This window comes from Hyposmocoma kahamanoa, unplaced genomic scaffold (assembly GCF_003589595.1).
Source record: "Hyposmocoma kahamanoa isolate Upper Pololo Valley unplaced genomic scaffold, ASM358959v1 100021, whole genome shotgun sequence".
NCBI classification, from domain to species: domain Eukaryota; kingdom Metazoa; phylum Arthropoda; class Insecta; order Lepidoptera; family Cosmopterigidae; genus Hyposmocoma; species Hyposmocoma kahamanoa.
Genome location: NW_020653200.1, coordinates 9,189,599 through 9,261,687, shown reverse-complemented (window position 1 = coordinate 9,261,687; position 72,089 = coordinate 9,189,599). Strand labels below are relative to the sequence as shown.

At 38.0% G+C, this 72,089-nt stretch overlaps 3 protein-coding genes across 5 annotated transcripts in view; 2 read left to right on the top strand and 1 right to left on the bottom strand.

The window, feature by feature from the left end:
* LOC113227999 (protein furry) overlaps window positions 1-19,638 on the top strand; it is a 118,268-nt gene extending 98,630 nt beyond the window's left edge. For 2 of the 3 annotated variants that reach the window (XM_026461135.1, XM_026461117.1), the window contains 11 exons: window positions 1,738-1,898; window positions 2,451-2,525; window positions 3,439-3,612; window positions 3,736-3,870; window positions 4,992-5,142; window positions 6,190-6,332; window positions 8,270-8,500; window positions 9,110-9,244; window positions 9,534-9,664; window positions 17,556-17,686; window positions 18,121-19,638. In XM_026461135.1, coding sequence (XP_026316920.1) covers window positions 1,738-1,898; window positions 2,451-2,525; window positions 3,439-3,612; window positions 3,736-3,870; window positions 4,992-5,142; window positions 6,190-6,332; window positions 8,270-8,500; window positions 9,110-9,244; window positions 9,534-9,664; window positions 17,556-17,686; window positions 18,121-18,230 — 1,577 coding nt within the window. In that variant the 3' untranslated portion in view covers window positions 18,231-19,638. The remainder of the gene's footprint in view (window positions 1-1,737; window positions 1,899-2,450; window positions 2,526-3,438; window positions 3,613-3,735; window positions 3,871-4,991; window positions 5,143-6,189; window positions 6,333-8,269; window positions 8,501-9,109; window positions 9,245-9,533; window positions 9,665-17,555; window positions 17,687-18,120) is intronic. The other variant, XM_026461126.1, reaches the window with a different exon arrangement.
* A 6,639-nt stretch (window positions 19,639-26,277) lies between these two features.
* On the bottom strand, window positions 26,278-60,875 carry LOC113225757 (protein disulfide-isomerase A5; the record flags this gene model as incomplete). Its single annotated transcript, XM_026458170.1, has 13 exons — window positions 26,278-26,362; window positions 29,418-29,479; window positions 31,079-31,326; window positions 31,938-32,109; window positions 33,434-33,636; window positions 47,059-47,200; window positions 47,288-47,449; window positions 55,025-55,155; window positions 56,497-56,645; window positions 56,954-57,054; window positions 57,282-57,410; window positions 59,109-59,316; window positions 60,670-60,875. Coding segments are annotated over 12 exons (1,878 nt in total), but the record flags the coding sequence as incomplete, so codon positions are not given.
* Window positions 60,876-66,566: 5,691 nt separating this feature from the next.
* On the top strand, window positions 66,567-70,705 carry LOC113228641 (triosephosphate isomerase). Its single transcript, XM_026462000.1, has 6 exons — window positions 66,567-66,699; window positions 67,000-67,123; window positions 67,350-67,461; window positions 67,648-67,757; window positions 69,590-69,796; window positions 70,408-70,705. The coding sequence occupies exons 2-6, from the start codon at window positions 67,013-67,015 to the stop codon at window positions 70,612-70,614; spliced, it is 747 nt and encodes a 248-aa protein (XP_026317785.1). The 5' UTR covers window positions 66,567-66,699; window positions 67,000-67,012; the 3' UTR covers window positions 70,615-70,705.
* The last annotated feature ends 1,384 nt before the right edge of the window (window positions 70,706-72,089 follow it).

Below are 72,089 nucleotides of genomic sequence, written 5' to 3'. Positions count from 1 at the left end.
CGTCACTGTAGACAGGTTTACCACGAAACTGTGGGCCGACGTCCTCCTCGCTGCACTCATCCGCTCCTTGCGTGAGGCGCTGACATAGGGCCACCTGAACCATGTCGGCATCGGGGCTCCGTATGTAGCCAGTTTTGGCTGAAGTAATTACAGCCATGAGTTCGGGCCTGGTGGCCTCGGCGTAGGTGCGTTGCTGAGCGGGCCTCTCAACCTTTTGCCGCTTGTGCTCGCCTCTAGGAGATATGGTCTCGTCAAGGCGGGCACGTTTGGCAATGGTCGAGGACCTCTGCCTGCTCTCTCCCGGTTTGCTGTTAGAAGGGGGGGGGGGGCCCTTCCAGTGGGGTGCGCGACCGACCCATTTGACCGTGCTGATGCAGTCCCTGGGCCACTCGCGCCACCCACTGGGGGCCTCGCCTCTCCCTCCTTCGGCAGGGGGTTGTGTGAAGTGCGTCGCTCGCGTTCTCTACGACGGGCCTTCTTGTTTTTTCGGGCAGGGCGTCCCTTGCTCCCACTGGGGGCCGGAGGTGGGCGCTCGCCGTGGCCACTAGTCCCTTCCTTGCGGATGGGTGCCGTGGCCTTGGATTTGGGCTGGCGACTCACCAAGGTCCACCCTGCTTCAAGGGCCGCGTTTGATGGGTTGTGAGCGGGGGCCGCAGAACCTGGGGTTTGGGCCACAACCGCTGGTGTGGTGCTAGCACCAGCATCGGTGCTCGGCTGACCTTGGGGTTTCCCCTTTGGCCTACCGCTCACCGTAGGGCGCTGTGTGTTTGTAGTTGCTTGTGGGGCACTTTTGGGTTTCCCCTCCAGTACCGCCGGTTTTGGGTTTTGGGTGTTGGTATTTAAAAGATGATCGTTCAAATCCATGTTATGTGTTCCTAGAATTCATTCTCCTGACTTCCCACCCACCACGGAGCCCGCACCTTTGGGGATGTCCCATTCGGGACACCAGGATTGTCAGGAGAGTATAGGTGCAAGAGTTGGGAGCTCACTGCGCGACATCGGGGGCTCGAAATGTGCGGCTGGCTGACCTGATCAAAGTCAGCCAGGTGTTCCGCACATACTCACCCCGTCAGCATGGCCGAGTCCGTCCCCCCCACACCTCGCCTGTGGCCCTCTGACGGAACACAATGCCATTTCCCTGTGTTGGCTAATCACAGGGCTACCGTTTAGCAGGAAATCAGGGCCAAAGGGGGCGTATTGCTTGCCGGAGTCCCCACCCCGCTCGGGCTCAACCCCCCAGGATTCCTTCATCCCTGCGTACGGCGCTCAACTGCGTAGGCATTAACGCAGGAGGGTGTAAGTTTAGACTGCCCACCACGTGCCATGGTCCACCCCCAGAAACGCATGGCCGGGCCGTGTTGATCGCTTCGCGCCCTCACTGACAATTCTCAGACTGAAGCTGAGGATTGTCAGTATTGGCCCCAGGGTGCACCGGCTACGTCCTTGGGCGTTCTGTGATAACATGTTACCACAGACTGCTCAAAGACTTCGCACACGTGGAGGTGGAACAACTAACACACCCCCACGAAGGCAGTTACTATATTTTCTCTACTCAGTTGTTCATTATATACATTTCATAATTGCGATATAGTAATAGTATAGGTAACAAAACTTTGCAGTGACTGGTGCCTGAAATGGAAGGATCCTGTATTTCAGGTGACTGTATATTGTGTAAATCACACACAATCTATAGTCACCTGACGACATGCTTATTTTATTTAACTGCCATCTTTTCAGGTTCATCAGTCTCGGGATCAGCGTCAACGGTGGTGGGCCCTGAAAGCACGAACAACAACAGCGCAACGCAGCCACAGAGCGCTACCTCGCCGCGTCGCTCACTTTCGCTGTCGCCAGCAGACGCTCTTGCAGCCGGCTGGAAACGCCCTTGGATGTCACAGGTAATTTATTTCGCTGCTCATTTCATAAAATTCCAATGCGTATATAATACATTATAATCTGTCTTTTTTGAAGACAGAGTAAATTGACATTTGTAGGGTTGCGAGTTTTCATAAAATTTTAAATAGTTATGTAGTTGTTGTAGATAGTTTTATGGATAGATTGTGAAAGATTATAAAATTTTGCCAAACAATTACTGAGTCGTGAATGCTACGACGTTCTAATGATTAACAATTGTGTTATTGCCTTCTTAATTCTTATTTTGACAGATGGCTTTCTAATATCGAACTAACAAAAATTGACACTTCAAATTAAATTGTGCTCAGTAATTGGAAGAATAATGGGTCGAGGATGATTCAAATGAAAGAAGTTCGGCTATTTATTTCATAAGCGTGACCAATATTCAGTCGATAGTCGATAGAATATTTATCGACTGCAATCACTAGCTGCTCGCACGCAGGCAATACTTTTGCGCAATGAACTGTACTCTGTCTACGAAAAAGACGGACTATACATATACAATTAAATACCTAATACTAGTGTCTTGTCAACAGAGCCGAGTACGCGAATGCCTTGTTAACCTCCTTACAACTTGCGGCCAAAGGGTCGGCCTGCCTAAAAGCCCTTCTGTAAGTATTAATTGTATCTATATGTACTCGTAAAATATTTTTACTTATATGTAATCTAAACTTATGTAAGTATCTGCGTTATTTTAATGATCTATTACATTTTGTTCATTGTATTACCATAAGTGTACACTAAATAAATATAGCAGGAAATAATAATATTAACTTTTATCCATCGCTGCATTATAGGATGATTTAATAACCACTTTATGTTCTAAGGTAACTCGCTTAAACGTACTGTATAAGTCGCAACTGCTTCCACGCATACACTAGACACTAAGCTATGAATACGGCGCTCAAAAATACATTCACACCACTCACGATTGTTTACGACAAAATAAAAAACTGAATATCAAGTATATTCGACATGAAAGATTATATTATTGCAGTCTCATTTTATTTGATTGTTACGCTTTCAGCTGTTTGTGTTTTTCATTGATCAGTGTTTCTTTTATCATCATTGTTTGTTTGCTAAATTCGATCATACCTTTTTTGAACATTACTTTTTACCGCCACAATGACTAGAATATAAATTAATTGTCTGAGTTGATTTCGTTTTATTTTAATAAATAACGAGTGCCTTACGAGTAGCCGACTGCACATATTGTGATATACACACGAGAATATTTCTTTTTACTAAATAGTTAATAAAAAACACGGCGCACCAACTAAACAAGCACATTAAGCAATGAAAAGTGGACAACCTAATAGTAGTTATAAAGTATACAATTTAAAAAAGGCGAATGAAGCTGACCAGGACAAGGTACATTTACCAAATAGCTTGTAGGTAATAGCTTTGTAAAATGAAATTAATGTGACGTTCAGACTGTTCATCTTACTTGTTCTTCGAGCTTTATACTATTGGGGGTCGCGCGATCAAATTAAGCATTTATTTTTAATAAACATCGTTTCGCAGGTCATCTTTAGCCAAAGTTCAGAGCTACTGGAGAGGGAATCTTCGATGGCCTCTTCCCTGGAGGAAGTGTCGGGCACTCCGGGGAATGAACCTTCGGGAGGAGCACCGCCTACAGATCACTTTGGCGTTTTCAAGGACTTTGACTTTCTTGAATATGAAAGCGAGAGCATTGAGGTAATTTTTGCTTTATTGTGAACGCAGCGTATCATAACACATCTAGGGTACCAAACCCTTGGTCCACAAAGGATTTTTTGTTCTGAAGAATATTTCTCACTTACTCATTTTCCGTTTGAACAGGGCGAAAGTTCGGATAACTTCAACTGGGGCGTGCGCCGAAGATTGCTCAGCGAGGAGCGCGATGAAAGCCACGGACTAGAAAAAAGCCCGCCGCAGCAGGCGCGCAAATCAGATAACCAGCAAACCAACAAGCCGGTGATTACAACACTATAATCAATTATTTTCAGGGGACACTACGTGACAATGCACCAGTTTGACTGTTCGAGCAGTGCCTACTTCCGGTGTCCACGTATAAAGCAGAAGCCATGTCATTCACCGTAAAAGTCAAAGTAAAAAATTGTTTATTCCATAGGTAATATAAATTTACACTTGAAAACGTTATATTTAAGCTACTGCTCGTTCACTACGCTGACCTCCCTGAGAAGAACGAGCAAGAAACTCTAGGGATTACTCTTTTCAAATAAACTTAAATGCTATGGAATACACTTTGAATCAAATTTGTGTGTATTCTGGAGCCGTGTCGTCTTTCCATACATCTTTATCTAACACGTAGTCTTCAATTTTGTAATATGATTTTTCGATCAAAATATTTTTAATGTAGTTTTTAAACTTAGAAAATGATAAACTTAATATATGCTCCGGAATCTTATTGTAAAAACGTATACAGTTCCTCATAAAAGAGATTGTTTACCTTGGTTAAACGAAATCGTGGTGCCATAAGTTTGGACTTAGCTCTAAGGTTAATATTATGGATATCTTCTTTCTTATTGAAATTATGTATATTTTTACGGGCATATAAAATATTTGAGTAAATGTACTGTGATGCCACAGTCATGATACCAGTATCCTTAAACTTTTCTGAGAGCCCGAGAGCCTAAACGGTACACAGAACGAATCGCTCGTTTTTGCAATACAAATATGATTTGGATATGCCGCTTTACCCCACATGAGAATCCCGTAGGACATTATACTATGGAAGTAACTAAAGTAAACTAGTCTAGCAGTACTAACATCGCCTGCTAGCTTGGGACCGTCAGTCACCCCAGAATTTCGGGAGTCGTAGAGAGAGATATGCACGAAGGGTGTGCGTGACCGGCAACGCAGTAAAGGCAGAAATTTTATCACTACTATGGAGAAGAAAGTAAAGAAGGAGATCACGATGGACACAGTAGACATCCTGAACTCGAGCATGAGGGTAGTCGGCCTCATGCTCGGCCAGCTAAAAAAAATCCATCCGTCGGTACACAGACTGGAATTATATAGTCTAGAAGTAAAAAGAAGCCTAAAATTCAGAAACTATTTTTTTTAATTTTCAGAACGTTCATGAAGATTCATCAGATGAGGAACCGGGCTGGGAAGAAGGGACCGCTGTGAGTCGTGGTGACGGTGATGTCGGTGTTTCCAACGATTTGTCGCTTCGACCTCGCACGCACTCCTTCTCTAGTGCATCCAGTGGTGAAGCTGATGGTAAGTATAGCACAGGTGTATTATGAAAATATCGAAGAATGTACAATATGGGGTTTTTCACACAGACGCGTAGTAACAGATAAATGCAATATTTATGTTATTTAATGTACTTGATCTAAAATGTTTTAATGTGTCAATGAAGTTACGTGAACATGCTGAAAATTAGTGCCAAAGTCAAACCAAAGTCAAATAATCGTTTATTCCATTGGTAAAATTTTTACAAATGAAAACTTCATTTTTAATCTACTGCTCGTTCACTACGCTGTCCTCCCTGAGAAGAACGAACAAGAAATTCTAGGGATTGCTCTTTTCAAATTGAAACTTAAATGCTACAGAATACATTTTGAATCACATCTGTGTGGAATCTAGACTCACGTTTGTCTTTCCATACATCTTTATTTAATACGTAGTCTACAATATTGTAATATGACTTTTCAATTAAAATACTTTTAATGTAAGTTTTAAACTTAGGAAATAGTAGACTTAATATATACTCCGGAATCTTATTGTAAAAACATGTACAGTTCCCCATAAAAGAATCGTTTATCTTAGTTAAACGAAATCGTGGTACCATAACTTTGAACTTAGTTCTAAGGTTAAGGTGTAAATTCGTTTATAAATTTCTCAGATAATACCAGAAACATTAATGGTTAAAGCATAGTATAATACACAATAGTATCGCGGTTTCGCACAGGAACGCAAACTCAAATTTTAACTTAAATGAACTCTTTCATGGACAATAGTTAAATAACACCGCACACAAGAATGTCAGTACTTTTCTTGTCATACTTATATTAATTCAATGTTTAATCTAAATGTTTAATGTATGTAAATCATTGAATTTTGTCAGTACGTTATTGATACATCTCTATGGAAAAGCAGTAGGCGACAACTACACAGAAAGCACTTGGAAATCGCGCTACTAGCTACGCTTTACGCCTGTTGTTAGTTTTTTGAGAATATTTTAATATTTAGTTTTACAATAAATTTTGCGTTTTTATCTTCTTCAATAGAGCAAAGACAATACAAAAATATGAATGTGCACAGGTGACCGGGGAGACGTGACGCCAGTACCAGGCGCGGGGCCTGTGTTGCGCGACGCGTGGCGCACCTCAGTGGCGGCTTTACTGCGTCACGCCACACACATGCAGCCCATCGGACTAATCCATCGACTCCACACTGTACTCAAAGTAAGGCAAAAACGTTTAACTGACAATGTAAGAATAAGCAGCCTAATGACACGAACGTTTCTCTGTTAACTAAATAATTGTAACCATAGGACCTGTAAAACGTGGCCCGAAATGTTTGTTTTGTTTGAAAAACAAATATACGCGATTTAGGTTCGTAAAAATAGGTCCAGTTTCTGTATGTAATAATCGCGAAAACCTAAGACCTTACTTAGTTATGCTTTTTAATTGTTCCTACAACATCAAGTTTTGAGTTTGGACATTCGTGTTTGAGAACTATGTACTGCGGCAGTCTTTCAATTTTGTTATAATCAATGGTTGGAATAAGTTTTACAAATGAGTAGGTAAATGTCTACATAAGGACGCAAAGAGTGACACAGAGTGATTAAAACCAACATAAATACATTTTTTTGAATATGAATATCATCAAATATTTGTAATGAATCGTTACTTAAAATAACTCACTTAGGAAGTTGAACTTGGATTTTAAAGTAATTCTATTGGCACCATGTAAAAATAAATGCAGTAGATAACTATCACTTCACGAAAGTGAAAAAAAAATGAGCTACTAGCAAAAGTTTGTTTTAATTAATACGGATATTGTAGATACTTTTATATTCACCCAGAATATTAAAAAAAACTGTAAGGAGTAGATAAATGTCAACATATAGATAATAGGACTGCCTTCCGACCATTAGTTATGTTATAATGCATTATAAACAAAAATTGACAGCACTAAATTATGTTTCAAATATTTGTTGATTTCTGCATTGCAATTATAATAAAATTACATATGTAACTGTCACGATTTAGATAAATAACTCAGAATTAATATGTATAATCATTTTTTATTTAACTTGTAATTAAAATATAAAAATCACACATCTCTTTTTGATTTATGCAGTTTGACATACACATGATCAAGATCTTACAATTTACATAGTTTAATCACACTTTAATAACCTTAATTTAGGTACTTAACTGCACAATTAAATATAACTTAATACTAAATAAAGGGTATTCCGTATAAATTATCCTTTTGATGTTTACAGTGCAATACCTTTTTGGCACTGGGTAGTGGTGTGGTAGTGTAGGTTATTGACTTCCTCAGGAATACTTATAACATTTAATATCAAAACTTATAAACTTTAAAGAAAATAAAGAAAGCTTAAAGCCTGACTCGACAAAAGAAGAACAATACTGCTTTTTTTGCCAACAAAACTTTAGGACTTGCTATTAGAAGAACACTATGAGAAGAACATCTTATAAATTTGTAACAAAATGTGAAATATCGCATTGAAAACTATGTTAAGAATTGCAAAACTCTTTGAAGGTGTGTGAAATCTCCAATGACGATGATAAATAGCATCGAGTCTATAACCAGAAACAGAGACGAAATATCATTCAATTTGTTTGAAAACTATTCTGCCATATAATTACGGAGACAACTGCGCTCCGATTTACCAGCCCGAATTCGCCCAAATTGACCAGTTTAAATTGAGCTTTGCTGTAAAGGACGAAAATTTAAAAATTACATATTTAATTACCTATGAAATGTGATTCCGTTTGTTTTGTATTTAGATGTTTTGCTGTTTTTCCCACACCACTGAATGGAACAGCCCTCCAAAGTTAGAGATTAAATTATTACAATAAATACAGAATATTTTTGGAATATACGGAGACGTACACACAGGATAGTTGTTGGCGCTGTAGTATTTCAGTTTTCTAATTTGTGATTTCCGCGTTAGCGAGAGTTGATATTTAAAAGTGATATAAGGCCCAATTACCTGAATGAGTTGCCAGGGGTGGATGGCTCTTATTTTGTCTCTAGTTCTGGTTATATACTCGATGTAAGCTAGCAATACTACGATGACAGATAGATGCTGGACAGTGGGACGTATACGTAATGATGATAATGCTTATGATGACTGATCACACAGGAGGTTACTTCGAAAACGGTGTCATTGTGCGCGGAGGGAGCGTTCACAAGTGGCGGCGCAGCGGAGTTATCTGCGGTGCTCGAGCGCCTCGGCTCCGAAGAGCCACCACTGCTGTGGGTGGGACCCGCGGCCGCCGACTCAGCGCGAATCCGCGACGCCGTTAGATACGCGGTCCTCGAAATCAATGAGCACCTCGAAACATATTTCGATAGACGAGAACATGCATTGGAGGTATGTTTGTGAAAAATTAAATAATATTCTATTTTTTGGAGTCTGTTCTATACGGAATGTCGTACGTAGCTCCGTACCCATGCAACTGGTGATCATACCAATAAGTTTTTAAAGTTTTTTTTTTGCTCAAATTGCTTATTATAACCAGTTCGATCACCACCCGCAGTCGATACTTAACGAAAAATGAAAGGTATGACTATTAGTACCTCTCTCTTACGTCCTTTATAGGATTGTCGCGAATTAAAGGGAGATTTAGTATTAGTTTGGTTATGGTGCCCAAGCGAAAGAAGTTAGCCCTGCAGTTCAGGCGCCAAAAACCTGAAGGAGTACACTTGTCGGTTCTTTAGGAGGTCCATTAATAGGACAATAATATTACGAAATTAGAAAATGCAAAAACAAAACATACTCCATTAAAGTCTGTTGTAATAGAAAACAATGTCGCTGAACTTAATTACATTGTGATAGAAACCTAGGCTTAGTGCAATGTGTTTTAAGTCCCTTAGTTCATTTTAAATGAACCAATCACCTAATGCTGAAGAGCCCATGTTCAAAAGTGACTGTTTTAAGATTATTACAGTATATCTAACTATGTAACATATTTTTGTGCAGGCATTAGAGCTGACACGTGGTTCGAACGAAGAAGTAGGCCGGTGCCTGTACAAGCTGATCTTTCAGCTACTGTTGCTTCTAGAGACGAATAACAAGATGGTGGTCGCTGTGTACCACGCTGCTTTAGATAATAGGGTAAGTTTATAGTTACTCCTCCTTATTGTGGTCGCTGTCTTCAGCTTACATTAGTGTGATAGCTTGAATACAGTGAAAACTAGACAAGGAGTTCTGCAAAAAAAAGATACTACAAAATTTTACTGTACCAATTCTATATGTCAACCACTTAATATGTGTAGTTTGCAAGAGTATTGTGTGTTTGAAGGAATTATATATATATATATATATATTATATTTTATTCTCATTTACCCAGTTTCTTAGACGTATAGATGTAAAATTTGCTTATTATTTGTTAACCACGTGTAGGGCGTAGAGATGAGCGTGGCGGTGTGCGCGGTTCGCAATGCATTGGCAGCCTGCACCGGCGAGTCCTGGGGCGAACATTCGCCGGCACCACATGACGATTCGCGGCTGCTTAACCTCATCCAACGACAACGGTATGCCATTCACCATTTAAAGTTGGTGTCTTCTCAATAAGTTTCCTTGACATTACGGAATCAGGAGGTGATTACATTTTTTAATAAGTTTAACCAAACAAATTATATTTCCTTCAAATGTATTACCTTCTAGGGAATGATATCAAAATCTCCCACAGCTGGAGGTTCTTATAATGAGCTACCGTTTTAAGAAATTTGTAACAAGGCAGACTATATGTATCGAGGACAGCGAAGGAAACGGCGGTTTAGGAAGGAAAAAGGTGTATTATTAAAGAGGAAACAGACAGTAAAGAGAAACAGAAGAAAAAGCAAGCACAGAGTATAAAAAAGGACAGAGACAAAGAGCTAAACATAGACTAATAACTAGAAACTCTAAAGAGGGTCTGTCCTCGACATCGCCCTCCTCGTAAACTAACAGTTTACCATAAGTAGCAGGCCGGGACAGACCCTAATACTATGCTACAACTATATAATGGAAAAGAAACAAAATAACTTAGTCACTCAAATTAACGTCCAGCTTTGCGAGCGTCCTGACTGGACGCCTTAAAATTCCACCAGCCGTACTCACGTCCGCTACCCTGACAATGTGGTCTCTACCGGGGCGGACTTTGACAATCCTGCCTTTAGGCCACACTCCTCGCGGTAGGTTACCATCGCATATCACGACGACATCGCCGACCTCTAAATTTTTGACGGGTGTATTGTGTCCTCTTCTTGGGTTCAACAGCGGTAAATACTCCCGCACCCATCGATTCCAGAAATTATCTGTGAGTCTCACGGCTTTTTTCCAATTGCATCGTCGTACCAGGTCGTTGTCCGTGAGATCTAGTGGTCCGGGGAGTGGAGACGATTGGCCCAAGAGGAAGTGATTAGGCGTTAGTGCTGGAGCATCCCGTGGCTCAACAGACACATGCGTCAGCGGACGTGAATTTATTACGCCTTCCGCCTCGAGTAGCAGTGTGTACAGGACCTCCTCCCGAGGTGCTCCTTTAGCGTTGCTGCAAGGGTTCGTTTGACGCATCCGACCAAACGCTCCCAAACTCCACCCATAGAGGGCGCTGACGGAGGTAGGAAGTGCCACTCGATCTGTCTGCCAGCTGCAAAGTCTGCGATAGTCGGCTGATGCGACTTCCACTCCCTCTGAATCTCGCGACTGGCGCCAACAAAGGCGGTCCCATTGTCGGAATAAATCTGCTTCGGACATCCTCGTCTGGACATAAAACGACGTAGAGCCATTATCGCGGAATCCGCTGACAAACTTCCCACAACTTCCAAATGGACAGCTTTCGTGGAGAAGCAGGTGAATAGGGCGATCCAACTCTTCTCTTTACGACGTCCTACAGCGACTTCCACAGGGCCGAAATAGTCTAAACCGGAAATAGAAAAGGGACGCTGGTGATGGATGAGGCGTTCAGCCGGCAAGTCTCCACTCCGTGGAACGGATGGCTTGGCTTTCCTGTTCTTGCAGATCTGGCAATCTGCAGCTACTGCTCTGACCGTGGGACGTAGATGAATGACCCAGTAGCGCTGCCGAAGTTCATTGACAACTATCTCGCGACCACCATGTCCAGCCCACACATGATAGTAGCTCACAATGAGCCGAGCTATGTAATTGCGTCCGTTCAAAACTACGGGTTGCTTCACATCATCCGCGACGTCGCTGACTGTAGAGGTTCGACCATCCAGGCGGTACAGGCCATCGTCGTCAAGCTTCGTCATAAGCGCTCCAAATGGCTCTCGCTTAGACTCTCCAATTGCCTTTGGCGCAGCAGGTGCAATTCAGCGTTATTAACGTCTCGGGCGAGTAGCGGACGCGGCCCTCGTCGTACGCGAGGACGTTTACTAAAAGCTTTTTCTCTAGTGAGGCGTAAAAACTGATGGGCTCGAGCTGTGGCACGGAGAAGCCGATACCAAGAAACAAAATCCTGACATTTTGGATGTACAATGTTGAAGGGCCTGGAAGGAGCTAACGTTAAAAAAGCTTTGACATTGTGATCACTGACTAGAGTACACGGTTCAGCGGGGAACTCTATTTGTCCCGACAATATGATGTCAGGGCCCCGTAGCCATCTGCCTAGCGAATCTATACCACCTGTCACGGTTCGAGTGGCATCATCAACCACATTAAGCTCGGATGGAATCCAAAACCACTCCTGAGGTTGAGTAAGCTCGGAGATTTCGCCAATACGATTTCTCACGAAGGTGTTGGGATCACCAGCAGGTCTCCGGATCCAAGCGAGGACGGTCTGTGAATCGCACCAGAAATATCGCTTAGTGGGCTTAATTCGGTGCTGCTCACAGATCGTCGTTGCTAACCTAGCCCCTAACAGCGCGGCTTGCAATTCAAGTCGAGGCACTGAAGATGATTTCAATGGCGCGACTCTGGATTTGCTCATGATAAAGGCAACTCTGGCGGAGCCGTCGGCGTAAACGAAACGCCAGTAAGAAACACAAGCATAAGCTTCATTACTTGCGTCTGTGAAGGAGTGCAACTCTCGATCAACATGACCAACAATGTCGGAATAGCAACGTTGGTATCGTTACAAACTTTACAGACTCCACGTTGCGGTACCATTCCCCCCAAAACTCGCGTTCAGCAGAGGGTAATACATCGTCCCACTCCTTCACTGACTACCAAGTCTTTTGAAAAAGAATTTTTCCCGATGTAATGACGGGACATAAAAACCCTAAAGGATCGAAAACCTTCATCAGATCTCGTAGCGCTTGACGTTTGGTCAACGCTTCGAGGTCTGGTGTACTAAAATTAGATTTGAATGTGAAGTTGTCATCGTGTGGTATCCAATATAACCCTAACACGCGAAAACCTGCACCCTCCAAATTTAGATCGACCTCTTTAATTTCGTCTTTGACTAAAATCGGCGGCAGGAGTTTAAGAGCTTCTGGTTTGTTGGAGATCCACGATCGCATTTCGAACCCGCACTGACTATGTACATGGACTATGTCAGCAGCGACCTGAGCCGCTTGTTCAAGATCATCATAGGAACCTAAATAATCGTCCATATAATGGTTCTTAACAATATCTTTGGCCGCGTCAGGAAACTCAAACTCAAAGTCTTTCGCGTTTCTGTTTTTTATGAAATTTGCAATGAAAGGTGAACACGACGCGCCAAAGATAAGCGATGACATTCTAAACTCCGTCACATGTCCAACGCCATTGGGCCGCCATAGATATCGTTGGAAATTACGGTCTTCACTACGAATTTTGATTTGTGGAAACATTTCCTTAATGTCACCTATTAAGGCGACTTGACCTTCGCGAAATCTCATCAAAACTCCTAACAAAGACAGTAAGAGGTCGGGTCCTGGAAGTAGTAGTGAATTTAAACTGACACCGTGAGTCTGGGCAGCGGCATCGTGGACTATCCTCAACTTACCTGGTTTATTGACGTTGGTTACTCCAAAGTGTGGGAGGTACCACCGCCTAGAGCTGTCGTAGGTAGGGTTATGGGAGTCTACACATTCCTCAGCATAGCCCTTCTCTGTATAAGAGTCAATATTTTTTGTATAGCCATCTAGGTATGAACTGTCGCGCTTAAAGCGCCTCGAAAGAGAAAGCAATCGACTGAGAGCGAGATAGTAGCTGTCTGGCACTCGAGGGTCGTCCTCGCGCCACGGCAGACCTACTTCAAACCTGCCATTCGGCAAGCAGCGCGTTGTCTCTTCTACAATTGTAACCGCTCGCTGCTCTAGTGACGTATACGTTTCGTGCTGCTTAATACCAATCGACTCTAATTTATAATAATCTCTGATAAGAGAGTTCAACTCCTCGTCCTTGTCGGACACCGAACAATGATTAACACAAGGTATATTCTTACTAAACTTCCGGCGGCAACCGTATAAAACCCAGCCAAGAACGGTGCGTATTGCAGCCGGTTGACATAACGACGACCCGAAACGACTGTCTTTACTTACTAAAAGGTGCCAGTCACAAATGCCAATAAGTACTTTAGGGGTCGCTCGCTCGTACGTCAACTCACTAGCAATATCGCTGAGATAACTAAACGACAGCACATCTTCTTGACGTACCGACTGGCTAGCCAATAATAACTTCTGTACTGTTCGCGCCTCACAAATATTAAAAACTTCAGAGCTATTTTTACCCCTGATACCAAAATTAACCAGTTTCGTAGTAACTTTTCGTGAACCTGACACACCGCCCATGAAAATATCTTCTTCGGGACCAACGAGCCCTAAAGCATCCGCCAACTCAGCGTCAATTAACGTAGTCGTAGACCCATCGTCTAACAAAGCATAGGTAAGTACTTCCCCACCTGGCCCGGATAATATCACGGGCACTATTTTTAATAAAATTTTACGGCAAGACAAAGCTTTTTCATTAATCGAAAAAGAGATTACATTACTCTCCGCTGAGACGATAGGTTCGCAACCTGCTTGGTCTGTTACGCCACGATTAAAAATGTTGTCGTTGATGTTGACATTTTGTGACACTGAAGTACTGTTGACAGCTGACGTAGAAAAATTTCCGTGAAATTATTATTGGGATGAGACGAATCTAAATGCAATAAATGGTGATGATTCGAACGACAAATGTTGCATGAATTGGCTTTGCATGTTCGCCAATTGTGCTTGCCTTTGCGAATGCACTTCGGACAAACTTTCGTCTGGCGAACCCACGACAAACACTCGTCAATGGAGAGTGAAATGAATTTGGGGCATGATTTTATTGTGTGGTCGGATGAACAAAACAAGCAAGTTAATTTGTTTGTTGTGGTGTGAGCGTGCACCCGGTGAAACGCGGCTGCGTCTTCGGCTTGTCGAAGTGAGGAATAGAGGTGCACAACAAAGGACTGGGGCTAAAACGAGCCCGCTTGCTAGCTTCCTGCTCCAGAAATGTTGCCAACAACTCCAGCATCGGCGTCTCAAGGTCGAAGTGATGATCCAAAAAATCCAACCACTTGTCCTGTAAATTTAATGTTAATTTAGCCAGAAGTGTACCAGTTCAGGTGAATAAATATATTCGTGCCTGTTTAATTGTTTCACTATGCACAAACATGTTTGTACTCGAGCTGAAAATGTGAAAATGTCGTAGTTCCGAGTCATCTTAGGCAGGGCGCGTATTGCAGCTATTTCGTAGAGAACGATCTGCTCTGGGCGCGCAAAGTTGAGCTCTAAAGCCCTTATTACCAATTCAGGGTCATCTGTTGTTAGGAGCAAGGATTTGACGGTCTCGCGCGCTGCACCACATAAAGCCTTACGCAGACGCGCCATATTTTCCCTATCCGAAAACGCAGCCTTAGTATCATCAAAACTCTTTTTGAATAAAGACCAATCCGAAATATTCCCTGAAAAACTGATTAGATCTATAATTACTGATTTAGGTCTATCGCAATTTTGTGCGAGTAAAGTAATAGCGTTAGCCAGACGACAAACTTCGCCTATTGGTACATCTTGAGGTTCGTGGCGCGCCTTCGCAGGTGACGCGGCACCTTCCCCGAAAGGTAAGTGGACGGCCGTCTCCCGCATGGTGCGTTGCACATCCTCACATAATAAATTAGATTGTGGTACCTTAATAACGCATGGTGACCGTGGAGGTTTGCACTCCGGCAACAGTGGCACAGACCTGACTTGCTGACCTTCCATAAGGCGTGATGGCGATCTCGCGGCGCTGCGGGTGTCATTTATCCATTGCGCCGTCCGCTTCATGGAAGTTGTCGTTGAGCAATTAGCAGTCTTATCTGCCTCAATCGCAGCGCTCTCAGCCTCGAGCTCTGCACGTGCGCATCCTCTTCAGCCTTCGCAACTTGATGCGCGAGCTCGGCAACCTTGCGCTTTAATTTGGCTTCGGCGGCCTTCTGCCGCGCCATCAAGGTCGCGCGCTGCGACGACGAGTTGGATGCTGGAAGAGATCTCTTATCCTTTCCTCCTCCCTCAGAGGGTGAGGGCTCCGCCATCTCTTTCGCTGCTTGCGCTCTCGTAAGCATAATTTTAAAATTTTTGAAAAACAGAAATTGAGATTAGTGGCTCCAACAGGACCGGGATTAATGGCTCGAAAGGACCAGGATATCGATGACAGCGAAGGAAACGGCGGTTTAGGAAGGAAAAAGGTGTATTATTAAAGAGGAAACAGACAGTAAAGAGAAACAGAAGAAAAAGCAAGCACAGAGTATAAAAAAGGACAGAGACAAAGAGCTAAACATAGACTAATAACTAGAAACTATAAAGAGGGTCTGTCCTCGACAATATGTAAAGGATTTGTAAAGGATTATCCTTTTTTTAGAAATAGCAACTTGATCTAATTTTTATTTCCAAACTGGAACCTCTCCTTTACACTTTTTTTTTCATGATCATACATTAATTAATTTAATTATAATTACTATTTAAAGTTAATATGTATTTTACTGAATGTCATGAAGTTCATCTATTTTTTGTGAAAATACTCCACTAATGTTAGTGATGCAAAGATCGAACAAACACGAAGAATAATTCCTTCGGTCCGGCTGGACTCGAATCAGCGACCTCGCCATACCGGGCTTGTCGCTCTTGTCGCCACTTTGTAGTTTACTGGATTTAGACTAGACTGTAATACCTATTTACCTGGTTCAAATATTCTCAATGTAGATAGTGAGTATACATATAAGCGGGTAGAAAGACACTGAATCATGATTAAAAACGTTCATAACACTACAATGTGCTAGGACGAGGAACCGTAGAGGTGTGCCTCGTATGTCGCGTACAAACCCCCAGCACATCTCACCTATGTACTGGGGCGGGACACCTTGAGAGGCGCCCCGAGTGGACCTCCAGCCCCCCCCTTTAGTCCAACTTCTACCCAACAGGTTTCAAGCTTCAATAGCTATTAATCGCGGTGCAAGCGTACATGCCAGTTACTACCGACCCGATTGACGCCAACGATAGGCACCCACAGTCATAAGCGTCAATGAGGCTAGTCTACTGCAGGTCGAGTCAGTACGTGGCAAATTGATAGTCATAGAACATGTTTCGTAACAATATTAAACTCGACAATCAACTTAGCCGAGTGTCTTTCCACCGTGTCATGCATACCGAAATGTTAAACACTACATAGAGGAACTTACCAGTTGTTTGTCTCTTAGGGTACATTCACTTACACATACATATCTTTAGTTTTAACCAAACTAAAGTGCACTCGGTTCCCGCCATTGCCGTTACTGCCGTCTCGATAGTGTCAAAATAAAAAGTTAGCAAAGCCAAAGCAGTGTTACCACAATACAAAAAATGGGTGAAGTTTGTTTACTCACCAAATGACTGAATAATGCGTGATTCGCGACAGCTCTCCTAACTAAGCTATACAACGAGTCAGCAGATCTTACGATATAATTATGTAAATTTAAATTGACTAGGCATGTCTTAAACTAAGATTATGGCCATGTGCGTAATTACTTTACATTAAAAAAAGTTTTTCCAGCTATATGATTTAAGATTTTTTTTTTAAATGGTATATCATCCTTTTTTCTTTTATAATGATAACGCACACAACGTAGTCCCGCACTAGGGAAACCCTGTGTCACGGGATACATAGACAATCACAAATTACACCCAAACTCATGAGAGAAATAAATGTAGGCCATGTAAATATTTCTCCCGGCCCAGGAATCGAACCTGGGACCTCTGCGTGGCATGGTAACCGTTCGGCTACGGAGGCAGTTGAACAGACAGGTCTAAAATATTGTCATCCATAGAATAAAATTGTATGACTACATAAACACCAACAATATTTATTTATTTATTCGTTATTAAATTGTTAGATCTGTCTAGTAAGTTTATGTTTGAATTGAACTCAAAGAATCAACACCATTATTGTATTTTGTTATCTCATCTACATGCGAAAAGGTCTCTTTAACAATACTACAATTACAAATTATCGAATTAGGTGGGGTGCAGCGTTAGCGCTGGTGCGTGAACGTAACGCTGAACGTATCCTAGAACACGGAGAAGTGCCGGAAGATGATATCACAAGCCTACTTCACGTATACTGCAAAGGGCTCGCTCAAGCGCATCCAGGTATGTACTAAAATATTAAAAAATAGATAATACTATAATTATGTTACTTTCGCAACTGGTTACGGACCACCGGTTACGTACGCGGCCGAAGGGATACTTTCACTGTCATTTCGATTACTCGCGTATAATTTAGTAGCGTACAGCTCCTTGTGAAAGAGTTGGTCCAGGGAAGTACTGCCACCTTACTATTTCTGTACTTGTCAACTTATGTGTCTTGGCAGTGCCCATCAGATCTTTGCTTTTTGATTTAAAGCTCTGAGTGGCACTGAAACTGCTATGATAGTCGCCTACCACCATGTGCACGACTTGTTCGTCCCGTCACTCGGTATCATAAAAAAATAAAAGCATTTGTCTTTTTCTGTCCTATTAAATGCTCTAGTGTGTAGAGACAAGAAACCGGTGCATGTATTATAATCAATATTACTATTCAACAGACATGGTTGCCATCACCCGGCCTGTGAACGAGCTGTCTCAAAACCTATCCTTCATGATGGAGAGCCTGTACAAAGTATCAGTGGCACTGCAGCGGCAGGAGTACGGCTGACCGACTACGCAATCACCCTTCCGCACGCCACTTCCACACCAAAGCATGCCTAGATAATAAAAAAAATAATAATAGAGCTTCTATCACTCAGTGCGTGCTGTACAAGTGCCGGTCTAACCAAAAATTAGTCACATAGTTTAGTATTCACAAATGATTTAAAAAAATCTTAATTATGCCCTAATAGTCGACAGTTCTTTCTTCACCGTTGTAATATGTCGACTAATTGACGATATTAACACAAAGATAGGAGTATGTAAAGGTCCCATATATTAGGAAATTTTATATAAAAAAGCAAATCTGGACTAGGGTGGTGGTAGAGTAGCGAAAGCGTAATTGAAGTATTAACGTTTGTACTAACTTAGTTCCGATTAACTGATCTCAGGATATTGCGAACACTACGTAAAAAGTTCATAGTCATAGTATTCTTGAAAATCAATACAATAGCATTCACTATGGCACCAACTTATTATAACATTAAAACAATTGCACTAGAGACACCACTAATATCACAAAAAAAGTTGGCTCTACTGAGGTAACAAAAAGGCCCGTGCGTAAGGAGTTTGACGCCGTGTGACAAATGACATTTTTCAATATATTTGCGTGAAAATAGAAGAAGAAGAGTTTCACTTTTGTTTTTATTCACTGACATTTGCGATGATCGCCATAATATTATTGTTATAAAACTGACACTGGCACAAGCCTAGTGGCCGCCACAAAGGAAATAATAATGATTATAAGTTTCACAATATACATTTTCATAAATCGAATATTTTTTCTACATTTCGAAGGCAAAGTATCTTTTGCAACTTGACGTTTCACATAAAACGTCGGGACGGATTGATCATGATTGCTAATCTCTTAATGCACATAAATTATTTATTACTTCATTATAATTTCTTTGAAATATTCAACGCAAGCAAAGGAGTAACAATAATATTATAACAATAGTTCGAATAGTTTTACGAAGATGGATTTTTTCTTATTACACGCATGCGCATTCGGTAAGGACTGTTTGTATTTGAAACAAAACTCCGCTACAACCAAATATTTTATAAGTGAAGAAAGTGCGTTATGATACTTCGCTTACAAATGGCACCATATTGAAACATCACAATAATAAGTAATGAGAACTCTAAACCTTACCGTTTGACAAAGAGCAGAATCAAAAATGGCACATCTCGGAAAGACACTTATCTATTTAGACATGGATTATTTTTATTACTGACCGAAAAAATTATATGTAAGCGGAAGTAGCAAATAAGTTACACGTTTATATAGGTGAACTTCGGACAAATAAGTTACATGTATATACGGACAAATAAGTTACATGTTTATGTAGGTTAACTTCGGACATTTTATTTCGTTATTTTATATTAGATCCAACGTCCATTTTTTGGTAGGTCAATGGTTAAAACATTTAAAATCTGACGTAAAATAAAAGCAATTTGGCGAATACATAATTTATTCCTAACAATAAGAAAGTTCTTGCTAGTAAACTTTTGATTTAAGCTTGCAGAAAAGACCTCTTTGCCACGATGAGAAAAGTAAATGCTTTTCCGTGGCCGAGTAGAAAATAATAACATAGTGTAATAACATACTTTTCGCACGCTTCACTGCTATAGAAAGTATATATTTTCGAGCAAATGTATTGAAATATAATTCTTTTTTGTAAAGATATTTGTTATGAGTACGATCAATATCGGTCGGACCACATTGTTGCACTCTGCGTACGCGTTTTTTGCTTCCGTCATAGAATATTATCCGAAATCGAGTGATACTTACAATCATTACCGCAAGTGAAGGACGTTTGTGTCCGCCAAACGATTCCCATACTGTATTCATATACTCTCGATTGTTGCAGTGAGGAACAAGCTCATGGGTTTTTGGACAAACTACCCTCCGTTTGCGTTTATAACTTACAATTTGACATACTATTTTAGTTTTACAGTTTGACACACTGTGTGAGTAAGTTTACGTTTCATCCATCATATTATAGGACTAGATCAATCATTCTTTGTAGTTTATTTAATATAAAATTAACCTTACTTATTGATCATTTACTTTTTTGCTTTCAAAAAGATACATTGAGTGATAATGCATTTAGTTGTAGTAAATATAGTTAAATTTCTGAGGCTATATAACTTAAGCGTATAACTTAATTTCAAAGTCAAATCTTCTATAGCTTGGAACGCTAAAAGTATGGAGTAGAATGATTCATAATACTTCGTAGGCCGGCTTGTGTCCAATTTCACTAAATCCTGAAGTCGACAATTGACTTGAACGACTGCATGAATGACATGTATTTTGGTGTGTGTTGCAAAATTTGCTGAGCACACAGTGGCTTGTTTCCAAAATAGAGAATTTAATTTGTTGTGGCTGCTTATCCTCAAAAGTAAACATTACGAGATATAGGATGTCACATATTGATAGTTTTCGTCGTCGACGTCATCTAAGCCGAAAATAAGTAATTTGTGCGAATAAACATTAATTTGGCGCTTAATGTGGTACAATTACTCTTCAATGTTACCATCATAATCTACCACACTCTTTCAAAATAGTAGTTAAGGTCGGTCTTCGCCTTGTTTAGTATTTAATACTAATGTTTTGCTATGTCTTATCCTACCATGGTGCTATCATCACTTTGACATACCCAATCCAATTTCAGGTCCAAATATAAAATGAATTTTTACTTTGGTTAGTTAGAAGAGAGGTTTTGACAGATCATTATTAGTGAAAGGCTATTTCTACTAAATAACATTATTTAGCGCCAAAATATTACATATATATACAAAGCTCTTGCAATTGTTTTCATTAAATGTAAATAAATTTGAAACAGCTTATATCTCGAAATGGCTTCGTTTTTCAGATGAAGATATTGTTTATTTTTAAGTTAAGTATTGTATAAAAAGGCTCGAATCATTTACATTTACCCCACTACTCTTTACTAAACAACAACTTTGTCCTGTACGAATACACTTAAGACTACGATTGACCTAAAACGACTGCATAAACCTAAAGCAGCTTTGACTTTTGAAAGCAATCTTGTGAAAATAAATAAAAGAAATATATAATACTAGTATAAAATAATATTAGTTAGGCACACTAATGAACTAATATAATTGTTTTCTATAATTTCTATATAACTTTAGAGTAAGAATGCATTAAGCGGTTACAGCATGCGGCATCGGCAGCGTTTTACCAGTATTCATGAGTATCACCTTTGTATAAAACCGTCCAATGCGCACTTACTCTTAAGGTAGATGACGACGTTATTTTGAACAAATTTCTTGCATAATTTTTTGCGATATTTAACATTGTTTGTGATATTCTTTTTTTTTATAATGACAATTTTTATTTCTTATTATATTTTGTTGTAGAGTAGTCCTTTGGCGTACAATAGCGCCACTTAAATGATTTCAATAACTTGATAACAAGTTGTACGTGTATCGATTAATTTATGAAAATAAATTATGTAAAATTCAAATTAGTTTTATTCAACATGTTTACTGAAATCATAATATATTAAGAGTTCTTAAGCTTCTTACAAATGCGTTTTCCGATAAGTATAATTGATGGCTCTCGCACAATTTGCAATTAACACCAGCCCGTTACACCAAACCAACCATTTATATGAAGCTAACAAAAACAGTAGTACAACGCCTCCGGACCACCGTTAATTATTTTAACAGCACAAAAGATCCCTTTACAACATTTACCAGAAAACTAATTTCGTACATGTATATGGCAGCCATATTATAATACGGGTTAAAGTATGAAATTGCCGATTTGTACTGAAAATCTAAATTGTTTATTTTTTAAATTTTTAACAAATTTATTTAATCAAAATAATTGCCATTATTATCTATACATTGCTGCCATCTAATGGGAAGGTTATTAATGCCTTTGCGATAGAACTCCGACGATCTAGACTGCACAAACTGTGTGAAAGCATTTTGTACTGCCTCCTGGGAAGAAAACTTCTTGTCACGTAGATAATTGTCCAAATCACGAAAAAAATGGTAGTCCGTTGGAGCAAGGTCTGGTGAATACGGAGGATGACGAATGGTTTCTAACTGCAGTTCCTGAAGGGTCAAAATGGTTTCTCGTGCTGTGTGAGGTCTCGCGTTGTCGTGGAGCAATAATGGTGAAGATCGATTCATGAGTCGGGGCTGTTATACTGCTAGTTCTGTCAACATGGTTCGGAGTTCGGCACAATAGACATCTGCCGTTATTGCTTGACCAGATCGGAGAAAACTACAGGGTGACTGGTTGAACGAAATAAATATTTAAAGTGGCGAATGAGTAGCTGATACCCATCCAGAATATGTAAAAATATCGCCCCAAAACATTATAAAAAAAATATATCGTACCATTTTACAAATACTAATACTCTGTTCGTTTGAGCTACTCTACGAACAGCCGATTGTTAGGAAAATGAACCGCCCGCCGCCGCGCCGCGCCCCGCGCTACGAGCGCGTGTCAAGCCTCTCTCGCTTAAAATGTTTTAAAAATAATTCCATTTTCCCTTCATACTTTGATTTTGGCTTAGGACAGGCAAAAATACCAATTAAACTACGATAAATTATTTTTTAAAGTATACACAATATTTTAGGCAGTTGTAAAACACAAACTAAGCTAGTAGGTATGAGCATGGTTTGGTATTTTTGGCGTATTTAAAAAATGGAATCATACCTATTTACAATAATTAATTTTGATTAAATTTACAAATTTACAGCAATCTTAACAATGTACGGGTGAAGACCGTCTCTGTGTAAGAGTTTCCACACTGTCCATTGTGACACTCCGAATCGTCTTGCTGCATTTCGAGTACTCCGGGGTGGGTCATGCTCAAAGTATGCAAAAATCGCTTCTTGTAGGTCCACTGGATACGGATCCCTTCCTCGCCCTTGAGCATGCGAGGGCATAGTGAACTGCCCAAAAGTCCTCAAACGAAAATTGAGTCCTAAACATTAAAGTGTAAGATGGAACTCGCCGATTAGGGAACATTTCACGGTACAGGTCCCTAGCACCACTAACTACATCATTTGCCATAACATAACACCGTATCATGTCCCAATACTCCTCATTTGTGTAGTGATAAGGCATCGTTATGTGTCACTGCACTCCACGGAATTACACAGTTGAATAGACCGATGTATCACGGAAAACAAAGATCGGCGCGGCGGCGGCGGCGGCGCGTGCGTTTAATCGCAAAATCACAACGTCCTGACTTACAGAAGGGCGTAAGCGAACTAAACTAACCCGGCGGACGGCGGCGGGACGCGCGGGCGGGATTGGGGTAGCCGGCGCAAGCGGCCTTCAACGAGTAGTGGCGGGGGTGTCTAATGCACATGCGCAGAAGATTTTGTTTTGACGAACGCGGTGTCACGCGCAGAGTAATACAAAATGTTAGAGCCAGTATTTTCTTTAAATAAAAATGTTTAATATTTTTTTTTACATAGTCGTGTTATTTTTATATATTCGGGATGGGTATCAGCTACTCATTCATCTCTTTAAATATTTATTTCGTTCAACCAGTCACCCTGTATAGTGAATAACACCATGCTGAAACCACCAAACAGTTACCATTACCTTTTTATTGGTAAGTTTTGCTTTAGGACACTGTTGTGGCATTTGACCTGGGGTCAGCCATTGCATTTTTCTTTTCCGGTTATCATAAAGAATCCACTTTTCATCACATGTTACAATTCGATCCAATATTCCTTCATTTCTGTACCGGTTCAACAAGGCAACACAAGTTTCAACACGCGTTTCTTTCTGCAGATCAGTCAAATCATGAGGCACCCATTTTTCGTATTTTTTTATTTTATTGATTTGACGCAAGTGAGTCAATATTGTGGGTAAGGTAACGTTAAACCATGCCGCTAATTCCTGGGTAGTTTGACTAGGATCGGCTTCCACTATCTCTCTTAATTCATCGTTATTCACCTGTGTGGGCGGTCTTCCTCGTGGCTCGTTCTTTAAGTCGAAATTTCCATCACGAAAGCGTTTAAACCAAAATCGCACGGTGCGTTCATTAGTAGACCCCTCTCCAAACGCAGCATTGATATTGCGGGCTGTTTCTGCCGCGTTAGTTCCGCGTCGGAACTCGTATTCAAAAATCACTCGAATTTTCACAGTATCCATCTTTCTTGTCTAAATCGAATAACAAAAACAATTGAAAGTGGATATTCAAATGTTTCAAATTTAAAAAAAAAAATCACAGAAACCATTTGAAAAAAGTTTCATTCGAAAACCTCAAATCATGAAGATTCTATGAAAATTCAAAGAACCTATTGCAATAAAACGGCAATTTCATACTTTAACTCCTAATATATTCCATTATGGCTAGCCGCTTTGCAAAACGGCGCCGTTTTCTAATACGGCTGCCTCGTGTTCAGCCTGAATGTGGTCACGATACGTTCTACGAAGCGGCGGCCTACGTTTAGCCACATTGTTCATAAGGAAAATATCACCCCGACTATGAATTATGCACAACAGATACAAAAAAGTCATTGATTTAAAAAAATAGAAGTACGTACGTTACTGTCTTGTGGCGCAAGGTAAGGCACAAATTGTCAACTTATTTAAGGAAAAGTAATTTTGAGAAGAGAAATAATTTGTTACTTATGTTCACCATTATTCACTATTTTCGTATATTGTTACTTTTTCCACTGCTAAACCTAATATTGTTTGCATTTTGTCGAGACAGTCGCTGTTTACGACGCAATTAAGTATTATAATGAATTAGAGGACCACTTGCCATTTTCGTCAACTGGTTAAGATTTAGTTGGTCAATGCCAACTAAATCTTTAACTCGTTAATTTGCCCAACTCGTTTTTCTGATCAGTCATTTTCGGCAACTGGACAGTATACATAACGTACAGCCAGGGAAAATATTTTATACATGTTTTCGGGTAATTAAAAAAAAACTTATGTGAGTGACAATTCGAAATATTGTGTTTATTAAACAAATAAAAAGAAGTAGTAGTAGTTAGAAGTTCAGGTCAAAGAGTTTTCATACAGTAATTTCATAATACATCGTCGGTGTAAAGTGGTACCTACAGATTGCTCATTTGTATGAATTTTTGCTTAAATTATAAAATGAAACTAAAATTCATAAACACTGTATAATTTTGTACATGACTGTACGAACAATGACAAATGACCAGTTGAGGAAAGCGATCAGTTAAAGAAAATTTCGAGTTAGGGAAAATGGCGACTTAAATATTTTCACATAATTGACGAGTTTCAAAATTGACCAGTTGACGAAAATGGCGAGTTGTCCTTTATTTCATTATATGACTATATCTACCTAATTTGTGATCGGGTGGATATCAATGCGTCCCTATTCCAGGTGGTTTTGAAATTCGATTAGTCAGGTAAAAAGTTAGTCAGTTCTATAGTTGAAAAAAAACTAGATTTAGTCGGTCCGTTGTTCAAAAGTTGTACGGCCGTTTTACTGTCCAAACTGGAACAAGTTTATTCCAGTGGCATCATTCTTCAATCTCTAGAACACCACTGCACCTAGGATAGATCTGATTGCACTAAAAAAAGTCATGATTTAATAGATGCTAGTCGCAAAAATCTGGATTTAGTCGTTACGCCATTTAAAAATTATAGTAATGCTTCACTGTCTAAAGCTTACTCCGGTTTTACCATTTTTTAACCTCGAGAACTACAACTAGCTAAGATCTGATTGAACCCAGAAAAAGTCAAATTAGTCGATTCTGGTCGCAAAATTCTGGAATCTTTGTTTAGTGCAATCAGAATCATCTAAGCTGCAGTCGTTCTCAATAATGAGGAATGGTGCCACTACATTAAGCTTATTCGAGCGTGGGCAGTAAAGCACCCTTATATTTGAACGGTGGACAGACTTAATCTAGTTTTTTGCGACTAGAACCAGCTAATAGCGACTTTTTATCTGACTCCAACTTCAAAAATTCGACTGTGGTCGCGCAATCACAGCAGACACAAGAGACATTATAGTCTTGCAGTAATCACTTAAAGCACGAGAAATAAACGAAATCATATTTCCAATAAGCTTTATTGATGCATAATTTACTTAAGTCCATGTATAACTGGAATACTAGGTAATCATTAAATTTCGGTTACATTACACGTTGTCTAATCTGAAACGTTATAAAACTTTTTGTCATTAAATAGATTGAAACTGCTAAAATTTACCTACAATACTATTTTCTAAAACCCTAGGCTCAGTCATTGGAATTTTATGGATACAATAATTATTACAATGAAATGTAAACACCACTATAACACAATTTAATTAATTAGTTATACGGACATGTATATACGATTTGAAAAAATACACGTGAGAATATATATACAGCATGTCACTGCGCGAATACTATCTGGAACCAGTTATGGTCAAATTGAATTGCACTGGTCAGTGAGAAAATTATAATGTAAAATAACACATTAACAACTGCTCCAAAACCTGGACATTAGGAAAAAGTACTGTACCAAGGTCTGTTATATTTTAATATTATATTGTATTGTCCTTTCGGCCGAACAAAATCTGAACTTTAAAAAAAGTACTTAAAAAATATTATAAATATCATTGGGCATTGTGATTTTACATTGGCAGGAAAAATTTTTTTGGTAGGTAATCTTAAACGACAGGTAATCAAAATTTGCTTAAAAGTACGTGCAAATCTTCATCGTTGCTCATTTTAAATTGACAAACTTGTTGGCCCACATTCCAGAAACTACTAACACTAATAAAATACTTGTGTAACAACGTATAAGTATAATAATAGACGTGTCCTACATATAATTTTATAACAACATTAATAATCGAATGAAATTGTTGATAAAATTCTATAGTGATGAGTTAATTCTATCGCGAGAAAATTAATTACAATAAACTTTTATATATATAATACATACTTATTCTACGTATCATATGAAATTAACATTATTTACGAGAGTGAATTAAAACAGTTTTTAGGAACACATGCTACTATTGACATAAAATTACTAATATTGTGCAGATGTAGGGGAAAAAGGAGTTACGTGCTATGTATTGCTATGATTAAGTACCCTATGCTTGAAAACTCTTCCACTTAAGAAATCTATTTGGATATTCAATAAACATTATAGGAAGACGTTTCTCCATTCCACAGTCGCTTATTGGGTAGCTGAATTTAAGAGGTAGGTTAAAATATCAAAAAGGTTGAAAAACTTATTTTGGAAGACAGACAAACAACCATGAAACATTTAGCCGAGATCCTATAATTTAATTTAATAGCGTTCAATTAATTTTATTTCACGATTTGTGGTATTCAAAAAATTTCGGAGTACTACGAATGTTAATAGACGAATATAAAAAATGATGTTTGGCCATTTCAAAGTATAACATTAAAATATTCTAGGGGGATCGGGATTTCTTGTCATCGTGTTGTCACCATGGATGATAGTGAGTCCACCATTTGGAGCCCCGAAACTCAAAGAAACACGTCTTGGAAATGACCGTCTCCGCCTGTGATGATTTTTCAAGTTGCTTCTTCAACTGGCAAGGTGATTGTTTGTTTCTTGCTTTTTATTGATTACATAACAACAATACACGATTACTGGACCCCATTAGGAAAATTTAATCAGAAGCGCGTGAAGCTATTAAACAAAAAGTGTTTTTTTATCATGATAATTGACAACATATCTGCTCATTTATCAGAAGTTGCGCTGAACGCTATTCACAGGTGGCTTTGACATTCTTAACCACCCACCAAATTCATCGTACTTAGCCCCTAGTTTATTTTACATATTCTCAAAACCAACGGAGCATATCCATAGAACAAACGTTAATGAAGATGACGGAGTTATGGGTGCCTTAATGCACTTATTCCAAAATCATAAAAATATTATTTTTGTTTGACAAGAAACATTGATTTTAGGAAAGCGAAAATGTAAATGTATAAAATTAGAAGCCCGGAAATAAATGAAATATTTTGTTTCATTTTTGTTTTGTATTTTCATAGCGATACTAAAAACTTTTTGTTTCATGTATTTGTACAGTCAACAGCACGTCAAGCTATACACTTTTGTTTGAATATCACCTACGCTCCAGTGCAACGGAATAACATCCGTCAATGTGTAGCTTAATGTGCCGTCGTCTGTACATACATGGAAGATTTTATATTGTTAAATTAACCAGAATATAAAATAATAAAAATGTAATAAGTACGTATCAGATTATTTTGGAAATGTTTTTCTCCAGTTGTTTATTTTTTGTACAAAATAAACGACTAATAATAAATTAATCTCTAATTACAGGTTTCTTACCACGGTATGACTTTTTACTATTTTCCCGTTATTTCGGAACGGTTTAACGCTCCGCGGCCACAGGTGTGATGGTAAGAAACCTTTAACCAGTGAAATAATTCATTCAGAAAATATTACGAAAGTAAAAAATCTATTTTTTTTATAACTTAAAGAATATACAATCAACTACTCTTTTCGCATCAATTTGTAAATGGTTACTGTTTAATTATATTTATGCAAGATGAAATGCATTACTAAATACAGAGTACGAATTCGAGAATCGTAAAATAACAAATGAAGTTGATAACGATAACAGCTCATCTTGACGACAATGCATGACTGGTGCCACATGATTACCGTGTTTCATTCATCTAAACGATTATTACACTGCTGTCTTTTGGTCACTTTACCACAGCGTTCGTCAATGCTCTAATTTAAGATATTCGTACCGTCAAACTACTGATAGGGCTCAGGCCCGTCCACCTAATAGATAGTGGTAAAGGCCAAATATTCTCGTGAGGTTTATGCTAAAAACACGTCTTTGATATGTCAAGGTAAGATGCGTTGCCGGCCATAGGCAATAATTACGTAGGCCCTCTACCCAAAATTGGACGTAAAAATACAACAGTGGTAGACGCCAACGCGGGCTTTATACAGATAGAGAACCTTGCCTCCTCTAGGAGTAGTGTTCGAAAAGTCCTAGATTGATACCAACGATAACCGATCCAGACTAGTCAAAGGCGAGAAACTCTTGACACTAGTATTCGCTCTAATCACCCGTCATGGCATGGGCCGTCACGTCAAGGCTACCCTTCTAAATAGCTTTAAATGGAGCTAATATAAATCTTACATTAATACGTATTACAATGAATTAAGGTTAATTAATAACCGTAAAATAATACCCACATTCAAATCTCTCCGTGTAAATGTCGTGCTGTAAACTAATCAAACTGCAATTTATTCTTGATCTGAAAGAAGCAATAAAGTGTATATCTTCTCAATTCACGTCTGGAAAGTGGGAAAGTTACATATGTTACGTATTATGTGCAAGAGGCCGCTTTGCGGTCTCCAATGTCATACATAGCCAAGCTACGGCTTGTCTCAAAACGAAACAACAACAAAATGGGCTTTAAGTATTGTTTTGAACAATACGCAACAGAAGCCGAGCCGAAACTATAAAATAGTTAACAAAAACCTTGACATATGCATACATATAAGTATAAATAATATAATACAGCCATAGTGTACAAATTAATCTTGCTTACAGTCGTCTTTTATCCGTATATTTTGTGAACATGTAGTATTGATTTAATTACGTAAATGTTGTGACATATCAAAATCTCATACATTGAATGAAACTAAATTCTCAGGCACATCTAACCGCCCACCATTTACATATTATTCCCGTAGCAAAATATTTGATGAAACTCCCTCAGGAACCAGGATTATTTCTAGGAATTTTACTCACATGGTTTTACCACACTAAGTGATTTCAAGTTTCAGGTGAAAGGATAAAAAAATTAGATCACATTGTAAATGACTTAGGCGAACATACCGCATATTTTGCCACTGTTTGGTCGATTAAAAAGAGTATTACAGTATTATTTTCAACCATTTTTTAGGAGAAAAGTAAAGGCTTTTTTTATTTTATCGTGATTTACGTGACATTATTTTTTTATAAATGTAAATGACCTTTAATTTAAAATAATAAGGTCGCTAATTAAAAAATCTTAATGAAATTGTTAGATGTGCCAATGAATGTATAGAATTTCAACGTAATTATTATTAAACGCCATTGATTACTACGCACGTATACCCATTATTAAAATGTTAATCCAGGCATACTAAAATTACTATATTGACTGTGAACTGGCAACCGGTACTATCTCAATTTTGACAACTTTATAGGATGAAGAAATAAACAGCATCTGGTTTATTAAATAAAAATACGTAGTTTTTAAATATTTTTATTACACGTGTATGTATGTACACTACGTATTTTTATTTAATAAACCAGTTGCTATATAAATGACGCAAACAATTTTTTTCTTCACCTGTAAAGTTGTCAAAATTGAAATAGTACCGATTGCCAGTTCACAATCGATATATTTTTGATAATGATAAATGAGAGTTAATGTCGAGATCAATAAATGCTAAGCTACATGTATATTTTTTTATATAATAACAATCTCTATGCGCTATAGTTTAATAACATATTTTACTAGGGGTATATAAACAGTTGATAGCAATTAGAAAAATATTTTTTTAAAGATAGTTTATGAAAATATCTCCGTGAAGTCAACAGTTTTGATAAATTCTATAAATGCTCTATAATATCAATTGGCTTATAACACTGCATTAGTTTTTTAATTCTCAATTATGTGTATGTCATTTATTTACAATAAAACTTTGAGTCCGATAATGAAAGATTCGACGGTGAGCGCTAATGTGATTACGATGGCCTCGACTATCGCGGCTGCAAATTCTAAGACGAATAAGGTAAATATGTGCTGGTAGGTCCTTATTCGCCAGCGGTTTTCTTGTCATAATCACAACTCATCTTTCACCTTCTTCTCGTGGCTCTTACAGAACGCAAGCATGTCGTCATATGAACGATCGCCTTCATACAGTGCCAATTGCTTTCCAGCAGCGTATATCTTGAAAGTAGGCAAGAGTTCGACTGAAGCCATATCGGCCACTTTAGGGTTTTCCGCTGCGTCTACTGCAATCGCTCTGGCAGTGTAATTCTTGTCAGTTTTAAGAGTCGTCGCTAATTTACTGAAAGCGGGCTTAACGGTTGAACAATGGCCGCAAACTGAAATAGAGACTTTTTTTACTCCTGAGGCCCGGTGTACATAAAAATGTACATAATATGTAAAGTTTAGTAGCACTAGAGTTCCTTGTGAAAGAGTTTGTCCAAGGAAGTACTGTCACCTAACCTATTTCTGCCGCCGAGCAGTGCTGTCAGCATTACTGTGTTCCGGTTTTGAAGGGTAAGGGTACTGGTGAAATTACAGGCACATGGGACTTGTCAACTTATGTGTAAGGGTGACGGGCGCAATGACAGTGAGCCTCAGATCTTTGAGATTTAAAGAGGTGAGTAGCAGCTGCAGCTGTTATGGACAGGCGTGTAGCTTACCATCAGGCGCACGACCAGTTCGTCCCGTCATTTGATATTATGAAAAAAAAGTGATTCATACCCAGACAATACTATTTCTATGATCACGTAAACGCCCAATGAAAGTATAGCATTCAAATTTAGTGCTATATATTCTATTTGACTAAAGGTTATCTGGAAAAGCACGCTTTTCATACAAAACAAAGGGCATACTTGTACCTGAATTATGTTTAATTACAATTACATTGGGCGTTTAGCGCTTTTCACGTTGTATGTTGTTGGGTCTTAGAAGGACATGTAAAACTTACAAGACGCGTAGAACATAACGAAGGTGGGCGACTTATTCTTGATGATTTCCTCGAAGTCGTCATCACTAGCCAGCTGCACATTGATGCCGAAGCCTGCCTCAGACGGCGTGCTGGCTTTCGCCTGTGTAAGGTGATCCATTTGGCTGTGGATAAACGACACAAAATCCGCTTCCTGCAACAACAAATGTTCGACATTAGTAGCAGTAGAGCTCCTTGTGGAAGAGTTCATCCAGGATACTACTGCCACCTTACCCATTTCTGCCGCCAAGCCGTAATGTGAACATTACTGTGCTCCGGTTTTCAAAGCTGGTAAAATTACTGGCACATGGGACTTGTCAACTTATATCTCAGGGTGAATTCAAATTTGATTGGTAATAATAATGTAACCAAACCAAACATATAAAAATGTCCTACATTTAGAGACAAAAAAATAAAATGTATATTTTTCCATACAAAACCAAAGTACTATCCACAAGAATATTTGAGGCTATCCGCGCAAAAGTATTGTAGTCCACATTTAATTTTTGTTCCACGATATTACTTTATACGACACTAAAGCTCATAATTGTTATATATTTGGATGCTATTTTATTGTACAAAAAAAGCAAATAAATGTGTATTAGTCATACATGATTACAATATAATAAACGAATTTGGCTAATTTTAAATCACAATGATAATGAGGACAGAAGATATTCTATATGCATTTCATGGGGTTACAGCAATTACGCGCTGATAGCCTCAATTATTCCTGATCATTATTTACTACAGTCTGTATTTTATGAAAAAGGAGTAAAATGACAGTTCTTTGTCCAAAGGTATTGCCTGCTTACATCGAGTATATAACCCGAAATAGAGACAACTCATCCCTGGCAACTCATCAGATAATTGGGCCTTATTACACTTTTAAATATCAACTCTCGTTTGCGCTGAAATCACATATTAGAAAACTGAAATAGTACAGCGCCAACAACTACCCTGTGTGCACGTCTCCGCATATTCCAAAAATATTCTACATTTATTGTAATAAAGACAATACCTCTAATTACAAAACAAACGGAATCACACTTCATCGATAATTAAATTTTAAATATGTAATCTTGCAATTTTCGTCCATTATAGCAAAGCTCAAGTTAAACTGGTCGATTTGAAGTGAAACAATTGACGACACCCGTCAATTGTTTCGAATTCGGGCTGGCCAATCGGACCGCAGTTGTCACAGAAATGATTTGGCATAATATATAGTAGAATAGTTTTCAAACAAATTAAATGACATTAACATTAATTAGGCAATAACGCAATTAGTAATCATCAGAACGTCGTAACATTCACAATTTAGACATTTTTGGTAAAATTTTACCTTCTTTCACAATCCATGCAGTTGTTGTACATAACAGCTTAAAATTTTGTGAAACTGACAACTCCGCAAATGTCGTTTTACTCCAAGTCATTTTTACTCCTTCAAAAGAGACTATAGATAAAAGCACAGTACTGACCTTTCTACCGCCGGTGTAGTCCTTGACCTGCTTGTCAAAATAGCTGAAATACTTGATGGTGGGATAGCCACTGACATCATGTGCCGTGCACAGCTCTTGTTCGGCGGTGCAGTCCACCGCACCGAACGCCACTATCAACTCATCCGCGAACCTCTCCGCCGCTTTTACGAATTCGGGTTTAGTGCTTTTGCAGTGTCCGCACCCTGGCATGCATAAGCAAATACAGTTATGGTATACAGACCAGCAACTTAAGTTAACTTACTGCTGGTTTTGACATCAATGTTTAGTTTGTCAGCTGGTAACATGGCTAGAGGAATGCAAAGTCACTTGTCAATCTAAAAATAACTTGTCAGGTAAAGATTACACAAGATACAAGATTACAGAAGTATTTGTAATGTAGGAAAATAATATTATGGTTTGTTTATACATTATTAACTGCCTACGTGGCCGAACGGTTACCGTACCGGACTGCCACGCAGAGGTTCCCGGGTTCGATTCCCGGGCCGGGAGAAATATTTGTATGGCCTACATTTATTTCTCTCGTGAGTTTGGGTGTAATTTGTGGTTGTCTATGTGTGTATCCATGGCACCAGCGACACAGGGTTTCCCTAGTGTGGGGCTATGTTGAGTGTGTGCGTTATTATTATTATTATTACATAGGGCCGATTGCCGCCTTGGGCAGACCGCTTTGCCGGGAGTGGCGCAGACGACGCTTTGTTTACACCAAATCGACTGCCACCTTCGCCGAAATCACCATGTTATTATAAATACAAGTTTACACTATCGACAATAACAAATCGTTCGAAACGTTCAACAAACTGATCGAGTTAGATGTGTGACGATCGTGTTCGAAATCAAAATTATTCGAACGGCACCTGTGACCCCAGACGCGAGTCTCAAACCTGATCATTTTAGAGTTTCGATCAATATTGTTTAACCAACGCGACGTCATACTCGCAATATTGGGTGCGCCTCGTGTGAAATTCAAGTAATTTTATTATTAATTTTCAAATTAATATTCATTCAAGATAATTTTTAACTTGAACAAAATTCAATTCCAATAAGTCAATTTAATATAATTCTCATATAATACTCACATTTTATAAGAACAATTTATATGAAGCTATCGCGAATCACGCGATAATCAATCATTTGGAGAGTAAACGAACTTCATCCATTTTTTGTATTGTGGTAACACTGCTTTGCCTTTGTTAACTTTTTATTTTGACACTATCGAGACGGCAGTAACGTCAAATGGCGGGAACCCAGTGCACGTCAGTTTGGTTAAAACTAAAGATATGGCTGTGTAAGTGAGTCTACCCTAAGAGACAAACAACTGATAAGTTTCTCTATGTACTGTTTAGCTTTAAGACATGCATAGACACGATGGAAAGACACACAACTAAGTTGATTGTCGAGTTTAATATTGTTACACGTGTCACGTGCTGACTCGACCCGCAGTAGACTAGCCTCATTGACGCTTATGACTGTGGGTGCCTATCGTTGGCATCAATCGGGTCGGTATTAGCTGGCATGTACGCTTTCACCGCGATTAATGGCTATCAAAGCTTGAAACCTGTTGGGCAGAGGTTGGACTAACGGGGAGGCTGGAGGTCCACTCGGGGCACCTATCAACGTGTTCCGCCCCAACACATAGGCGATATGTGCTGGGGGTTTGTACGCGACATACGAGGTGTTATGAACGTTTTAATCGTGGTTCAGTGTCTTTCTACCCGCTTATATGTGTACCTATAAATTAAGTATCTTTTGTCGTCCCTCAACATCTACATTGAGAATATTTGAACCAGGTACATAGGTATTACAGTCTAGTTTAAATCCAATAAATAACAAAGTGGCGACAAAATTTGGTGAAGGTGCTGGGATTCATTGACAAACTTACGTTGACTAAAACATATAACGATGGGAGTCGGACTCTTTACCGGTCGCGCTGTAATCGAGCAGTGGCACTCGATCCTTTCACTTCACTGCAAACAAGCAACGATAGGACACCGATGGAGTTCGAAACAATTTTAACGTAGGAATAAGGCGGTTTATGTGGTTGTTACATTCTCAGTTACAGACAACGATATCTGTGACGCTAGCGAGAGCCGTTCAACGCGGTTATTGTGACCACTTAAAATAATCTTATGCGCAAGTCGGTTTATGTGGTTGTTACATCCTCAGTTACAGACAACGAGATCTGTGACGCCAGCGAGGGCCGTTCCAACGCGGTTATTGTGACTACATAAAATAACAATACTCTTATGCGCAAGTCGGTTTATGTGGTTGTTACATCCTCAGTTACAGACAACGAGATCTGTGACGCCAGAGAGGGCCGTTCAACGCGGTTACTGTGACCACTTAAGATAACAATAATCTTATGCGCGAGTCGGTTTATGTGGTTGTTACATCCTCAGTTACAGACAACGAGATCTGTGACGCCAGCGAGGGCCGTTCAACGCGGTTACTGTGACCACTTAAATTAACATACTCTTATGCGCAAGTCGGTTTATGTGGTTGTTACATTTTCAGTTACAGACAACGATATCTGTGACGCTAGCGAGGGCCGTTCAACGCGGTTATTGTCACCACTTAAAATAATATAATGCGCAAGTCGGTTTTGTGGTTGTTACATCTTCAGTTACAGACAACGAGATCTGTGACGCCAGTGAGGGCCGTTCAACGCGGTTACTGTGACCACTTAAGGTAACAATAATCTTATGCGCAAGTCGGTTTATGTGGTTGTTATATCCTCAGTTACGGACAACGAGATACGAGTGCCGTTTCAGCACGGTTATTGTGGCCACATAAACAACCTGTGCCGTAATTAACAAAGATTTGTATTTTTTTCAGCTTACACCAACGTCGTTTAAAAAAAAACTGCCGGATGGTGAAAATACAGAAGCGAACCACTCGCGAATAAGATTTGACAAGAGTTTCCTTGAAAGTTTCCTATTGAAGAGAACAGATTTAGGGACTCTTCATGAGTATGACAATATCCTAAAAGAACAATTGGAAGCAAATATCATTGAAATTGTGCCAGCCAATAAAACTAGTGCTTCTCAACAAGCAACTCTAATTCACTATTTACCTCACGACAGGAAGGTAAGAGAGGTCGATTGGTCTATGATGCCTCTGCTAAGATAGTGGGAAATAAAAGTTTAAGCGAGTGTCTTTACAGCGGACCTTGAATGTTGGACGACCTGATAGTCCTACTGCTCAACTTCAGGACAAAGAAAGTAGGAATTGTAGCAGATGTAGAGAAGGCATTCCTCCAAATTGAACTCCAAGAGGATGACAGAGAAGTAACACGTTTCTTGTGGGTAAAAAACAAAGAGAAGGAACCTTTGGGTGATAACTTACTCCATATGCGTTTCACCATAGTACCTTTTGGTATAATATCTAGTCCATTTCTTCTCACTGCTACCATTAGATATCATATGTCCAGCACAAATGAGAAACAGCTTAAAGAAATTGCTACTAAATGCTATGTCGATAATTTAGTGACAGGTACCGAAACAACGAATCAAGCTCAGAATATCTATCATCAGACTAAAGGCACATTTAATCAGATTTCAATGAACATTAGAGATTGGCTGTCTAATGATAAGCACTTCCTCAAGACTGTACCTGAAGAACATAGAGCCAAAGTGACAAAGGAAACCAAAGTGCTTGGATTGATATGGCATTTAGATACAGACACACTGAAACTGAAATCAAATGAGAGCTCTGAATTTGAGACTTCAGTTAATACAAAACGAAAGGTTCTAAAAACATTAGCTAGTATTCACGATCCCTGTGGTTTTGTATCTCCATTGATATTTCTGCAAAACTATGTATAAAACTACGTATTTCAAGAAATATGCATGAGGAAATTAAAATGGGATGACATTCTCCCTGATGACTTGATACAGAAACTTGAAATTGTCAAAGAAAATTTACAGAAAGCTAAACACATTGTCATACTCAGATATGTTGGTGGTATTTACTCCCATGGTGATACTGAATACCAGCTTCACTGCTTTACAGATGCATCTACAAAAGCATATGCCACTGTGGTTTACTTAAGGAGCAACGGCAAAAAATTGACTCTGATAATGTCCAAGACACGCGTCATACCAATTGAAGAGAGAGATAATTTGAAAATGCCCAAACTGGAACTGTTAGGTTACTTGGTTGGAAGCAGGCTATTAAAATACGTCAGAAGCAACATTGACCTACCAATCCTAAGACAATTTTTATGGACTGATAGTCTAGTGGTTCTTAGCTGGATGAAATCCAATAAACTGCTTCCTCCGTTTGTTAACAGAAGAGTTAATGAAATTAAAGAAAACCATCATGGTAAAATGTGCTACATCAACACAGATGTCAACCCAGCTGACGTTGCCACGCGACCCGAACTCTGGGACCAAAACAAGGAATTGTGGTTTAATGGACCTGACTTCCTTCTGAAGGAAGAAAGTCTTTGGCCACACACAAGACAAATTAACAGCCATTGTACGCTATTTTCGGCTGGGGAGGCTCAGGACTTCAACAGTCCAGTAGACATGTTTGTGGGAGGAGAACTTAGTGCTGATGACTCAGTTGACATAGGCATTGACTGCTCTGAGGTGCCTCTGCAAAAAGAGAGTGAACATCGTTGCAACCTCCTTGATAGACATACCACCGATATAAAGAAACTTCAAGCCGAATACTTCCCACATGAAGGGGCTGGTAAAGAAACAAACTTATCTAGAAATTTAGGCCTGTTCTTGGATGTAGACGGTGTTCTCAGATCAAAGGCGCGTATGGCACATACCTTCAATCTGGCCATATGACATGAAACATCCAGTTTTTCTACCCAAAGATAGTGAGTTCACCAACAAAATTATACAAGAAACTCATGAAAAGAACTACCACATTGGTTTCACACACATTGAGTATCATACGAAACCAGTATTGGATGGATACCTCATAGAAGAGCACAAGTACAGAAGGTCCTGAAACGTTGCCCACAATGCGTAAAACACGGAAGTAGCAAGCACAAACTTCCACCTACACCAGCATTACCTATGGAGAGTGAACTATAGCACTCCATTCACATTTACAGGTATTGACTACTTTGGACCAATGTATGTGATTGGTGTTGTTGCTAGGAAAAAAAAAGATGGGTATGTTTACTGACCTGTTTAGCAGTGCGCGCCGTCCACTTAGCGATCGTCAAAGATTTTACAGCAGAAGAAGGTGTTCTGGCTTTGAGACGATTTGTAGCTACGCGAGGACTACCACAATTATATTCTTTATTATGTTAGTATGTGTTGTTGACCGAAGTTTTGTCAAGTTCGTTTTGCACGAAGAATGACATACGGTGGAAATTCATACCACAGCTGGGCCCGTGGCATGGTGGCTTTTACGAACGACTAGTTGCACTTGTGAAACACTGTCTCAAACGCACACTAGAGAAACATCTCTTGACTGAGTTCCAGCTCTCGACTGTGATAAAAGAAGTCGAGGCAGTCGTCAACTCCAGACCTTTGGCTAAGATTGGACCAGATCCAGAACATGTCCTGAAACCAGCAGATTTTCTAAGTTTAGGCAACTGTGTCATATTAGGTCCCAGACAATCGTCACAAATAGTAGGTACGGCGAAACTCGATTTAATAAATAGCTGGAAGAAAGGTCGCAAAGTATTGGACGAATTTAAGAAAATGTTTGTCACACATTATCTCACCAGCTTGTGAGAAAGGTACAAACACTCGTACAAACAACCAAGGGTAGTCTCAAATCGTGTTCCTAAAGTGGATGATGTCGTGCAGTTGAAAGGTGAGACCAAGAACAGAGAGAATTGGAGAAGTAGGAAAAATTGCAATTGCAGAGTTGCAAAAGTCGATGTCGACGGTTACGAATTTATACGCTCAATTGGACATCTTTATCCTCTCGAAAATGAGGACGAAGATGAAGTAGATTTACGTGAATCTCAGTTACAAGCAGGCATGTGTGGACATTCCCCAACTGCAGAACAACCCTTAACTGTCGAAGACCTCAATACTCAGGACACCAGCACCCATACAGGAGATGATTTAACATCACGGTTGAAGAGCCCTCATCCGTCAATCGAAATTCGCGAAGCAGGCCCTGACAAATCAATTGGTATAGAAACATCAACTCCCGATCTGACTGAGCAAGAAGAGACATCTGTAGTTCAGCCACCTGATCAAATACAAGTACTACCCGAGGCTAGGGTCGAAAGAGCCGCAGCAGTGAGGGCTAATGGAGAAGATAGCGCAAATGGCGCGCCACTTTCTCGCCCTGCTCTAACTTCTCTTCATTGCTGGGAGTGTCGCGAATCACGCGATAATCAATCATTTGGTGAGTAAACGAACTTCACCCATAGTTTGTATTGTGGTAACACTGCTTTGTCTTTGCTAACTTTTTATTTTGACACTATCGAGACGGCAGTAACGTCAACGGCAATGGCGGAAACCGAGTGCACTTCAGTTTGGTTAAAACTAAAGATATGGCTGTGTAAGTGAATGTACCCTAAAAGACAAACAACTGGTAAGTTCCTCTATGTACTGTTTAACTTTACGACATGCATAGACACGGTGGAAAGACACACAACTAAGTTGATTGTCGAGTTTAATATTGTTACGAAACATGTTCTATGACTATCAATTTGCCACGTGATGACTCGACCCGCAGTAGACTAGCCCCATTGACGCTTATGACTGTGGGTGCCTATCGTTGGCATCAATCGGATCGGTATTAGCTGGCATGTACGCTTGCACTGTGATTAATGGCTATCGAAGCTTGAAACCTGTTGAGCAGAGGTTGGAGGTCCACTCGGGGCACCTCTCAAGGTGTACCGCCCCAACACATAGGCGAGATGTGCTGGGGGTTTGTACGCGACATACGAGGTACACCTCTACGGTTCCTCGTCATAGCACAATATAGTGTTATGAACGTTTTAATCATGGTTCAGTGTCTTTCTACCCGTTTATATGTATACCTATAAATTAAGTATCTTTTGTCGTCCCTCAACATCTACATTGAGAATATTTGAACCAGGTACATAGGTATTACAGTCTAGTCTAAATCCAATAAATAACAAAGTGGCGACAAAAGCTCTTATTACATGATAATCATTTCATAAATGTCAATTTACGTAAATTTACGTGGTTTATTATTGTTGAAGGTTTTATTGTAATCGTACTGGCTACAAACAGTTCAATGTAAATACATTGAACTGTTTGTAGCCAGTGTTTGTCTTTTTATTATTTTTTACTTACTTATTGTGACGTTTATCGTTTCTGACGTAAAAATATGATCGTCTGTTGTCCTATATTTTTCTCATGTTTTCACCTTAAACACAAAATTTTAATACAACTATTTATTTATTTTCTACTACATTTCTGTTATGGGCCCTCATGTTCCGGTAATAGTTGTTTTTTTTTTTCATTTGTGGTGTTATTGCGTAAATATTTTTAAACAGTAAAAAAAAATTTTTTTACGCATTATGTCAGTGGAAGATAGTTATAATACCATGCCTTCGGGTTCTGGAGCTTCGCTGACATCTATCAGGCCGTTGAGTGGTAAAGATGGTTATCCGCAATGGAAGTTTAAGATGCGCATATATTTGCTACACGAAGACCTATGGTCCGCAGTTGTGGGGTATGATCAGGAAAACAACTTTAGCAGAGAGGAAGAGTAGAGTGCTGAAGGCATACACAAAGATGTGTCTAACCTTGGAAGGTGGAGCGATCACCCATGTACGACCCTGCAAAACTGCAAAAGAGGTGTGGAATGAGTTAGCAAATGCTTATGAAGATAAAGGTATGGGTAGAAAGTTGGCTTTAGAACGGAAGCTGTATAGATACCAGTTACTTGATTTTAGTTCGATTGAAGACAATATAAATTCCGTGACAAGTACTGCTCAAGATTTAGCAGATATTGGGCGAGTAATAGATATGTCTATAGGAGCAATTTTACTTGGTGGACTACCATCAGAATTTGATCCATTAGTAATGGCTATAGAAAACTCGAGTGTACAGGTAACTTCCGAGTTAGTAAAACAGAAATTGCTTAATGAAAGCGCAAAGCGTGAATCGAAAGAATTGGTTCTTGCTTCGAATGAGAAAATCGCGAAGCCACATAATGAAGTAACGAAGAGTACTATTTGCTATCATTGCAAAGAACCTGGACTAATTGTATAAGAAAGTCAAACAGAAAAAAAAGAAAGAAGCAAGAAAACTGTTAACGAGTCTACACTTATTACCGCCTTAGGTGTTGAAGGCCATCTTAGTCCCACAGACTGGTATGTCGATTCTGCAGCCTCTTCACATATGACCTGCTCTAAAGAATGGCTTACCAATTTCAACTCTATGCCAGAGAATAAGGACATAACTCTTGCTAATAATAGAGAGGTAAAGTCAGCTGGTGTCGGTGAAATGTTGCTTGTAAAAGACAGTAAGTCAACTTTGAGTGGCATTAAATAAATTTTGTATGTTCCTGAATTGAGTACAAATTTAATATCTGTAAGCAAGGCTGTTGATATGGATATTATGTTGTATTTAATAAGAAAGGTTGTTCTATGTACAAACATGAAGGTGTAAAGGTTTTAGGTAAAACAGTAGGTCATGCAACACGCAGAGTTAGTGGCTTGTACAAATTAGACCAGGTACCAATTTAAGTACCCGGAGCGTGCTATGGTAACCGAGGCGAACGCTACTTCAAGCCTGTGGCATCGTAGACTTGGACACCTGTGCCGCGTCGCTTTGGAACACCTGCGCAAAGCTAAAGGTATTGAATATTCTTCTTTAGATAAAAACCATTCCATAGCCTGTACAGAAGGAAAACAGAGCAGAAAACCCTTCAAACCGATTGAATATAACAAAGGCACTAGAATGTTAGAAGTTGTACATTCAGATGTAAGTGGGCCTTTTGACGTAATATCTTTAGAGTCAAATAAGTATTTAATTATTTTTGTTGATGATTTTTCTAGGATGGTTTTTTCTTATTTTGTACGCTCTAAAGCGGATGTTAAGAAAAAATTTTTAGAATTTGATGCTTTTGTTGAGAGGAAAACTTCACATAAGATAAAAAACTTACGTACCGACAATGGGGGTGAGTATGTCAATGCTGAATTCGAAGCGTATTTGGCTTCTAAGGGTATTAAGCACCAGACTACTGTCCCGTATTGGCCACAATCCAACGGGGTTGCTGAGACGACGAATAGGTCCTTAGTGGAGAAGGCTAGGTGTATGTTAAAAGATAGTAGCTTGCCAAAGGCCTTCTGGGAAGAAGCGGTACGTACTGCTGCTTATTTGAAAAATAGACATAGAGCTTTAGGAAATCGTACTCCGTACGAGATGTGGTATAATAGAAAGTCAAATCTCTCTCATTTGCGGATATTTGGTTGTCGTGCATATGTTCATGTACCGTCTTGTGAGTTAGACTCTAAAGCAAAACTGTACATGTTCGTCGGCTATTGCGACGATAACAAATCGTGTAGATTTCGTGATCCCTCCAATATAAGAAAAACTATTAAAGAGCGGGATGTAGTATTTTTAGAAGATTGTTTCTCAAACGATAAGATAGGTAACGATTCAGTTCGTCAAAATATTGTTCTCCCTGCTGATAACAATAATTTACAGGAGCAAGGCAATTGATCCTGTAGCGAGTACAAGCACTGCTGCTACGCTACCACCTTTATCCGTGGTCTATCCTCTCCCTACAATTTCAACAGTACCGGTTGAGGAAGAAGAGACACCTGTGGAACCCGTTAAAAGGTACAATTTAAGAGAAAGAACGCCTGTAAATGGAGGACGAATACAATTCTTTGATGAGTAACTGTACCTGGACCTTAGTCGAAAACACAGGACAAAAAGTCATACCATGTAAATGGGTCTTCAAGTTAAAACTTAGTTACGTTAGTTGCAAAAGGTTTTCGTCAAAGCTATGGAATCGATTACCAGGAAACCTTCTCGCCGGTAGTTCGCTACTCGTCGCTAAGGCTTTTAATTGCACTAGCCACAGAACATAATTTAAAAATGCATCATTTAGATATTGACACAGCTTTTCTTCACGGAAAACTAGAAGAAAATGTTTTCATGACACAACCCCAAGGGTTTGTAGTTCAAGAAGAGAAGAGTAAGGTGTGTAAATTGCATAAATCTATTTATGGTCTCAAACAAGCTGCCAGAGCCTGGAATAAACGATTAGATGAGGTGCTCCGTGATTTAGGCTATAATAGATTAGAATCTGAGCCCTGCGTCTATATTAAAAAGAACTCTACTAATGTTGCTATCATAGCAATTTATGTTCATGATTTGGTTTTGATTTATAATAATGAAATCGAACTAAGTTTCTTAAAAAATGGCTTAAAGAATTTCTTCGGTATCAAGGATTTAAGTGAACTTAGTTATTGCCTCGGTCTGCATGTCATTAGAGAGAAGGGGACTAACGATGTGAAGGTAAACCAAAAACGTTACATATTAGAAACGTTAGACTGATTCAATATGTCAGAGTGCGAAACTGTTTCTACTCCTATTGACATTAGTGTTGACCTGCTTTCTCAGACAGAACCAGCTGTTGTTGAACCAGCAATGTTCCTTATCAAAACTTGATCGGTTGCCTGATGTTTTTGGCTATCAATACAAGCCCCGATATTTTATTTGCCGTAAGTTTCCATAGCCAGTTTAATAAGAACCCTATGCTTGCGCATTGGACTGCTGTTAAACGTGTCCAGCAATATCTAAAAGGTACGTTAGACTACGGTCTTACATTTAAAAGACTGGAAAGTATCTATATGCTTTCGTCGATGCTAACTGGGTCAACGGTGGTGACAGGAGATCGTATACTGGTTATATATTCAAACTAGCGAATGCACCGGTGTCGTGGGAATGCAAAAAGCAACCCACAGTTGCTTTGTCCTCAACAGAGGCTGAATGCATGGCGTTGTCCAATGCATCCAAAGAAGCGGTGTATTTACAGCGCCTTATAAGTGAAATTACAGGTGAGTGTTCGTCAGTAACTATTTTTAATGACAACCAAAGTGCGCAAAAGTTGGCACAAAATCCTGCTTATCATAGTAGAACCAAACACATCGACGTACGTTACCATTTTATTAGAGAGCTAGCAGACAACAATAAAATAGTGTTATCGCATTTGCCTACGGAAAAGATTTTGGCGGATGTTATGACCAAAGGTTTAGGTTGGTGCAAACACCAACGTTGCGTGTCTGACATAGGTTTAATATGATTTTTTGAACTGTGTACTCCATGTTTTTTTTTAACAAAAACTTTGTCACTGTCATTGAAAGTACAGTCAGGTTGAAATATAAGTATACCTGTCTTTGTACAGTCGTGGAACTCAATTAGTAGCCATGTCCGATTAAGGAGAGGATGTTGAAGTTTTTATTGTAATCGTACTGACTACAAACAGTTCAATGTATTTTCTTTTTTGTGACGTTTTTCGTTTCTGACGTAAAAATAAGATCGTCTGTTGTCCTATATTTTTTCATGTTTTCACCTTAAATACAAAATTTTAATACAACTATTTATTAATTTTCTACTACAACTATCACTTTTATAAATAATAAATTTAAACCCGATTCGCCGTGGTACTTATCTGTTCGATACTAGTGTATAATTTAAAAGCCGGGATGCAGAGGGAAAGCAGTAATCGCCCGCTGTAAAAATCTTAAAGTAATTTACTTTCGGTAGAGATTAGATATTATTTAGTGTAAGGTGTAAAGGTCAAATTTATGTGCGTCTCTCCTTTAGTATATTAGGTTAGAACATGAAAAAGGAGAATTTGCGTTTCCGAACATGTTTTCAGGTCGAATTATAGTATAATTAATATAATATTATATAAGACAATATCTGATCTTATCTCAAGATATATCATATCGTTTTCCAAAATTGAAATAAAAGAATTTTATATGAATACAATCAACATTTGACTTTGTATATTATTTACTATAATCATATCGTATATGAACAATAATATATTTTTGAATTTAGATTTAAGTGTTTCAACTTCTGATAATTTATTTGCATTACCTTTATACCTGAATAGTGCTATTTATTCCTAGTAGGTTACATTAGAATGATTTTGTACTTTTTTCTTCTGAAACCTATCACTATCTTAACCCGTCGAGTAGTATTCAACATTGAACAACTAGGTCGTACCGTAAGTACCGAAAGTATCGGGCAATTCCCGATTCCTAACATGTCCGGTTCCGGAATTAGCCGCCGCATTTGAAACTTGTCGAAACAAGTTTCATGACCGTTCTTACCATATGCGAAGGAGTCGCCTGACTGTGGTAACGCTAGTAGATTCAGTAGACTTCAGCAACGGACTATGGGCGTCACAATGCTCATTATTTACACAGTGTAGGTTTGCAGTCTTCGGTGGGCAACCGAAGGCGACCTAGCGACTTTTTTTTATTATACAAAGTGACGGGACAAATAAGTCGAATAACACGACTGCATGAAGTTCACAATGACTTCACGCATTAACTGTAACATACAATCTGGAAAATCTGGACGAACTCTTCCACTCTTCCTTACTGCTACTAATGTCAAACATTTGCTGTTGCAGGAAGCGGATTTTGTGTCGTTTATCCACAGCCAAATGGATCACCTTACACAGGCGAAAGCCAGCACGCCGTCTGAGGCAGGCTTCGGCATCAATGTGCAGCTGGCTAGTGATGACGACTTCGAGGAAATCATCAAGAATAAGTCGCCCACCTTCGTTATGTTCTACGCGTCTTGTAAATTTTACATGTCCTTCTAAGACCCAACAACATACAACGTGAAAAGCGCTAAACGCCCAATATAATTGTAATTAAACATAATTCAGGTACAAGTATGCCCTTTGTTTTGTATGAAAAGCGTACTTTTCCAGATAACCTTTAGTCAAATAGAATATATAGCACTAAATTTGAATGCTATACTTTCATTGGGCGTTTACGTGATCATAGGAATAGTATTGTCTGGGTATGAATCACTTTTTTTTCATAATATCAAATGACGGGATGGACAAGTCGTGCGCCTAATGGTAAGCTACACGCCGGTCCGAAACAGTTGCAGTGCCACTCAGAGCTTTAAATTGCAAAGATCTAAGGGGTACTGCCGCTGCGCACGTCACCCTGAGATATAAGTTGACAAGTCCCATGTACCTGTATGCATGCACCCTTACCCTTCTAAACCAGAACGCAGTAATGCTAACATTACTGCTTGGCGGCAGAAATAGGTAAGGTGGCAGTACTTCCCTGGACGAACTGTTTAAACCTAGAGTAAATGCGTCAATATGTTACCTTAAACCTTTTTTATGAGAAGGTCCTGGACTACATAACTTTCAAACAATAGTAAAGAATTCACAACTTCAAATTTTGGCTCAAGCTTTTAAAAAGGATTAAAATCGTCAATATAGCCAAACGTGACCTTGGGACCTGTAAAGAGCAGTTGGTTTGTTTGAAAAAACAAATAAACGCGATTTAAATCCGAAAAAGAGTTTCAATTCCTATTATATAATATGTGACGATAGCGAAAACCTAAGAACTGGATAGGATAAAAATTATTTTTATTTATGTCCATTAAATGATCGGCATTTTGTCATACAAAATGTAAAAAGATACTTACAAGGTGCGTAGAACATAATGATAGCGTGTTTAACTTTGCGCAGTGCGTTTCGGAAGTTCGAGGTGTCGAGGTGGCGCACGGCCGACTCCTCCTCAGACCAAGGCTTCTCCGGTGGCGGCGGTGGAGGCGGTTCTTGCGGGTTCTGTAATGACACATGACCAAATCCACAAGTAACGAAATTTCTATAGGTTTGAGTCGATATTTTGGACTCTTAGCTATTGTTTCTCACCTTAATGAAATTGACAATTTGATCCTCGTGTCTGGCGTGACCGGCATCGTACTGATATTGTCCTTTGTGAAAGTATTTGAGAGTAGGATAACCGCGCACTGCAAACCGTGCAACCAAATCCTGCTGCTTAGTTGCGTCTACAGCCGCGAGGATGCCGTTCACCTTAAGAGCACAATTATTATTACAATTAATTTTCTTTGTCTAGTTAACCAAGACTCTCGAGTGATGAGTGTGTTTAATGCCAGCAGCATTTATAGATTATATAATCTAAACATCATCATCATCACTTCGTCGTCAACCCGCTATTAGACGTGGACTTCCCCTAAAAAAAAAGGGTTCGGTAAGCCATTCCAATGCGGGACTTCACACCATTTTCCAAGGATTATGAACCTTCTTTGACGTGCAGGTTACATATTCGATCACCGTTAACTATAGTTAACTAGCACCCTCACCCACATTGCAATTATTTATATTAAGCATTCTCATAAGTGCGTATCATAGATATTAAAATTAATTATATAAAAAGGCGAACTTCCTGAAATGCAGATTGCGCTGCAGTACCAAGAGAGTTCTGAAGAAGATTGTTGACAGGTGTGGGGGTCCCGTCCAAAAATCTTGGATGGAACTAACGACTCCTGCGAGTATCGGGACAGCAGAAGTTGGTAAAATTTGATAAAATGTTATTCATTTCGTATGAACATTTTCTTTATTAAATTTAACCAACTTCTGCTGTCTCATTTTTTTCTTCCGACACAATGAAGTCATATTTATAAGAAACTGAGTCTATGTTCGTTAAACAAATTAGTCAATTTTATTCATTTTGTATGAAAAAATATTTTTCGATATTTTTTAGAGATTCGAACCGTCGAAGTCGCAATTGGGAAGCAACCATTTTCACACTTTGCTACCACCGCGTTACGGAAATATCACTGACGCCATATCGTCGTCTTACTTTCTCAAACTCGTATCTTAAACATTGACCTATAGTTCGTTTCAATCCATTATGAACAAAAAGTAAACAAACAAGTCACTGACCCGACCATAGACGATTTAGTGATGGCCAATTGTAACGCCAACTACAAATCGATTAATTAATTGAATAAATCGATTTGTTCAATTGAGTCATACTAGCGGTTTTCCTTACATATCAAAGCATATTTAAAATTTCAATTTAAATCCTCCTTCAAATCCTTACACTTAGATACTCGTTCGATTGCGATTGAAATGGTCGATTTAACAATCGATTACTAAACTTAATTGATTGAACCGAATGTTTTTTTTTCGAACAGCACTATGCAACCATAGGCATGCCATTCAAGTATAAATGAATAATAACCTCACTTTTGGACTACCATTTTTCAAATAAGATTTTACGATGCTATTCAAATGAATATTGTTGGAAAAAGTGATGATATATCAAGTCGCAATCTACGTGAAAGTGTTACATATTCGATTTATTGAGTGATTGCTTTAGAATTTTAACCAAACAGGTTTGTTTACTTTTTGTTCAAAATGGATTGAAACAGAGTATACCAACAAATGGACATCGGGTTCGCGCTAAAAACTGTCCACACCTTAGAGGATGGAAAAAAAATAAAAGAAATGAACGTGCGGAATGAACGTGCATACCTAAACAAAAATTGAACTAACAAATGGCGGATTTCTTTAGTGTCGTACCATAATCTATCGATAAGTCATTATCGATATGCAATCATTTAATTAAAGTAGATCAATATTCCATTTGGAATATTTTAATTTATATGGGAATATCCAGGAATGTCACATGAAATCTTGAATTTATTGTTTTGCGTTTACAAATACTCAAATATTACGAAAAGTGAATTAGCACAGAAAAAAATTAATATTTCGTAATTTGAGAGTACATAAAAGAGAAAACTTTGAAATATAAATTAACATTTCCAACCTCAAGATTCATATTGTCATAGAGAAGTTTTTAAACAGATTCCAAATAGTGTAAGCTTTTTCGTATTCATGCATTGGTATAGAATTAATATCAGTGACTGATTTAAGTGAATCTTTAATACTTCCATTTAATTTTGGAAATAAATTAAAGTAGTAATATTATCAATAATAATATTATTATCATACGTTTATTTGCTTAGAACATGGTATAACAGGTGATATAATAAGAGACAGTGGTAGTATAAACATGTTTCGTATATATTAAATGGCATGGAAATGTCAGATTATACAATGTCAATTGGCTAGTATTGGCCGAGCACCTTTGATTTTTGCAGAAAAATCGAGTGAGACAAGTAGTCACGAGCGACTGCGAGTGTGCAAGCCACGTCAAACGAGCTCTATACACGTTAGCGCTTGCCTTCACTCGGTCAGCTAGGCGAGTGACACCGAACGATAGCAAGGCACTGCAAAGCAAATAGGCTGTCTATACGTTGGTTTTGGCCTTCACCCGGCAACGTTAGACCAATATGGTCTTTGTACTGCTCACTTTGTAAAATAACAATTTTTAGTAGTTAGAAATTGTCAGTGGGAAAAAATCAGAAACGAGTGGATAATTTTGTTTTCAGGAACTGAAAATGCCTAGTAAATGAGTCTTGTTTAATCTAAATTAAATATAAAATTATTTACCAATAAACCTAATGATGGAATTGCATTATCATGTAATCTAGTTACATTCAGTTATGTTAAAATTTGACTCTTCAAAATGAAGCGAATAAAATTGATGATTGTCTTTGATTCAATGTTTATATTCGGCAAATTATATACGGCGCGGCGGTATGATTTCCAACCATTCTTTTTTCTTTTTTTATTTGTAGGTAAACTTGAAATAGTAAAAATAATAATAATAAAAACCTCGTAGTGAATTATTTTAATAACAGAATATTAATAATATGTACGCTTCCAAGAACAACACTATATCACTATAATTGTTAACAACAATCATCAAGATATACAAACAAACAGAGAATCTCAAGAAACCAAAGCAAAATTTGGCAAGATATATATTATGAATAAACTACTTAAATATGTCTAATTAAAAATAACACGTGCCTGTACAATGGTTACATTCGGTCGATCTTAGCTTTTTCAAATGCCACATCCCGTAATGCTGTAGCGACGAATTTTTATTAATACTTAATTGTTCTCACTGTCAAAATTTTTGTCCATTTTATTACAATACATGAGAATAATTCAATAAAACACTTGGAAAAACATTTGTTTTGACATTTGATGTACCTCCCTTTGACAACCGTATCATGTACCTCATGTACTGCGAAATTGACACGGTTGGCATTTAAGATGACGTTACGTATTTTCGATTCCCGTGTTTGACACAGACCAATGTAATGCTATCTGTTTGTCTTAAGACGGCAAGAGTTAAAGATATGTTTTCAACGTCGAAATGCATCATATACATATAACGTCTGATTTATATATGTAAACATAACATGTCCTTTAGTTTCCATAGTCTAAGGTCTGCACTTATCAAAAATTCCGCACCTATCAAAAATTCCGCGTCTAAAAAGTGTCAATTGCGCAACTGTCTTCGTTTGTTCGACTGACAGCGCGGTTGTCAATCATGCAATACTATATAATAACGAGCTCTGTACCCTACCTACGGTGGGGTCGGGCTCGGCCTGCGGCGCGTGGTCGGTTTCAGTTTACGGGGTGTGCTCATGCTCTTCGTTGGCACAGCAGTTAGTACTATGGGCGCTTGATGAGGAGATCGATTCCCGATTTATGCCAATTTAAGAAACGAACATTTCTAAGTTGGTTTTGGTCTGAGTATTCTGGGTTATCGTTGATTTGGTATTCATAGTACCTACATAGTACAGGAAATTCGGCAGTAGTTTGGCGTTTTTTTCCCCCTAAATACTTCTCTTTGGCATAGCTTTCAAGAAAATTTAATCTAACATAGAGACAGTTGAGATACAACAACGCTATAATAGGTATCTCATTTCCACTACATCGGGAAGCATGTTTTACATTTTTACAATTGTGAGATCTTGTACTCGTAATCTATTACGTCTCCGATTATCTCCTTTTGATGGCGTGCGGACGCTTCGGGCTTCACCCTCCGCGGACCTCGGCCTCCGGCCTCGGTACTTATGGCTTTGTTTAAAAAAATTGAAATAGCTCTTTAATTGCGGCCATATTTAAAAATTGCAAAAATAGATTTTGACTACTAATTATTATCAAACAATCTTAGAAATCTTTTCGTGCCAATTTTCAGTCCGAGCAAAGCAAATTTTTTCAATAGCCCGTTGCATAAAAAATTACTGCTATATCGAAAAACTGCAGAAACAAAATTTTTATTCCAAGTTGTGATTGAAGCCATGCCATTTTTAGTCGAATTAGAAGAAATTTTTATCTACCGCCAAAAAGTTTGTATGGCAGCCATTTGAAATATAAATTTTGACCGCTAATTATTATTAGACACTCATAGAGACCCCGACATGTTCACTTTCAATCGAATTAGAGCAAATTTTTATCTGGCGTTAAGAAAGTTTGTATGGCAGCCATATCGAAAAAAGGCGAAAAATTAAATTAAAAATTTCGACCGCAAATTATTATCAAATACCTATAGAGATCACCACATATCGATTTTCAGTTGAATTAGTGCTAATTTTTATTAGTTGTTGAATGGCGGCCATATTAAAAAATGGCGTAAAACCATTTTTGATCACAAATTATTATCAAGTACTCCTACAAACCCCCACATGCCAATTTTCAAAGGGAGCAGAGCATTATTTTTCTGCCGCCAACGAACGCTTCTATAGCGGCCATATTTGAAAATGGCGAAAAAACCAATTTTACCACAAATTATTATCCGGCACTTCTAGAGGCCATGACAACCTAATCAGAGCAAGTCCGTTTCGGCAGCCACTTTTGACGAAAAACGGCTCATATGACAGCCATATTAAAAAATAGCAAAAAGAAACTTTTGACCCCAAATTATGGTCAAGGATTCCTAAAGACCCCCGCATACCAATTCACAGCCGGAACGAAGCAAGTTTTTCTTCGGCCGCCATTTTGAATTCGCCATCTTGTTTTCTTTTAACCCAGGCAGTTGACCACTATTAAGCTCTATGACATTCCTTCGAGCGCCTCCTACCTATCTCTAATAGTTTCCGTGATAGGAGACTTTGAAATTTGTATGGCGGCCATCTTATTTATTTGAATTTCGAACATTTTTTACTTCCGGCGAAAATTGACTTTGAATTGTGTACCTCATAAAAGTGCACAAATATTCCCTCCATATATTATAGCTTTTGCAGGCCGTTAATCACTCTTTCATATTTTCCACATTTAGGTCTTCTCATATTTGATTCTTTGCTTTGGAATCTATCCGCGTACAACGTTGTAAATATCTTTTTTTCACCATATCGGGAAGAATGCGTTCTATTTCTATCAGTGAGTAAGAACGTGTAGCTTTATATGTATAATAATAACTTGTAAAAATTACTGTAGTAAATAAAGTGTAAAAACAAGATTTTGTATGATATTTTCACTAAACAAATATATTGTGTTATCATTTAAAATAGTTATTTTGTACAGTTGTATAGTATTTAATTTAATTTATATATGAATGAATCGTAAATATAAATTACAAAAGCAAACAAAATAATCAAATAGCTAACTGTCCTTTTTCTACACATTGCATGCGCAAAAGATGGAAAGAGACCCATTACGTCAAGATCAAGAAGCTTATATCATTGACTTACAAATAAATGGACGTCGGGTCCGCGCTAAAAAGTGTCCGAACTTATAGGGCGTTAAAATCGTATACAGAGCGTGAATCACGCTTTAGTCTTCGTTTGTTCCACTGTCAGCGCACTTGTCAATGATGTCGTATTGTGTAGTAAAACCTTGTAAAAATTACTCATCTAAAGGAAAAATAAAGGTGGTATATCATATTTTCAGAAAATACTACATTGTGTTATCATAGTTATCATTCAAAAGTGTTATTTTATACACTAGTATATAGTAAATTAATATATAGCAAATTTACTTTTCTAAACGGTTCTGCTCTTGATATTCTATTGTAAGACAATCACCTGGTTTGAAACTAGGGAACTCTCTGTACATATTCCCCATGAGTATCAGAGCTACAGAATCCCAGAGCAGAACCAATTTACAAAAGTTCATTTCCCAAATTGGTTCTACTGGGAATCGAACCTGGGATCAAGAACGATGGAATTTATTCCGGGGCATAACTCAGAACACCCAGGCCAAATAAACTTTCGAAAAGTTCACATTTAGTTATATAGTTTATTGAGCTGATTTGTTAAGGTTTTTAGAAAAATTCTCGAATAACTCGAGAAATCGGTTACGAGAATTCACGGAACTCAAGAAAAAAAGTCAGACACCCTAACTCGTAATAAATGGCATAGTATAAAATTCAACATTTACGTATAAAATTTATTCATAAATAATAAAGGCTACTCCATTATACCTGTGTTCAAGTAGTTTTCACTAGAAGCTACATATGATGCATTTTGGTAAGTTTCCAGTAGAAGCTGAATATGGTATTTTTTTGCGCCTTTCAATTGTTGCAAGCAAAATTAGGCAGTACTGCAATGACATTACAATTTAAATTCAACGTTTTAGCTTTTTCATATTCCTTTACATGTCACTACGTAAATAGGTTGACTTGGGACATTTTTTTCGTGGTTTTTGTATTAGACCCGTCGTCCATTTATTTGTACGTCAATGGCTTATATAAACTTCTTTGTCATTTTCAATTGTTCGAACCACAAGCGATTGAAATATTTAGAACAAAGAAACTATAGTCGCTTTAATTTTAATCTTATTTTTAAAATGATTTTTTGTTAAACGTTAGAAATAACTAACAAAATATAGTTGTACTCGTTTTACGGCTTGGAATTACTGTCAGAAATCAGGAAATACATTTGCCCGAAATAACGTTAGCTCGAATTCTCATAATGTGAAATGTATTTTTTTTTTAGGAATATTATAAAACAAAAACTAATTTAGTCTTTGTGAAAAGCATCAAGATTACTTGAAAGTGTTAACGGTTTTATTACAAAGCGGTTTTCGGAATTACGGATATTTGAGTTTACATTTAGTTGGAATGTCGGTATATTTCTTATAGTATACGCTAACGTAATATTTGTATTTATGTATCTGCCCAACTCTTTATTATTTCTTTAAGTGAATTTGTACAAAATTCGACATAATAATATATATAAAAATTAATTAATATTTACAATAAAGGCTGCTTCATTACTCTTGTGTTCAAGTAATTTTCAGTCGAAGCTAAATATGGTGCATTTTGTTAATTTTCCAGTAAAAGCTGAATATGGTGTTTTTGGGCCCTTAAATTGTTGCAAGCAAAATCAGGCAGTACTGCAACAACGTTACAATTTAAATTAAATGTTTTGTTTTTTTTATATTTCGTTACATGTCAGTTTGTACACGTTAACTTCAGACATTTTTTTCGTGGTTTTTGTATAAGACCCGACGTCCATTTGTTGGTACGTCAACCATCTTAAAGCACCAAGTTACAGAAATGCAAAAAATGGATTGCATATACAAATTTTGCAGGCTGATTTCACATCACTTTTCCTTCATATTTACACACAAGATTTACTTATTCTTAAGGTAATGCATGCATGATAAGAAATATAAATTAAATAGAAAGTTTTGCCATCTCCTGAATAATCACTCTTTATAAGATACGAGTTTGATGAAGGTAAGGCATTAATATGTGTACCTACTAAAATGTAATACCTTTTCAGATTTTATCCTGGCAGCAGCGTTCTCAAACTCTGGTTTTATCTTTTTACAATGTCCACACCAAGGGGCATAGAATACTACAAGCGCGTTCTCAGCTTGTGATAGTATATTGTCGAAGTTTTCCCCTAAAAAATAAAACACAGCACATTAAACGTACAGGAAACAAAAATGACTGTCCATAACTGTGATGACATAATAGATTGTTTTTCTCATAATGTCTTTTTAATAATAAACCAACTAACTTCGTGACATAGAAAAACAAATAACAATTTGTATAAATGACGAAAAAACCAGTTCGAAATAAACAGTGTTATTATGCAGCATTAGGAAAACAAATGTGAAATCCCCAAATTACAATGGCGAAAAAAAAAGAAACCAAGAAGCCATACAATTATCATCGATACCTGTTTTAGATAACAAAGCACGGAAACTTTTACCGTATGACGACAAGCGCATAATGGATAAAAAAATAGGTGTACGAAAAATTATTCCTTAATGGTAATAAAATATCAAAAACTATTATGTAAAATCGTTTAAAAACCAATGGATGGAATGACAGCGGAAAGACAATGTCTAGGTGAAAAGAAACAATAGAAACTCTCGAGAATTTCTTGCTTGTCGTTGGCTGAAACGTTGATCGCAAGGTGTCAAAAAAAAGGAGAGCTCAAAAAACTCTTCTATTCCCTCATGTATGGAACGGTCCAAACTGGACTGACGTCAAATGTCGCGCTTGAAACCATATACAGTCGTAACACAAAACTTGGTGGAATTGAGAAAACACGATTTCAAAGTTCAAACAAAATACTCAATGGATCTTATTGCGAATAATGTGATGACTTTTAATCATACATAATATTTAGTTATCTATTTGTAAACGAAAATATAAATTTATTAGTTTCATTAACTTTCAAATCGTGTTTCTCAATTCCACAATTTTGAGTGACGACACAGTATTTGGATGGAGCGGTCCCCAGCGGAACGGCGATTGGATAAATCGACCCCTCCTACGTAAAGTATCGTATGTCGAAATTGCCAAGGTTACAGGGGAGCGTTTTAAAGTTTTAAATTCACTGAAGTGGCATAACACGTTTTATTACAGTTTTATTCGGCAAAACTCGTTAGTTTAAAACTCGTTTCCGAATAAAACTGAGAAGTGCAAAATTCATTCGCCATTCATCAAAATGTTATGCTCATTTCACTGTATTCAGAACTTTAAAACGCTCCCCTGTAAAATTGGCAATTTCGACATACGATACTTTACGTAGGAGGGGACCAAATATTTAAGAAGTAAAATTGTCATTTTACTAGAGTAGGTTTTCTTAAATCTCCATAGTGTGTGCGAGTCATGCACTGCTTTACACCATTTTCCACGACACATTGATGGGATATTTAAGATTGTTGTCCTGTAGTGTTCTCAGTAATCGAAGTCTATTATAAATTTATGTTTTCTTGTCCTATTAACATACCTGTGAGGTGTACGACATCCGTGTCATCAGACCAACCTTCGTCAACAGGTTCTTTCTTCTGATGCACGTGAGCGTTCGGGTTTCGCATGAAATCCACAATGGCTTGTTTCCTATTGTCTCCATTGTAAGGGAACTTGAATTGCCCTTTTCTGTCAAAAATTGAAATATCGCTTATTAACACGGGAGGACTTGGGCTGCGCGTGTACAGTGCGGGTTGGGACTTTAGTACATATCTTTAAATTGCTTTGCAGGTGTGTGAAGGTTGTTTTCACGATGTATTCCTTCCCCAAAAAACTCAATGCTGAAAAACTCAGAGGTGCAAGCCCGGATTCTAACTCACGCCCTCTGAGATGAGGTAGGTCAAACCATTAAGCCACCACGGCTTGTTATTGATAATTAATATATGATTATTGATATATATATTTAAAATACTCTAATATAAAAATTGTATACTTACTCATAGTATAACAATGTTGGAAATCCAGTTATATTGTACGTTTGCCTAATTTTGGAGTTGCCTGGCTTTGCTACGTCTATTGCAGCAAGAAATGCTTCGCCCTAAAAGTTTATAATGCATCCTGCTTAAAATGTATTGCATAAAAATGCAAAATTTTTATTTTTTCAGAGCTTTCTACCTGACACATTTTTTATTCCTAAGGGTAAGGCCAAACAAGCGTAATTTTGTGAATGCAGCGTAAATTACGCAACTCAAATAACGCGACTCACAAAATTACGCTGGTCTGACCTCACCCATAAAGCTAAAATTATAACATTTAGCGTTTTACCTTGAGTTCTGCCGCGGCTGCAACATATTCTGGCTTCAAAGATTTGCAATAGCCGCACCAAGGCGCGTAGAACATTATTATGGCTCTCTTTTGCGCAGTTGCACATTTCTTCAAGAATTTAATCAACGCCTAAATAAAACAAAAATATAATTAAGTCGAAAGTACATAATATGTACATTGGGTTTAACAAATCGGGCTTTAAACTTATAAGTAATGTACCTCGCATTATAATTAGACGATAGCAGGAATCGCATTGCTTTACAATTTAATTGCAGATTTAGAACAACTCTTATTGCAGTGTAATTGGTATGTCAAAAAGACGCAATATCATTTGATTATAAAATCGTGATAAAAATCTCTACAGGGGTTCCAGTCTCGTAACTTAATAAGCGAGCAAGCAGACTGGTAGGTAAGAGCAACAAGTACAAATCCATATGTTATTTTATATTATCCTAAATTGTTATAATGTTACAAATATACATTCACAACCATACGCAAAATAGGCGCCTTGACTTCGAGTTGCGGACTCCAGCCCTTTACACCAAGTACCAAGTATACATTCACATGTCGCTGTTTTCTTAAAGCACTACATAGTGTAAACATATTATACATAATATACTTTTAGTATATTGCCTCGGTGGCCGAACGGTTACCACGCCGGACTGCCACGCAGAGGTCCCAGGTTCGATTCCCGGGCCGGGAGAAATATTTGTATGACCTACATTTATTTCTCTCGTGAGTTTGGGTGTAATTTGTGGTTGTGTATGTGTGTGTCCATGGCACCCGCAACACAGGGTTTCCCTAGTGCGGGGCTATGTTGAGTGTGTGCGTTATTATTAAAAAAAAGTATGTCTGAGTTCCTGTAAAATGTTTTCTTTTATACAGTATCAAGTGACGGGACGAACAAGTCGTGTGTCTGATGGTAAGCTACTGGTAAGCCTGTACATAACAGTTGCAGTACCACTCAGAGCTTTAAATAGTAGAAAGATCTGAGTGACACTGCCACTGCACCAGTCACCCTGAGGCATAAGTTGACAAGTCCCATGTGCCTATAATTTCACTATATATATGTTTATGTTAGTTATTTTATGCAATTCAAAAATTCGCATTTACCGCATTTCAGATTGTATATAAAATATACACAAACATATTTTACAAGGACCTTATATTTCATTTTATGTATTTGATATAAGTATAAATTACGTCTCGTAATTGCGCTATGCAGCATTAACACAAGGTTATGCATGTTATAGTACCTACCTACCTCCTTACTAAGCAGCCATGTTGAAAAATCTAATGATAACAAAACATAATTTGTTTTAAATACTTTTCATAAATAAAAAAGGAACGTTATAGGAGATAATCAATCACAAATCATCGTTAATAATAACAATAAAAATTAAGATATTCCATGTATGTATTATGAAAAGTAACAATATTCACAATGGGTCACTACACCAAAGTAAAAGTAAATGGTTAGTGACTGCATGGCATTCTTCTTTTCCTTATCATATCGATGGCTGTAAAGCTTGCCATCATGGTGAAAGAATTTACCAATTGCCGTAAGGCACTCGCCAAGTGAAGCCCAAAGTGCAACAGATGTACAGGAAAGGAATGGTAGGTTGTGCAGGGAGGGTACTTACATGCATAGCTACTGCATCGCAACTGAATCGCTGCAGACGTCGCCGTGCGTAACCACTCAATTAATACGTAGTTTAAACACTCTTGCTCCAGATATTGCTTAGTAATACAGATATATTTAATTTTTCAATACAAAAAGTAAGGCTACAAAGAAAGTCAAAACATTCTAATTTAATAGGCACTTACTTCTCCATCCTGCAAGTGATAGACATCCACAGCATTAAGGTCTTCCTCCCATGGCAGGTCTCCCATGGGGTCTCTTAAAAAGTTTGTCATAGAGTTGACAGTACTGCTTCTATCATAATCTTTATGGAACTCTCCATCCTTATAGTGCTTAATCAAATATGATTTCTGAGGATCAATTTTCAGCTTTTTGCATAGCTTTCTGGCTTCACTGAAAATTAAATTTATTTATAACTAGAAGAATAATGAGTCAAAAAATGCGTAAATTTTTCGAAATTTACTAATAATCATTCTTGGAACATGGAACAACAAAATTTCTTTGTGTCAGAAGATGTGATAAGGTTGAAAAAGACATCACTAGAATTAAAGATTTCTGCTTTAATTGGTTGAGTATGATTCAAAGATCAGGGCTTGAGTATAATTCAAAGCACTAGAAATCATACTCAAGTCCTTGTCATTAGGGTTGTATTTCCAGTGCTTGAAATCATACTCAAGTCTGCTCAAATTCTGACTTGAGCATTGAGTAGAGTTCTAGAATACGCCCCTTAGTCTGCTGAGCATATATATACCTTACAAATATATTTTTGTTTGATACTCAACTCATCAGACCTTAACGCACACAGAACTGTCAATAGTTATGTGTATGTTGTTCACTACAACAGGTACTCAAGCAAGTATTGTCAAAATGTATAACAACTATAATGATTTGTTAACATAAGTAGAAAAATAAAAACGAACAATGTTAAATATTGTAACCCTTGTGAGAACATGGAGACCGTACTGAGCAACCAAACCTGTCACAATGCGACCTCTTTCACAATCATCCCAACTTTTTATCACCCTTTTCTCTGCTTCCTGACCACATACTTTTGAAATTTTGAATTGCTCTCTACATCTTTTGCCACATCATTATCACTTTGCGACATTCCATCGTCACTCTCTACTAAATGTCTGAAGTGAATACTCCTTCTCATCTTTACCTCAATTCTGATCAGTTTTACCAGTTTTCAATTCATCATAAAATCATATAACCTATGTAATATTATTAAAATCAAGTAACCTAACCAATATTTGTAGAAAATACGGCCCTTTTGGGGTAAGTTCTTTTTAAATTTTGATGATGTTTTGTAAGCAATTTAAGAGGGAGTGTTTTGATATCATTGTACCTGTGTGTTATACTGATATTTTTATTGGTAAAGCCTTTCTTTTCACCTTGTTTACCTTTTCTTCTGCCTCATTATGCAATAAATTTGTGAGGACAGAGTCACCTATTTTATTGCTTGTGACAAACCTGTACTATAGATCACCAAGCACTCTAGTGTCCTAGAGCTACACAGTACCTATCTCTAACACACATCTGTGTTGTCATGCACTACATTAAAAAACTTAAATTAAAAAAACAGCAAAATCATAGGGAAACTGTGCCTTTACGATGCATGACGGGTTAAATGAAAACAAATCCCGTTGAGAAATCAAAGCTGTTGTTCTGTTGTTTGAAACTATCTTAATGCTAGAAATAATGTACAAACATATTGCTGTTGGGACAATGCAAAGTAGAGTTCACCTGTTGCTGCAGTCTATTATGGCAAGAGTGGCTTGGCCCTTCATGGCTTCGGCTACCTCCCGCACTACATCGGACACCGTCTGCGCAGCCTTCGGCTGGTTCACAAACAGGATCAATACATTCGTTTTCGATTTCAACAATTTTTTATAATCCTTCATAACAACTATATCGTTCACTACCATTGTCTTCTGCTTCCTGGCTTGTAAAGATACTTGTGCAAATAATAATACTAAAAATAATGTAACCTGAATCTGAAACATTTATTGTAAATTTAATTATTTATAAAAAAAATACGACACCGGCACGTTATATTATTCTTACTACCGAAAACTGTAGACGCATGGTTAACCGTAGCTCTATTTATTTCAAATAACGATGAAAACACTGTTTTATACATAAAGTCTAAAACTTTAAAATATTATAGTTAGCTATTTAGTAAATATCTGAAAACAAATTTCTAGTCCCAAACTCCCAACTTCCGACAGAAAAATATAATGTAATGTTTTCGAGTTGTAAAAATTTTTGTTTCTATTTTCGTCAAAAAAGGACAGGCTAAGATCAAACAGTATACCGCCTAGTCTTCAGTCCTCACTTAATTCTTTACCAAATCCTATTTCTTTTGTCTTATTAGTTTTTAATGTCATCTCATCTGGTACACGTATATAATAAAATTATTTGCTACATTGTATTTTTTCAAAATATTTCGGGTCGTATTCCAGAATTCTACTCAATGCTCAAGTCAGGACTTGAGTATGATTTCTAGCATTGGCAACATTGGCAAGGACTCGAATAAGATTTCTAGTGCTTTAAATCACACTCAACTCCTGACTTGAACATTGAGTAGAGTTCTGTACGACGAATACGAGCCCTTTAACTTCTACATTTAAAGTAAAATCCGATAATGAGTAGTAAAAATTCGTCACTGTATTATCGTTAAGAAAACGGCAGCACCATATAATTTACACTACTTGTCTCAGGGGGTCTACTCTCGTTCTCCGTCCGGCATTCGCCCGAATCGTCGTCCGAAACTGTCCTATAAGTAATACTCGACCAAATTAAAAGACAATGTCAAGTGTGAGGCTTTGTTCGCATCATGCGTCTTTTAATTTGGTCGAGTTTTACTTCTTCGACTGTAACAAGGTACTTTTTTGTAATTGTTTCGGACGGATGTCGGACACGGAATGAAAGCACAGGGCCTGATTACATAACAATAGGCAGATGGAGTATAGACAACAAACGATGTAATGGTACAGATACATATCCTCGAAACTAGTATGCTCATGTGCTATTTTTGAGTAAATGCTACCTAGTAGCAAGTGTAAACGTCCTTGGCTAGAAATTAGCATGCTCGGAAATAGAACGTCTATTGGTTTTTCATAACATAATTTATCATTTTCATAAAATCAAATATACTGTAACGTTAGTGTAAGAATGTTAATCTCTCTTTAAATCTTTGGGTTTACAGAAATATGCCCTTCAAAAGTATTAAAAGTAAAGGCCGGCGCCGGAATAGTAATAATACTATTATGTAGGTGGGAAAATACCTATTAAATTGTTTCATCCCGTTTGTCGTTTTATAATGTTAGTATAGAATCGTTTCTCAAAAGTTAAGGCGATTAGCACACTGCACCGCACTGTGAGGAAAAAATTAAGATTTAGTACTATGTTTTTGGAAATTTGGAATTCAAAAATTTTATCAATATTTACGTGGCATAAAATTCATACTTGTCACTCACTGATCGTATTCATAAAATCTACATTTTATGACTAATTATTTATTGTCTATCTATAATGCTCAATCAAGAAGAGAAATCGTCAAATCAAATCAAATCAAATCATTTTATTCGTCATCATGGGTACAATAAAGATAATAACATTTATTTTATGGTCGCCATGACGTACCATCAAGGCATACGAATTATACTATTATTATTAATTATAATTGTCCAATACTTCCAAATAATAATAATAAAATAACACTAATAATTATCATGAAATAGTCATAAACCACTGATTATAGGCTTCCACCTTCACAGGACTAAGTCTTAAAATCTACAACAGTTAGGACATCAAAACAAAAGTAATTTAATTAAGATAATAATCAATGTAAATAAATCAATGACTTACAGTCACGTTCGTCTCAATAATAAATTAATGTGAAATTAGTTAGCAAAATTCCTTTAATGTATAAAATGATTTTTCAATTAAATACTCAAATAATGTGCGTTTAAATTCAGCGAAATTTTCATTCTGCCTTACCTGTAATGGCAATTTATTGGTCAAGAGCAAGTCAAGTTTTACACTAAAGACTTAAATCCAAGTCTATGCCGCTTACGATAAGAACGGTCCAAAGTACAAAGTGTCAAGCTTGATGTGCTCTTGACTGTACAGTGGCCGTCCATAGGTGATATTAAGGAGTAACTCAAACGTTCTCGCAAATGCCTAGAGAACCGGTCAAATAGTCAGTCCCTGACAGCCAACGGGAGGGCTACGCATTAATTTTCAATGGAAAGTATGTAAAGTATTGGTTTCTTCTAGCAGAGGCACATTCGAAATGGATCGAAATTAAGCTCATGAACCGGACAACCACTACCAAACCGTGTGAAGAATTAGATTTCATACCATTACCATTACCGCATTACCTTCGGTTTCTCTCAATTCTTGGTTTCTGATAATGAACCCCAGATCACTTCTCAGGCCTTTCAAGAGTATTGTAGAGACAAAGATAGTACACATCATCCGTATCATCCCTGGAATAATGGCTTAGCTGGACGCCTGACCCCGCTTTCAAGTCCAGAATTTCGTTAAGTTCAAATGACCATCTCACCCTGAAAAGACGACTAGAAAATTTCCTATTTTCTTACCTTACTCTGCCACCGGCTCTTAGCGGCCATCTTGATGTTCGGACGTCAGCTGCATTGTATTCTCGATAACGCACACCCTAATCTAGAAAGACCCCGCAGTATAGATAGATACAAGCCAACGTAAATTCAAACAATCTAACGCCATGTTTTAAATCAGGGGACAACGCGTTTGTCCGCGTCTGGGATTAATCACGATGGGAAACTGATACCATATCATTGCTTACACATAGATCTTCGTATACACGCAGCCGGTGGGCTAGAAAGAAAATATTTTGCTGATCATGTATGTTCCCGGTTATCCGATCTTATCAATACAGTTTCAGCTATTGACGTCCACACCTAATCGACAGCCCGAGCCTTCTTACCTAACCGTCAATTTGTCAACTTACCAGAATACTCAAGACCCTCCTCATACAAGCACCAATGTGGTGGAACCCGTTGCAAGCTCATCGGGAACACAGAACTGAACTATCACCCAAATACAGGCATGCGTTGCTACTACGCATTCGCCACCTTCCACGGCTTGCTTACAAAGAGCGTCAAAGCGCAGTGGGCGCACTACTTTGAGTATAATTAATGTTTTAAGAGGAACCCGTTTCAATTCTTGTATTCTAAGATGACGACTGAAAAAATTAAGCTCCATAAATAAAAATTTACGAATGTTCATCCTAAATTTAAAACTTCTAATTTGGCAAACCTGCATAAACTTAGTGGAGCAATAATGGGGCGGTTAGTCATAGGTCAATGCGCTTAGTGGAAAAACTCGCTGGAAAGTCAGAAGTTCCAAACTAGATACCTTTTATAACATGTCGCCAACATCAGCATTCATCGTTCGACAGTCAGCATCCAACAATGCTCAAACGCATAGAATATTATTACTTCAAAGAGCTTAGACGTAAAGCAATAGGGAATCGGACATTTTTTCAGAAAGTGTCTAGAATTAACTAAAATAGATATGTACAGCCATGAAAAATAATATTTTATTAAAATAAAGCTTAATAGTCTCTAAAATGTGCTAAAACTACATTAAAATTTAAATAGAAACAAATTGGCGCGCAAACGTAACGAAATGTCAAATTGAACGCGTGACGTCATTTGTAGGTAAACAAGCTACGAAATCAAGGGCAAGGTGTTATTTTAAAGTTTTTGTGAAGTTTGAAGTCGTTATGGAACGGAAAACATATCGTTGGTGTGTAGTACCTCAATGTAGGAATACTTCTATAACTACCCCAAATAAACTATTTATTGATGTACCTCGAAAATCCGACATACGAAAAAAATGGTTGGTCCTAGCACGACGAAATTTCCGTAAATTCAGCGATATACTTTTGTGAGGATCACTTCGACGTAAGTACACTTTATGCAGTGAGTGATACATAGATCGAAGCATGTGTTAATAATTATATAGTAAATGTTGTGTTATATTCACTAGTGCCTTTAATTACGTAATGTAATAATTATGTATTCGAATTTTAGCTGCCGAATGATATGGAAAATTACATGCGATGGAAGGACTGTACATTACCATCGCACGATTTGAGAGGTGGGAAATTTAGTTTCTCATATAACACAGGAAGTGGAGACAGGGGGGAGGGTCTGGGGGTAGATTTTTCCCGCCAGGGGTTCGGAGGGAGGGGTTTACTCTTTGGTGCGAAAACATGATTTTTTGAGGTTATTTTTTTCGAATTTTCAAAAATTGATATAGGTATCGAAAACTATTAACGTCCTAACTTTGAAACTTTGCACGAAAGGTCCCCCTCCCCCCCCCCCCCCCAGCCCTCAAATCGATAGTAATACAGTCCTTCCATCGTATGTAATTTTCCATATCATTCGGCAGCTAAAATTCGAATACATAATTATTACATTACATAATTAAAGGCACTAGTGAATATAACACAACATTTACTATATAATTATTAACACATGCTTCGATCTATGTATCACTCACTGCATAAAGTGTACTTACGTCGAAGTGATCATCACAAAAGTATATCGCTGAATTTACAGACATTTCGTCGTGCTAGGACCAACCATTTTTTTCGTATGTCGGATTTTCGAGGTACATCAATAAATAGTTTATTTGGGGTAATTATAGAAGTATTCCTACATTGAGGTACTACACACCAACGATATGTTTTCCTTTCCATAACGACTTCAAACTTCACAAAAACTTTAAAATAACACCTTGCCTTTGATTTCGTAGCTTGTTTACCTACAAATGACGTCACGCGTTCAATTTGACATTTTGTTACGTTTGCGCGCCAATTTGTTTCTATTTAAATTTTAACGTAGTTTTAGCACATTTTAGAGACTATTAAGCTTTATTTTAATAAAATATTATTTTTCATGGCTGTACATATATATTTTAGTTAATTCTAGACACTTTCTGAAAAATTGTCCGATTCCCTATTATGTGTGCTACATACGCAAAGGCTCAAACATTCGTCAATAAGTCCAATAACTACAAAAAGCATCTTTAAAGGGGGCATTCATTATCCTGCATTGGACTGCAATGCCTATCCTTCCGCAACGTAATGAAGGATAATGAATGTAGTCGCAGCGTGTAAGCCATCCTGCAATTCTGTAATGCGTCCTGTGAGATTCCATACGTGGGCCATATGCAGGATAGTGTGTGAGCAATCTTCTGCCCGCGCGGCGGACTGCTATGCAGGTAGTGAATGGACAGTTTTATACACGATAATACAACATATCTTATTCGTATATTAAAAAATTAAAATGTCACGAAAATATCTTAGAGGATGAATAAAAATAAACGAAAGAAAATATTCATATTTCACAATCGATTATTCGACAACATCATTGACAATAACTAGACAGTTTTTTTTTAATGGGATATTTTTTGAGAACTGGCCTCACTCAATGTCATAAAAGGTCACCGGTGCCCGTACTTAGTACATTTTGTTTTCTCTGTACTGACTGATCAAATACTATTTTTCTATAGGTGAACTTTTGGAGATTAACCAATGGTGTTGGTGTATTTATTGAAGTATTTGTGCAAATAGTGTAGTGAAAACAATTAGACAAATTTTCCCCGTTTCCCGCTGAATTGGTTTGATTCACAATTCACATCTTGAAACCCTTACATGCATAAGTAACTAGTAATTACTTCATTTAAAACGAAAGTTATTTCTCCGTAAATACAAAAGTGAGTGTTACTTTAGTCCCCCACGCATAAAAATATTTGTTTTCACTACTTTATGATATATAATCATAATCTTTTTATCAGTTTAATCACAGTCACGAAGTCACACAATTTTCTTGAAATAAATGCTTTATACGGACATCTTTGGCAAATATATTACCGAAATCATAGATTTAATAACCTTTTATTATTAGAGGATGGAAAAAAATAGTCTTAAGTCTTTTGTTATGATGTAATTCAAAATTATTGCATCTTGTGTCAGTGTGTCTATTCCCAACTAATTAATCTGTCGTCGTTTAACAGGTAACCTTTGAAAATGGGTCGAAAGTTCGTGGTCGGTGGCAACTGGAAGATGAACGGTGATAAGAATCAAATCAATGAAATTATTAACAATCTGAAGAAGGGACCCCTTGACCCTAATGTTGAGGTAATTTGAAGGTCAAATGTCACTTACAAATTTATCAGAAAATAAGAAATATTTCAATCGCATGCATATCTATCTTTTTATATTTTTCTATATTTATTTCTTCTAATTAATGTTCTATTCACATAGAAAGTTAATACTCCATAGACTTCACATTTATGAAATATAAATTGGAAATGAAATGAAAATATAAATCTAATGTTTATCAGAATTTTTCTTCTATGTTAAGGTTGTAATCGGAGTCCCAGCTATCTACCTTGCTTATGTGAAGAGCATAGTTCCAGACAATATTGCTGTTTCTGCCCAGAACTGCTGGAAGGTGGCCAAGGGTGCTTTCACAGGTGAGGTGACAATATATTCAGTTCCGGTATCTAAAGTTCTATAAATAAGATTCCTCGGTTCTGTCTGTTTATCGAAACTCTTTTTGGTGCATGGATATACTTCTATAAAATCCTGGGCTGTAATTGTAAACACTAATTCTAATATTAACATAGTGTTTTTTAAATTTGGGTAATTTTTGTGTGCAGGTGAAATCTCTCCCGCCATGATTAAGGATGTTGGTGTAGACTGGGTCATCCTTGGCCACTCTGAGAGAAGAACTATTTTTGGAGAAAAAGATGACCTGGTCGCTGACAAGGTTTGTAGATTATATTGATATTGAACAGCTTATATAAGATACTGAATGTTTTATAAGTCTTATAACCAATTTTAGATTGGGTTTACTTGACAGGAGTATATAATAATATTGATAATAGTATATATAAAACTTAAACTTACTTAAAACTACTTGACTAGAATTGTCATTTATATATAACATATAATGTCAATTTACAAGATCTCATTTATTGTCAACCATTAATATTTTACAAGCAACAACTTGATTAAGTTGAAGTTGAGCGTCTGAACAAAATCCATGTAAAACAATGTCTAGATTCAATTGTCTTGTGAAATAGTAAGATCTACTTGGTACTACTTGGTACTTGGTGCAACGGGCTGGTGTCCGCAACTCGACGTCAAGGCGCCTATTTTGCGTGTGGTGGGTGCAGGGTCCTACTCGTGCCACCCAAGCTCCTCCAGGAATCTCAGCAGCCTCCTCGGCTTGCTGAAGACTTCGGGGAGCGACCTTGGCACTCCAAGGTACTTTGCCCTGTAGTTGGCCACGCCGGAGCACTGTAGTAGGATGTGCGCAGCCGTTTCCTCCCCCTCCATGCACGCTCTGCATAGAGGGCTGTCTGTGATACCTAAATTGAAAAGGTGTTTATTGTATGGACCATGACCCGTTAGGGCGGCAGTTAGAGTGCGAAGCTCTTGCCTTTTGAGTTTAATAAATATTCGAGACAGACTGGCATTGAGCGTTGGGAGTGCTTCCCTCGCATGTCTACAGACCGTAAGGGTCGTCCATGTATTATTATGTGATGATTTTGTACCTTTGTGTATGGTTGTTTTGAACAACAGACCTGTCCTACAGCGTCCGCCTCCGATCCTTTTCTGGCTAGTTCATCTGCTGCATCATTGCCGCGTGAGCCGCTGTGTCCTTTAATCCACTGTAGGGTTACGTGGTTTTGTATACATACCTCCATGAGTGCTTGATGGCATTCATAAATGAGCCCTGAGTTTATGTCATAGCTGTTCTGTGCTTGTAGTACTGACATACTGTCTGAGAGTATTCGAATGGAGTGGTTCTTAACTCTTCTCGCTATGATTGCTTCTGCCGCCAACTTGATGCCCATGCATTCAGCCTGGAATACTGTGTTGTGGTCACCAAGTGGTGTTGATATCCTGATATTGAGGTCTTCTGAGAATACCCCAGTACCTGTTCCTGAATTTGTTTTAGATCCATCAGTGAAGACGCGGACCTCTTTGGGGTTTAGTCCTTCGTTGGGTTCTTCAAACAATTGTATCTTGTATTTTTTGTCAAAGATGTATTGTTTTGGGATCCTATCCACAGCCGCCTCCAGTAGCGGTTCCTCATTGACAGTCTTATAGAGGATTTCTGTGTGTGGGGTCCTCATGTTCTTCCAAAGGCCGGCTCTATTTAGACGCACTGCTGTTGACGCCGCTTCCTGTCTGATGAACAGTGGGAGGGGTCGCAGGTCCAGCATCGCTTCGAGGGCCGCAGTTGGTGTTGTCCTCATGCAGCCGGTCGCCGTCGCCACGCAAGCAAGTCTTTGGAATTTGTCCAGCTTGTCGGTTGCGGTCGTCAGCTGGGTTCGTGGCCACCATACTGTAGCGCCGTAACTGATCATGGGTCTTATCACCGCTGTGTAGAGCCATAGTGTTATCTTGGGTGAAAGTCCCCATTGTTTACCCACCATTCTATGGCACTGCCAGAAGGTGATAGTGGCTTTTTGAATTTTGTTGTTCAGATGCTTGTTCCAAGTATATAGTAAGATATTTTTTAGTACATTATTGCCTTTGTGAATATATTTATGCATAATGCATTTATACTAAAAGTTCAATTGCATACAGGTAAAGCATGCTTTGGAATCCGGTTTGAAAGTGATTGCCTGCATTGGTGAAACTTTAGAGGAGCGAGAAGCTGGCAAGACTGAGGAGGTGGTATTCAGACAGACCCAGGCCCTCGTGCCTGCAATTGGCAGTAACTGGGGCAATGTTGTGCTTGCCTATGAACCTGTTTGGGCTATAGGTACTGGCAAAACAGCTAGTCCTCAGCAGGTATGTTATTGCAGAACAAATTCATCCACAAGAACCCAATATCTATAATTTTCCTTAGAATGAGCATAAATCTTTTTTTCAAAATCAAATACTTTATTTCAGATGTGCATATTATGTTCATTACAAAACTCTTATAGGCTGTCTTAGTAAGGAGATTGTCACATATTACATTAAATTATGTATTTAGCTTCTGGAACCTAAATGAACCCAATTCCAATGCTACATTTTGTAAGCAGGATACTCCAAATCAAGGATATGATGCTACTGGAGCTTTTGAGGGAGTTCTCTTGCGTATTATTGACATAAAGCTGTCAATATGCACCTCCGCGAAAATGCCTAATGCGTTGCGAAAGCTTGGTAGTCCCACAACATTCTAAAACTATTACTATGTTGTTGTCAGAGAGTGGAAGCATAAAATGTTTGTCAATATATCTCGAAAGAGTGGATTTGACATCCCCATCACAATGCATGAACCAGTGGGACAACTATTATAACGTACGGCCAATGCCCTTAACACTAGATAATTCATTTTATATATTAATACCCAGTGATGCCAGTCATCTCAATTTGGAGATAGAACTTACCTACTTATACGACTTTTTTTTTTAAAGGCACAAGATGTTCACGCATCTCTTCGTAACTGGCTATCTACTAACGTTTCTCCCGACGTAGCCGGCGCCGTTCGCATCCAATACGGCGGCTCTGTAACTGCTGCTAACGCCAAGGAACTCGCTGGCTGCCCCGACATCGATGGATTCCTCGTTGGTGGCGCTAGTCTCAAGCAAGAGTTTGTGGATATTGTCAATGCTACCAAATAAATTCTACACTCAAACATTCACATATTAAGCTTACAGCCTGGTGTCTTCACTTGGTTAGATAAATAGAATATATATATATATATATATATATATATATATACTTAGTGATATACAGATATAACAGATAATAGATACAAGAGACTTTGTAGCACAACGTTAGCATTGTTAACACCGTTCGAGTATATAACCAGAAATAGAGACGAAATGTCATTTAATTTGTTTGATAACTATTCTGCTATATCATTACTGTGACAACTGCGCTCCAATTGGCCAGCCCGAATTCGAAACAATTGACGGGTGTCGTCAATTGTTTCATTTCAAATCGACCAGTTAATTTGAGCTTTGCTATAATGGACGAAAATAGCAAAATTACATATTTAATTACCAATGAAATTTGATTCCGTTTGTTTTGTAATTAGATGTTTTGTTGTTCCCCACATCACCGAATGGAACAGCACGTCATTGTTAGAGATATTATCTTTATTACAATAAATACAGAATAAATTTTGGAATATACGGTGAGGTATACACAGGTCAGTTGTTAGCGCTGTACTATTTCAGCTTTCTAATTTGTAATTTCCAATTTCAATGCAAACGAGTTATTATTTATAAGGATTTATCACTGATGAGTTACCAGGAATGTATGGCCCTTATTTCCCCTTCGTACCGAGGGAATCGCTCTACTTTCGCGATCGGTCCACTTTCACTATTCGTCTACTTTCCCGATCGGTCCACTTGTTTTACCCGATTCCTCCATTTCCCATTTCGTCTACTTTCCCGATCGTTCCACTTGTGGAAAGTCTACTTTGCAAGTTAATAAAATTTTATGTAAGTTAATAAAATTTTGTGTAAGTTAATAAAATTTTATATAAGTTAATACAATTTACAAATTTTCAATGGCAGTTTGTAATTGCATAATTGCAGATTGTCATGGAGTACATTTTTTATATTTTTGATTATGATGGCCGCTTTACGTTGTTTGAAAAAGCAAAATCAAGTAGACAGTTTGTTTTTAACCGACTTCAAAAAAAGGAGGGAGTTCATAATTCGACTGTTTTTTTATGTATGCTACGCGATAACTCGACGGCATTTGAGAACCGATTTTGATGATTCTTTTTTGTTGGAAAAAGGGTACCTAAGTGGTGCATTTAAATTTGAAGAAAATATTCCATCTCTAAGGGTGGCAAACTAGATTCGTGCACTTTCCGGTAACCGATTTCAATAAAACTTGGCAAATAGATGTAATTCCACGAACTTTTGAGGTCGGTGATTTTAGTAATCTGTACTGAGATTATCTGAGTAAACACGTCATTATATATCTGGAAAGTAGACCGATCCGGAAAGTAGACGAAATGGGAAAATAGACGAAATGGGAAATAGACGAAACGGGAAAAACAAGTGGACCGATCGGAAAAGTAGACAATTGGTGAAAGTGGACCGATCGGGAAAGTAGACCAATTGTACCGAAGGGTTAA

What these genes read in the sequence shown, in the direction of transcription:
- LOC113228641 (XM_026462000.1), top strand. Translation starts at nt 67,013, where the DNA reads ATGGGTCGAAAGTTCGTGGTCGGTGGCAACTGGAAGATGAACGGTGAT. An exon ending in CCCTTGACCCTAATGTTGAG is followed by an intron (nt 67,124 to 67,349) that starts GTAATTTGAAGG and finishes TTCTATGTTAAG; the next exon opens with GTTGTAATCGGAGTCCCAGC. An exon ending in GGCCAAGGGTGCTTTCACAG is followed by an intron (nt 67,462 to 67,647) that starts GTGAGGTGACAA and finishes TTTTGTGTGCAG; the next exon opens with GTGAAATCTCTCCCGCCATG.